This window comes from Lathyrus oleraceus, chromosome 5, assembly GCF_024323335.1.
Source record: "Lathyrus oleraceus cultivar Zhongwan6 chromosome 5, CAAS_Psat_ZW6_1.0, whole genome shotgun sequence".
Classification (NCBI taxonomy): domain Eukaryota; kingdom Viridiplantae; phylum Streptophyta; class Magnoliopsida; order Fabales; family Fabaceae; genus Lathyrus; species Lathyrus oleraceus.
In genome coordinates, this window is record NC_066583.1 from 357666691 (window position 1) to 357738779 (window position 72089).

General features: G+C 36.6%; 1 protein-coding gene across 1 annotated transcript; it reads left to right on the plus strand.

Moving 5' to 3' along the window:
* Positions 1-14440: 14440 nt before the first annotated feature.
* Positions 14441-28012, plus strand: LOC127080676 (guanine nucleotide exchange factor SPIKE 1). Its single transcript, XM_051020988.1, has 8 exons — positions 14441-14658; positions 14755-14917; positions 15187-15308; positions 25721-25824; positions 25937-25992; positions 26136-26233; positions 26358-26495; positions 27570-28012. The coding sequence occupies exons 1-8, from the start codon at positions 14599-14601 to the stop codon at positions 27921-27923; spliced, it is 1095 nt and encodes a 364-aa protein (XP_050876945.1). The 5' UTR covers positions 14441-14598; the 3' UTR covers positions 27924-28012.
* Positions 28013-72089: the final 44077 nt, after the last annotated feature.

Genomic DNA, 72089 nt, shown 5'->3' on the forward strand with positions numbered 1-72089 from the left:
CATGCTTTGGTCAAAGAGCCAACATTAAGCTGACTTTGACCAAAACCTTAATTTTGAGTGTCAGATGAACTAAGCCTTGATTGATCCATCACTTGTACTTCTTGATGCCAAAGCCCTAACTAGCAAAGCATAAGGACATACACAAAAGTATTTGATGACCTTGATGTTATGAAAATGATACAAATGATAAGGGATCTTAGGGGTGAAAATTAGGGTATTACACTGTCATGGTATTTTTGAATTGGAGAAATCGGAGAGTGCTTCTTAACATCATCAACGTCGTTCACAAATGGAGCTTTTTCATGTTGATGCATAGTTTTATTCAAATGAACTGAACTCTTCAATTTAGCAGTGACACCTTTTCTGGGTCTAGAACCTGAAGTTCTCTTGACAATTGATTTCTTGCAGGGTGACCTTTTGTCATGTATGTGCAGTTTGGATAGTTAAATGCAAGGTTGAACTGGTAATGTTAGCTTTTGAATGATTATTAGTTATGAATGCTAGGTTCACTTCTGTGATGTCGGGATGTGCTGCCGAATTTGGCTTGGCCTGGCTCTAGGTTTTATTTGGGTTAGTGCAACATGTGTTCAATTTATGTTGGTTTTTCTTGGCATGTTATTTCATGTTTGAACTCTGACTCCAGCATAGCATTATGCGGATTTGTGGTTCTTCCGGTGTGGTTTATGGCTTCAAACGATTCTACCTCGTGTTGATCCTGTGGCTATGCACTCCTGTATGGTATGCATTTTCCTGTTGTTATATATCTTGAAACTGCAGGGGTTGGGTATGTCGAAGGCTTGCTATTTGCTTTGGTCTTACCGTTAATTTCGATGCAGTGTCGCAAGTTGATGCAATTTGGGATTATTTGGTGCAGTGCATGATTTGAAGCCCATTGTCATTGACGTAGCTATTGTGTGATGTCATGGTTGATGGATATGGATGCAGGCCCATTCTGCAAATTGGAGTGCATTGCTTTTGGTCATGGAATTTTCACACTTCTTTTGGTCCTGGCCTTGGAATGTATGGAAATGGTCAGATTAACTTGTAAATGGTTATATGTAAATTAGAATTCCATGTATTTGAATGGTTTAAATGGAAATTAAATGTGTATGAAATAGTAATAAATGGTTTTGAATGGTTGTAACATGACTTTGGTGGTAATGAATTGAAATTGAATGCATTTGCATGTTTTGATGTAATTGAAAGGTAATGGGTAATGAACCTGCTTTTGAATGGTATTTTTTGTGGATAAGTTTATACTAGCAGTGTAAGGAATTAAATGAGTTTATGTAATTGCAATACCCCGATTTTGACCCTAAATCACGGATTACGTACATTCATCATAGTTGTCCCATCTCTGCATATCATATCATGCATTCCATACTGCATAATGCCTAGAATGTCAGTCGAAATAAATTTTCGGATCTACAGGCATACCTGTTGAATCAATTTTCAAATATGTGTCAAATCAGCAGACGTAAAATTTCTAAATCAAGCTAGCAGACATCAATTATATTAATCTATGTTTCACGTAGTTTAACCTAGTGTGCCCGGTTTATTTTTCGGCTAATTTTTCACGCACATTTTGATCCGTCTGAGTATTTTAACCGCGCGTTTTCCATTTCAAAATTTGGAAAAAACCTGTATGTTTCCGAGTCGCTAAATTCACATTGATCATGATGGTGCATTCAGTTAAATTTTTCGAGCATTTTTGCGTCCAACTTTTTTTCATTTTGAGTCCGTTTATTTCAGTTTTTTCATCAAAATGTTCATAAAAAATAATTAAAATTTATTACTTAGTTTTTATTTATTTTCATTTTAAGAAAAATAATTTTTTCTTTTTGTTCATTAAATTCTAAAAAAAAATTATATTTTGTCATTTAAAGATTTTAAAAGAGGCAATTTTGGAAGATCAGATAAGATAGAAAACCCTAGACACATGCTATAAGTTTGTAAAGTGATTGACCCATGAGAGGGGGAGAGCGGCGCATACCACAACAACATTAGCTCTCTCATAAGACTTACAGACTGAAAAAATTGGAAAGGAGAATTTGAAGATTTGATCATCTTTTTCCGTCAAATTCAAGGTGGCCATCACCAAACTCTTCATGAATAGTAAAAATCACACAAGACCTTTCATGTTAACCATATTATTTTCTTCATTTTTCATGTGACAAAAATGACTCACTCTACACAAACCATAAACACCATGCCAAACTCTCTTTTTCTTCATATTCACCATCCCTTACTAACCTTCTTCTTCCCTCCATCAACATGAAAAACACAACATTCCTACATATTTCAAACCACACAATACACTAAACCACTTTCATACTACCACCATCATATATTTTCACCATTAACATACTCACCACATAAAACTCTCATAAACCAACTACTTTCATAACCCAAAATCATCACTTCCAACCATCCAACTTCTCAAACAATCTCATGACATAACCACATCCACCATGAACGCAAATCGGAGCATCCGCCCTTGTCGACACCGCTCTCATTGTAACCTCTCCGTTGAAGAAATAGTGAGTCAAGAGAGATTGAGAATAACATCAAAGGGAGTGTGGGTGGTGAGTGAAAATGAGGTGGGGAGCGTCGTCGTCGTCGACCAGCCGGCCGGTCGGCCGATCATATATATAATTTGTTTTTGTATTTTTTTATATAGATAAATATTAGTTTAATTTCTATTTTTTATATATACATATATATTTTTGTTTTTGTTTTTTTATATATATACTCTTTGGTTGGCAGTTTAGTTTTATATATATAATTTTTTATTTTCGGTTCTATGTATACACATATTTTGCTTTTTGTTTTCGTTATATATATATATATATATATATATATATATATATATATATATATATATATATATATATATATATATATATATATATATATATATATATATATATAGTTTCTGTGAGTTCAAATTTTGTATAGTTAGATATATATATATATATACTTTTTATTTTTCAAGTTATATATATATATATATATATATATATATATATATATATATATATATATATATATTTGTATTTTGTTAATATTAGTTTTATGATTTATTTTATTTTTACTATATTTTGATTTCGTAACAATGCATATTTATTATGGGTATCGTGTATGTATTGTGTTTATCTTTCTATTTTTTAATTATTTTGAGTTGATGTAAAAATTCTGGCACTGCTAAAATAATAATAATATATTTGATTGTTGTTGTTATTTTATTTTATTTTATTGCGTTGCGACTTTAAAAGTTTAAATTCAATTTAACTTCCAAAACTCGCTTGGACACATAGATTTAGTTGCTCGGCTTCTTATAGAGAGATTCATACATGAGTCTACTTTAAGTTAGCTTAGAGCTAAATTCAATTCCTTTCAATTTCGGTTTATTTCAGTCCCGTAGTTACTCTTGGGTCTTCTTACAATTAGCTCTTAAGCAATATCAACCTAGTTTTCAATAATCTCAAACTTTCACTTTAACCTTTTTATTCAAAACATTTTCATAATTAAAATCTGAAGAAAAAGATTACCCTAGATGGAATATTCAGTCGTAATCCCGAATATTAGGCCCAAGTTGTAAGAGCTTTTAAGCCCTATGTATCCGTCTTCTCTTCAAAACGCTCCAATATTCAAAAAAAAGTTCTCAATAAAATCTGTAGAAAAAGATTACCCTGGATGGAATATCCAGCCGTAATCCCGAATATTAGACCCAAGTTGTAAGAGCTTGTAAGTCATATGTATTCGTCTTCTCCTCTAAAACACTTGTAAATATTCAAACTTTTTTTCCAATAAAATTGAAAGAATCCAGACGTAGTCCCGATAATTAGACCCAAGTAGTAAGAGCTTGCAAGTCATAAATACTCATCTTTCAGGCCCAAAAAATGCATCCAACGAATCAAACTATTTTTCGCCGTCGTGCGATTGATCAGAAAAACCTTTTCATAAATGAAAGAAACCTTGTCTTAAGGTGATGTAAAACAATGCTTCGTCCATAATTGTTGAGTTGAGATAAATGATGTTTTTCCCAATATTGATTTTTAAATCCATTCGATGTGTGGTATACATCCGCTCCTCATCTGTTTTGGATAAAACAATGTTCTTCATCGATTAATAATAGATAGCTTCCGCTAAAATCGAACAACAAACAAACATTTTCTACTCAGAACTACGTAAGCCTTGAATTCTATGTTGCACCCGGAGATACGCAGGAGCGGGATTGCGAAATCTTGTCAGGCTCATTAATAAAAAACTTAGGTTTATTATTTCCCTCATAATAACTTGAGAAGTCTAACATTTCAAGATAACACTAACACGCACAATTAACTTAATGGTTCCCGTTGATTACAATGGATGTGAGGGGTGCTAATACCTTCCCCTTGCGTAATCGACTCCCGAACCCTGATTTGGTTGCGATGACCATAATCATTATCGTTCTTTCTTGGGTTTTATTGATACTCCCCCTTTCCTTTTTAGGAATAAATAAAGTTCGATGGCGACTCTGTTTAGTCCATCAGGCGAGCGTGCGATTGCGCTTCGCTAAGTCGCGTTCTCATTTTTTCGAGGTGCAACAGATGGCGACTCTGCTGGGGAAGAAATTTGCTTAAGTGAGTCAAGCCTAGTTAGGTTGTTTGTGTGCTTTTTTTTGTTTACTTGTGTGGATTTTCTTTATTTCTTTTGCTATCTTTATTGTCATATTAATATAAATCTGTTGTATTGGTTCCATTATGCTTTGGTACTTAGATACTCTAATTGCAAACCTTGTGGGAAAGACTTTTTACCCGAGTCTCGAGTAAAAACATAAGATAGGACGAGGTTGAGTAGTGCGGGTCTGCGAGATGAATTTCTCGTTGGGTCAGTGCGAGAACCTTACTTAAGAGTATATCCTCGTGAGGATGTTGTCGCCCAGCAAGTAAGTTGCCATAAGCTTCGGTATTTTCTTTAGGATCCATGACTCTGAGGACCATTTGTAGAACCTTAATACTTTGGCCAATTAGGAAAGATGGTTGCGTAGTGTGGGTCTGCGAGATGAATTTCTCGTTGGATCGATGCGAGAACCTCACTTGGAGTAGATTCTTTGGATGGAGTTGATGCCCGACAAGTAAGTTGCCACAGGCAGAAAACAATCTAATGGATTCATGACTTTGGGAACCTTTATAACCCTAGATCGTACCCAGTGAGAACCTATTCTTGGAAAGCAATCAGATTCATCAGTACCTCAGACTTTTGAACCCGTGTATTGAGAAAAAAATATGCATGGCTTGCATTGCATTCATTCGCATTCCATTGCATCTGCATCTCATCATAATGCATGTCATTTTTCAGACAAAATACAAAAAACTCATCCATCCTTTGTCCATGATCAGCAAAGTGATTCCCGACACGCGTTTAGAATAAAGAACCATGTCTCAAGAGATGATGAACGAGCTAAGGAAAAGTCAAGAAGCATTGAAGGAGGAACTCAATATTTTGAAGAGCCAAATGGGATGGGTCGTGGAAACTCTGCAAGCCTTATTGAGAAAAGAGGGTCATCCCATACCCCATTACTTCAACGGAGGAAGCTACTGCTCCACATCTATCCGGTGTTACCCCAAGTCAAAGGCAATTCTATATGGAAACTCTTCATCTACCGACATATGATCCTCCCTCAGGATATCATCATCAACATCCTCTGGATATTCCTCCTCAAAATCATCGAAGTCAGGTTCGGAACAAAAATCAGAATCAAAACATAGAGAACAAAGATCATAATGACCCGATTCCAATGCCATATAGCAAGTTCTACCCGCAATTGATCCAGAATGCTTTGGTGACCCCTCGAGCTCTGACACCTACGTCACCATACCTGCCATGGCACAATCCAAATGCAACATGTGAATTCCAAAAAGGAGCATTGGGACATGACCTGGGTTCTTGCTTAGCGCTGAAAGCCTTGGTACGAGAACTGATTAACAAAAAGAGCTTAGTCTTTGAAGAAGATCACTCGAAGGTCAAGTGCGGATATCATACTGGAACAATGAGGCACTCCATCGAGGAATGCCCGAGTTTTAGGTTCAAATTTCAAAGATTGATTGACATAAGGTCACAAACACTCAAGGAGGAAAGCTTAGGTACATACATCTTGATTTCTGGACCAAGTAGTGAGAAAGGCAAATGACCTCAGAAACCCCTCAAGGTTTTGTACCACAAGGAAGAAGTCAGGGAGGTGGCTAACGAGATATCATCGTTTCCCGATAAGAGAATTTAGATATCACCTTGGATTTCTAATGTCAAGACCCATGCCAACGGAAGTAAAAGAGAAGTGAGTAGTGGATCCAAGAGGGTTGCATCCGATTATGAGATTGAAGGAAAATAATTTGAAGATCGTCATGTCAATATCAAAAAGCTTGTTGATCCCAACCTTCAAGTGGCTGAAAATGAGCAGTTAGCAATGCCCAAAGTGCTATACCAACAACCACTACCTTTTGATCTTTATTACCAACAATCTTGGTTTGCTTCTCATCCAAATCAACGAGCCCAAGGCCCGAGATATCAAAATCAGTATCAAAATCAGCCTACGCCTCAAAAATAACTTGGAAGGAAGAAATACTCCTCATCATCCAATCCTCATGACATATAGCCAACTTCTACAGTCTTTGATTCAAAACTCTTTGGTGGTTCCCAAGTCTCTCAAGCCGATTCCACAACCTTACCCACCCGGGTATGACCCAAATGTGCAATGTGGATATCATGATGGATCAAAAGGGCATTCAACTAAAGACTGCAACACTTTCAAAGCCAAAGTACAACAATTGATTGACAAAAAGTGTATATCTTTTCAAGAAGGAAGCTTAGTGGTGAACGTTAACCCATCGCCCAGATAAGTGGGAAGCCCTCAAGGGGTGTCTCCCGAAGTTGATGGATCAAGTTTGAAGAAGTCAATTCCCTAAAGCTGACAATCATTTGACTGTTTCACCATTTCTTTTGTAATTTCCTTGCATGTTGATTGTTAGTTGCTCTTAAGAATTGTTATTTTCTTTGAATTGGTAAGATTAATGAAATATTTATGCATCTTTTGAATTAATTCATTCGTATTCACTCGTTTTTCATTTATGTTAAAAACAAAAAAAAATACATCTCTCATTCACTTTTCTTTATCAAGTCGTTGTGTTAACAAATATTAGAAGGAGGATGATGAAAACGATCCACCTGAAATTGTTGTGGTAGGCTTTTGAAGAAAACCTTGTCGATGATGTAAGGCATTGTTTCAAATCCCCAAACACTGAAGTGATAAGAAGTTAATCCCTAGTCAACCACTTTGAGCCTAGAAGTTTTTGTTTCTTTCGGATCTAAAACCTATAATCTTAACCTGGGGCAGGGTAGTTGTGTTCAGATAGTTTGACCATGCATTTGATCTTTCAAAAGAATTTGTCCATCTGTACACCCTCCAATTAGATTCAACCACGTGTTATCCTTCGCGCACATGTTGAAGTGTCAAAGAAGTTGAGAAAAGCTAAAATTAGTGTTGGTTGATCCTCATCCACCAATAATGTGGCAGTCTCCGCCTTTCAAAAAGAAAAGCCCGCTAAGTCAAACACCTCAAAAAATGGCTTAGGCAAAAGTTAGGGCATCCCGATGGACCGAAAGCTTCAAAGAAGCAGTCCAGGAAAAAATTAGGGATATAAAAAAAATCAATAAAAAGAGGTCACTAAATCCTCAACAAAAACATAATAAGGTGACTGTCATTTCAAGAAAATCTTATCTTGAATCTTTATCTTCACCATCACACCTTCGAAGTCGAATGTGTGTGTCGAATTAACTGAATGTAGGAACTGGAGATCATTAAGAAGAATGGGCAGGTTAAAATTAAATTTGAGCCTTATATCCTTTTGTTTCAAAAACGTAAATCAGGCCATGTTACAACCCTTAAAAGACCTAATTGAGGCAGGGTTTATTCTGAAAGCATACTACAACAAAGTTGTGTTAACCTGACTCCAAATGATTTTTGTTAATCATTTGATCGCACCATCTTGCACTCTGTGAATGACTAGACCATCATTGTGTTCTTATCAGTGACTCATTTACTGTATTTCACCCGTTCATATCAATAAATTTTGATTTCTAATTTTTGCATAAGCACTGCATTAAAATTACCATTTTTAAATGAATAATCTTATTTGTGAGACATCACTTAACATTAAAGAAATTCCAATAATATACAATTGAGGAACTTGATAAAGTGAAAGAAGTCCAGTCAGGGGAAATCACTTTGAGTATCAATCAATCCAAGGCAATCACCCCAAGGTTCAGTTAGTCAATAGTAATTTGCTTCAAGACTCAGACTGGGGCAAGTCACCTCAGAAGCTCATTGAGTCCAACTATCCAAGGACAGTCAATCAGAAGTCTACCATTCCAGGTTTTGGTTAATCAAGGTTAGATCACTGCGGTATTCAAACATTGGGGCAAGCCATCTCGAGATCATCTCATGTCAAGATGTTTCAAACTCACTTTCAAGGTGAACATTTTCAAAGACCCAACAGACTGGGACAAGATGAGCCACAGGGGGGCAGACTCCCTTCATGCTTTCAAACTGCTCAAACAATATTTGTCATACGTCAACAATTATTAAGTTTAAGACGAGTGCCTGGAAATTATGCTAGCACGATTCATTAATCCTCCAAAAGGATCCCATTGGCTAAGTTGTGGTTGTCAAGCTTGATAGAATTCTCCTTTAACAACATCTATGACAAAATATTTGGTTGAGTTCTCGGTGTTGAGGAATCATGACTTCCATAAAAATCCTTTACAAACTCTAAGTCCACTCATGTGTCAGCATTTTCATATCATGATCATTCATATATCATGCATAAAAACAAATTCAAATCATGCATAGCCGAAATGTACTTCGCGATCATTTTGCATTGACCCATGTCTTCTTGTTGATCCTATATCTTTTGACCTCTAATTCCAGTTTGCCTTTGGTGCCCTTAATCCATCATCTGATTTTCGTAGTCATCTTTCAGTCCAACTCAATTGGCAATTCTGTCCATGAGGTTCAATTACTTTTGGGATTATCCGATGAATTTCCGGATTACTCTTTTGTTTATTGATGTATTTAGATAACTTAGCTGATGTATTTCGATAACTTAGCTGATGTATTTCCAGATATTTCCTCACCTGTATGATGTATTCTCGAATATGTCTGTCTTATATTTTGATGTATTTCCAGAATTTCCTCAATGTATTATCAGATGTATTTGTATTCTGATGCATTTCTAGAATATCCCTTGTAATTCTGATGTATTTCCAGAATTCGTTTCTTTTACTCTCTGATGAATGCCTGGACATGTCATTTTTGTTCTGACGCACTTCCAGAACCCATATGCAATTCCTTGGCATTATTTTAAGACTCATTGGTGTCTCCTGAAATTCAGTTGTTACTAGGCATTATTCCAAGCTCAGTGGTCACTAGAACTCAGTTTAAACCCATTTTTTGTTGGCATCACTGTCACTCCGTTTGTAAATACAATCGTGATTGGTATCTGAAGTTTGGTTGTCGCCAACATCATTTCAAGTCCAATTGTTGATGGCAAACTCCGTTGTAGCCGGTAATTGTTTACTAATGACTTTCATCAAGTCCAATAGTTGTTGGCACCTATCCGTTAAAAGCTTGTTGTAATCCATTGCTTATGGTTAAAGTCCAATGTTGTTGGAAAAATCCGTTAAAAGCTGGTTGTAATCCATTTCTTACAGTTAAAGTCCAATTGTTATTGGTAAAATCCGTTAAAAGCTAGTTGTAATCCATTGCTTACGGTTAATGTCCAAGTGTTGTTGGCAAAATCCGTTAAAAGTTGGTTGTAATCCATTGCTTACGGTCAATGTCCAAGTGTTGTTGGCAAAATCCATTAAAAGCTGGTTGTAATCCATTGCTTATGGTCAAAGTCCAATTGTTGTTGGCAAAATCCATTAAAAGTTGGTTGTAATCCATTGCTTATGGTCAAAGTCCAATTGTTGTTGGCAAAATCCATTAAAAGTTGGTTGTAATCCATTGCTTACGGTGAAAGTCCAATTATTGTTGGTATCTGTCCGTTAAAATATGGTTGTAATCCATTGCTTACGGTAAAGTCCAATTGTTGTTGGCACATACATAGAGTTTGATTACCCTGTCTTTCCTGATGGTTCCGTGAAAGTCATGTATGACTCATCATCTTGAGGAATTCCCAGAAGCTTGGAGGTTTTTGTGTTAGAAAACTCCAATGATGTTGGTTTTGTTTGATTTCTTTGTAAAGAATCATCTTAGCCTTTTGCATGGATAATCTTCTAATGAGAAGACTCCAATTTATTCTTGTCTTGGATAAATTCCCTGTTAGGAATCTCCAAAATCTTTGATCAGATGAATTTCTTGTGAGAAATCTCCAGAACTATCAGATGTATTCTAAAGTGTCAGGTCATGTATGAACCTGTTGATGAAACTTGATATGTATGCTTTTCAGTATTTTCAGGTCATGTATGAACCTGTTGTTGAAGTTTTCTTTGGGTTTTCTAGTGTTGTCAGGTCATGTATGAACATGTTGTTAAAATCTCTGTGAAACATTCAGAATTGCCAGGTCGTGCATGAACCTATGGATATACTTTCTTTGAATTTTCCAGTGTCATCGGGTCATGTATGAACCTATTGATAAAACTCACTTTGATTTTTCCCAAGTGTTGTCAGGTCATGTCTGAACTTGTGAGTTAAACTTTCTTTAAATATCCTAATGTTGAGGTCACTAATGAACCTATTGGTTAAACTTTCCTTGATTTTCTAGCATTGTCAGGTCATGTCTGAACCTGTTGTTGAAACACTTTGAACTTTCCAATGCTGTCAGGTCATGTATGAGCCTGCTGATGTAACATTCTTTGTATATTTTCCAGTATTGTCAGGCCATGTTTGAACCTGTTGATGGAACCTTTTGATATCCCTCAGCATTGCCATGTCATGTTTGAACCTGTTATTGAAACTCTTTGAATATTCCAATGGTCAAGTCATGTATGAACCTATTGATGGAATTCTTTGATTTTTTCCAGTATTGTAGGGTCATGTATGAACCTGTTGACTAAACTTTCCTTGATATTCAAGTTGTCATCAGGTCATACCTGAGTCTGTTATTCAAACCTTCTTTGTATATTCCCTAATGCTGCCAGGTCATGTTAGAACCTGTTAATTGAGAGCTCTTTCAATATTCAAGTGTTGTCAAGTCATGTTTGAACCTGTTGATTTTTTTAATATTCCAGTGTTGTCAGGTCATGTATGAATCTGTTGTTAAAATATTTTTGCATATTCCCCACTTGTCTTTCCTCCAGCAAGATTGTTATCTCCATTGAATTTCTACCCTCGTTTTTTGTTTCTTGTGGGCCACATTTACCATATGTCTCCAATATTCCCCACAGATCTTTGTTTCATTCTGCATCCATCATAAAACGTCATGTTAAGGTTTATCTTATGTCTGATCATATCCCTAGCAAATCAAATAAAAAAAGAGTCATTCATTCATGCATTCATCTCATATCATTTCATATCATTTACATTTCAGGTTCAAAATCCAGGTCTTCTTAGTATTTAATTATCTCCCACTATAATCATATGAAGAGTGTCCTACTTCATATTCTCTGGTTGAAGATACTTAAATAGGGGCAACTGTAATACCCCGATTTTGACCCTAAATCACGGATTACGTACATTCATCATAGTTGTCCCATCTCTGCATATCATATCATGCATTCCATACGGCATAATGCCTAGAATGTCAGTCGAAATAAATTTTCGGATCTACAGGCAGACCGGTTGAATCAATTTTCAAATATGTGTCAAGTTAGCAGACGTAAAATTTCTAAATCAAGCTTGCAAACATCAATTTTATTAATCTACGTTTCGCGTAGTTTAACCTAGTGTGCTCGATTTATTTTTCGGCTACTTTTTCAGGCACATTTTAATCCGTCTGAGTGTTTTAACCGGGCGTTTTCCATTTCAAAATTTGGAAAAAACATGTATGTTTCTGAGTCGCTAATTTCGCACTGATCATGATGGTGCATTCAGTTAAATTTTTTGAGCATTTTTGCGTCCGACTTTTTTTCATTTTGAGTCAGTTTATTTCAGTTTTTTAATCAAAATGTTCATAAAAAATAATTAAAATTTATTACTTAGTTTTTTTTAATTTTCATTTTAAGAAAAACAATTTTTTCTTTTTGTTCATTAAATTCTAAAAAAACTATATTTTATCATTTAAAGATTTTAAAAGAGGCAATTTTGGAAGATCGGATAAGATAGAAAACCCTAAACACATGCTATAAGTTTGTAAGGTGATTGACCCATGAGAGGAGGGAGAGCGACGCATACCACAACAACATTAGCTCTCTCATAAAACTTACAGACTAAAAAAATTGGAAGGGAGAATTTGAAGATTTGATCATCTTTTTTCCTTCAAATTCAAGGTGGTCATCACCAAACTCTTCATGAATAGTAAAAATCACACAAGACCTTTCATGTTAACCATATTAGTTTCTTCATTTTTCATGTGACAAAAAACACTCACTCTACACAAACCATAAACACCATGTCAAACTCTCTTTTTCTTCATGTTCACCATCTCTTACTAACCTTCTTCCTCCCTCCATCAACATGAAAAACACAACCTTCCTACATATTTCAAACCATACAATACACTAAACCACTTTCATACTACCACCATCATATATTTTCACCATTAACATACTCACCATATAAAACTCTCATAAATCAACAACTTTCATAACCTAAAATCATCACTTTCAACCATCCAACTTCTCAAACAATCTCATGACATAACCACATCCACCATGAACGCAAATCGGAGCATCCACCGTTGTCGACGTCGCTCTCATTGTAACCTCTCTGTTGAAGAAATAGTGAGTCAAGAGAGACTGAGAATAACATCAAAGGGAGTGTGGGTGGTGAGTGAAAATGAGGTGGGGGCGCCATCATCGCTGGCCAGCCGGCTGGTCGGCCCATGCGTCTTAACAGAGCCGGCGGGAGAGAGATATGTGTTACGGAATAGAGAGTACGTCACCGTTATTATATTTTGTGTAACTTCCCTTGTCATTTTCTTCATGCACTTAGTTTGTTTGTTTTTATTAAAAAATCCTGACACATGTCACATGTGTATTGTTTATTTATAATTAAAATTTGAAGTTCTTTATTTTAAATTACATGTTTTTGTTGTTTATTTATTTATTTTTTGCCTTTTATTATCTATTATAATTATGATTAATTAAGGTAGAGTTTGGATTTAGATGTGGGCCTTTCGCCCAAGATTTGTTTCTACAATTTCATGTATTCTCTCTCTCTCTCTCTCTCTCTCTCTCTCTCTCTCTCTCTCTCTCTCTATATATATATATATATATATATATATATATATATATATATATATATATATATATATATATATATATATATATATATATATATATATATATATATATATATATATATATATATATATATATATATATTAGTTTAACTTCTCTTTTTTATATATACATATTTGTTTTTATATTTTTTATATATATAAATATTAGTTTAATTTCTGTTTTTTATATATACATATATATTTTTGTTTTTGTTTTTTTATATATATACTCTTTGATTGGCAGTTTAGTTTTATATATATAATTTTTAATTTTCGATTTTATGTATACACATATTTTGCTTTTTGTTTTTCTTCTATATATATATATAGTTTCAGTGTGTTCAAATTTTGTATAGTTAGATATATATAATTTTTATTTTTCAAGTTATATATATATATATATATATATATATATATATATATATATATATATATATATATATATATATATATATATATATATATATATATATATATTTGTATTTTGTTAATATTATTTTTATAATTTATTTTATTTTTGTTCTATTTCGATTTCGTAGCAATGCATATTTATTGTGGGTATCGTGTGTGTGTGTTGTGTTTAGCTTTCTATTTTTTAATTATTTTGAGTTGATGTAAAAATTCAGACAGTGCTAAAATAATAATAATAATATATTTGATTGTTGTTGTTATTTTATTTTATTTCATTGCGTTGCGACTTCAGAAGTTTAAATTCAATTTAACTTCACTACGCCAAAAAGGTTTTTTAACAGCGCATCTTAGACAGCGCTTTTAAAAGAAAGCGCTGTCTAAGGTTAAAATAAAAATAAAACACGGAAAATGTTCTAAAAAAATAATGAAAGCGCTGTCTAAGGGGGGGTCTTAGACAACGCTTGTAGAAAGCGCTGTCTAAGACCCCCCCTTAGACAACGCTTTTAGAAAGCGCTTTTAAATATAGACCTTAGTCAGGGCTTTTGAGAAAGCGCTGTTTAAAGTCTTTTCGCTTTGTTGCATTCACCTACCAACTACTCTCTCTCTCTCTCTCTCAATCCTCGTAATGTTTCTTCTCCTGCTTACAGATCCAACTAATGTTCTACCTAACGCACTCTTTACCTAGCATATAAAGCTAAAACGACGTCGTCTTGTCCGTTGTTTTTGACCTCATTTCCTCTTCTCGGAGAAAAACCCTAGATCCACCATGCTTCATCTCCGTCACCGTCGAGATTCTACTCTGGCCACCACCAAGTGGCGTAACAAGGTGTTTATCCTTTTTCTGGATTAAATTCTCTCTTTCCGAGTTCCTGAAGCAGTGTATTTGATGCAATTTGTTGTCACGTCTTGTAATGTGTTGCAGTTTGATGAGAATCTGGAGCAATGGCCGCACCTCAATGAACTTGTTCATTGCTACACTACTGATTGGGTCAAGGATGACAACAAATACGGCCATTATGAAAGTATTGGAACTCCATCGTTTCATAACCAGATATATGAGGGCCCTGACACTGACATTGAGACCGGTATTTCAAATTTCATTTTTTTACTTCTTCATCATACAAGGTTTTGCGTTCTGCTTCTAATTTTAGAAAATAAGATATATACTTTGAATGAAACACACCTTTCATAGATTTGGAAAGTGCATGTTGTGAATGTGGATGTGCTTACTTATTGGAGTGACCCTTAGTTTAAAGTTTGTAGGTTGTGTGTTATTATGTTTATTAGTGATAAGTGATTGTAGCTAAACAAAGGTGAATTTATTTTTTGAGTGAAAAATTTTATTGGTATACAGAAATGCGGCTTGCTAGTGCTAGACGAACCAAGGGAGAAGATATTAGTGAAGATGACATCCCTAGTACTTCGGGAAGGCAATTTATGGAAGCTGCAGATGGTGAACATTCGGATGTTCCAAAGGTTGATGGGATTTAGTTATGTTTCTGTTGCACTTGGTGTTTGTGGGTTAAGTATATTTTTTGAAACCACAACAATGCTGATATTGGTTTTGGTAATGTGCAGCATTTGTAAGAACAAAAATTGTTCTACAACAGATTCCTTGATTTTGATGATAACAAAGGATGAAACCAAAAATGGCACCCTAACGAAAAGTTTCTAAGTGTGCAGGATTCTAAAGAAAGAAGGAAGAAATCTGATGATGTCATCAGATACAGAAGCAGATCAGATACATATTCTCAAATGATCAGAAGCATCTGATGAGGAAACACGCTCAAGAAGTTCTAACTCTAAGCAAAACAGCAAAGTATCAGAAGCATCTGAACAAGAAGTGAACTCTGGATGTTCTGACTCTGAACAACGCTATCTAAAGAAACTATCTGAACTCAAGAGATCAACATCAGATACAAAACTCCAAGTTTCTCCAGAAACACAAATACTCTGAGCATAGAATTGCTAATCATGAAAGAGTAACGTTTAAGTCAAGAAAAGATTTGCAAATGGATTTCCTAATTGAGAAAGAGACGTTAATCTCCAATTTCAATAAAGAAAATACTACTTGTGGTAAGTAGTCATTTCAAGAAGAAAAAGTCATCCTGCAGAAGCTATTTATGTGATGGCGTAACTTCATCTCAATATCCACCAGTTTCAACTACTACTTCAACGAATATATAAATAGGCTGCAAATCAACCTTGAACTATTAGTAAGCCAACTAGCCAAAATTATACTGAAACATCAACACTCAAGAAAACATTCTTTCTCTCTAAGATCTTCACGAAGCTTTTGCTTATAACGTGAAAAACTCTTGTTCTTAATTTTGTAATACTTGCTTTCTTAGAAGCACTCTAGTTTACATAAATCTTTCTTCTATTGTTTGTTGATTTCCTCAAGTGACTCTGTGTAGTCTGTATACTTGAGAGGGCTAAGAGATTTTTATCTTAGACGTTGTTTGTAATCTTTCAAGATTAGTGGATTAAGTCCTTGTTGAAGGCGAAATCACCTTGGCCGGGTGGACTGGAGTAGCTTTGTGTTATAAACGAACCAGTATAAAATCATTGTGTGGTTTTCTTTTTGAAAAGCGCTTATTTTTCAAAACAATTCAAACCCCCCCCCCCCTTTCTTGTTTTTCTCACTTTCAATTCGTATCAGAGCACAGACTCTGTTATTGATTTTCTAATCAAACACTTAACAGTGTAGAGAGATCCATAAAGAGAAAAACTATGGCCCACACAAATGAAAAGGATAGTTACAATGCTAAGCCTCCTGTCTTTGATGGAGAGAAGTTTGATTACTGGAAAGATAGAATTGAAAGTTTCTTTCTAGGCTATGATGCTGAACTCTGGGACATTGTCACAGATGGATACAAACCTCCTGTCACAGTGGATGGAGCTGAAGTTCCCAAAAGTAAGATGTCAGATGATCAGAAACGAGTTTTCAAGAATCATCACAAGGCCAGAACCATACTCCTAAATGCTATATCTTATAACGAGTATGAAAAGATCACCAACAGAGAAACAGCCAAAGATATACTTGACTCTCTGAGGATGACTCATGAAGGAAACTCTCAAGTCAAAGAGACAAAGGCTCTGGCACTTATCCAGAAATATGAAGCCTTCAAGATGGAAGATGATGAAGCTATAGAGGCTATGTTTTCTAGATTCCAAACTCTTATTGCAGGTCTCAAGGTGCTGGACAAAGGATACACAACTGCAGATCATGTGAAGAAGATAGTCAGAAGTCTGCCAAAGAAATGGAGACCTATGGTTACTGCTCTGAAGCTGTCAAAGGATCTGAACAATATCAGCCTTGAAGAACTTGTTAGTTCTCTCAGAAGCCATGAGATAGAACTAGAGGAGGATGAGCCTCAGAAAAAGAACAAGTCAGTAGCGCTAAAGTCCAGATCTGAAAGACGGAAACCTGACAGAACCAAAGCTCTCCAGGCAGAAGCTGAAGATACTGACGATTCTGAACCAGAAGACTCTGATGATGAAGAAGAGTTGTCCCTACTAACCAGAAGAGTCAAGCAACTCTGGAAAAAGAGGAACAACAACAACTTCAGAAGATCAAGACCCAGAGGGGATCGATCAGAGTCAACTTCAAAAGGTAAAGCTAACAAAGATATTACCTGTTATGAATGTAAAGAAACAGGTCATTACAGAAATGAATGCCCCAAGCTGAAGAAAGACAACTCTAGAAAAGAAAGCTTCAAGAAAAATACCTTCAGAACAAAGAAAGGATTAATGGCCACCTGGGATGATAGTGAATCTGGATCATCAGAATCTGACTCTGATGAACAGGCCAACGTAGCACTAATGGCTATCACATCCAGCAGCTCAGATGAAGAATCTGAAGAGGTATTTTCTGAACTTTCTCGATCTGACTTAGAATCATGTTTGTCAGAAACTCTTACCTCTTATCAGAAATTAAAACAAAAGTTTAAAAACATTAAAGGCTGTCTTAAAGAAAAATTTGAAGAGTGTAGTGAACTTGAGATGACAATTCTAGCACAAGAAGATACGATTAGATCTTTAACATTAGAAAGAGATGGAGCTAAGAGAAATAACTTAGAATTAGAAGAAGCGTTGTCTCAAGCACCACAAACTTCAAATAAAATTATTTATAAATATGAAGAAGCCTTTCAAGAATTTCTGAAGAATGGGATAGATAGGAGTATTATGGCATCCATGATTTATGGAGTAAGTCAGAACAATAAAAGGGGAATTGGTTATGATCCTAAGGAAGATAAAACTTCTACCAGTGACCAAATTAAATCTCCTTTTTCATATCATTACACACACACACAAGAACACAAATTTAAAAATGCTAGAAGACCCAAGGTTATAAGAAACTCTGGGAAAACTAATCTAAAAGGACCCAAGAGATTCTGGGTACCGAAAGATAAGATTATCTATGTTGCAGATATCCTATGCAGCAAAGTTCAGACACCAGTCATGGTACCTGGACTCTGGATGCTCGCGACACATGACGGGAAGAAAGTCTATGTTCCAAAGTCTGGAACTTAAAGATGCTGGATTTGTAGGCTTTGGAGGAGATCAGAAAGGAAGGATCAGAGGCTCCGGAACTATTGGTAATGGTACTCTTCCCTCTATATCTGATGTTCTTTATGTAGAAGGATTAATGCATAACTTGTTATCCATAAGTCAATTAAGTGATAACGGTTATGATGTAATCTTCAATCAAAAAACATGTAAAGCCATTAATCAGAACGATGGCTCTGTCCTTTTCACAGGCAAGAGGAAAAACAACATTTACAAAATAAATCTTTCTGATTTAAAAGATCAAAATGTTAAATGTCTAATGTCAGTTCACGAAGAGCAATGGGTATGGCATAGACGCTTGGGCCATATTAGCATGAGGAAACTTTCTCAGCTAACTAAACTTGAGTTAGTCAGAGGCCTACCTAAACTGAAGTTTTCTTCAGATGCTCTGTGTGAAGCTTGTCAGAAAGGAAAATTTTCAAAAACATCTTTTAAAAAGAAAAATGTTGTTTCTACCTCTAAGCCTCTGGAACTTCTTCACATTGACTTATTTGGTCCTGTGAAAACAGCATCAGTTAATGGAAAGAAGTATGGACTAGTCATTGTTGATGATTACAGTCGCTGGACATAGGTAAAATTCCTAAAGCACAAGAGTGAGTCTCACTCTGTATTCACTAGTTTCTGTTCCAAAGTGCAAAAAGAATTTGACTCTAAAATTATTAGAGTCAGAAGTGATCATGGTGGAGAATTTGAAAACAAAGATTTTGAAGAATTATTTGATTCTAATGGAATATCCCATGATTTCTCCTGCCCTAGAACTCCACAACAAAATGGAGTTGTAGAGAGGAAGAATAGGACACTCCAAGAGATGGCCAGAACCATGATCAATGAAACTAATGTAGCAAAGCACTTTTGGGCAGAAGCTGTAAATACAGCGTGTTACATTCAGAATAGAATCTCTATAAGACCTATTCTAGAAAAGACTCCCTATGAACTGTGTAAAGGAAGAAAACCAAACATTTCATATTTTCATCCTTTTGGATGTTCTTGCTTTATATTAAATACTAAAGAACATCTGAACAAGTTTGATTCCAAAGCACAGAAAGGTATTATGTTAGGATACTCAGAACGCTCTAAAGGCTACAGAGTATACAACACAGAAACCAAAATTGTGGAAGAATCAATTCATGTCAGATTTGATGATAAGCTTGACCCTGAAAAGTCAAAGCTAGTTGAAAAGTTTGCAGATTTGGAAATCACTCTTGTAGAGTCTGATAAAACTCCAGAAGCAACTGTCACTCAAAACTCTGAAGAAATTATATCTCCAGAAATCCCAAAGAAAGTCAAAAGTCGTATTAATGTATCTGAAGATTTGATTCTGGGAAACAAGGATGAACCTGTTAGAACAAGATCTACCTTCAGAACTTCTGAAGATATTCCTTTGGGACTAGTGTCTCTGATTGAGCCTATGTCTTGTGATGAAGCACTTCAGGATAACGACTGGGTTTCAGCTATGCAAGAAGAATTGGATCAATTCTCAAAGAATGATGTCTGGGATCTCGTTCCTAAACCCAGAGGCACTCACGTCATTGGAACCAGATGGGTTTTCAGAAACAAGCTGAACGAGAAAGGAGAAGTTGTCAGAAACAAAGCTCGACTGGTAGCTCAAGGTTACAGTCAACAAGAAGGTATTGACTATAATGAAACCTTTGCTCCAGTCGCGAGGTTAGAATCTATTCGTCTTCTTGTATCTTTTGCTATTAATCACTCTATCAAATTATATCAAATGGATGTCAAGAGTGCATTTCTTAATGGTTATATTTCAGAAGAAGTGTATGTCAATCAACCTCCAGGCTTTGAAAATTCAAATTTTCCAGAACATGTTTTTAAACTTAAGAAATCCTTATATGGACTCAAACAAGCTCCCAGAGCTTGGTATGAACGATTAAGCAATTTTCTTCTGGAACAAAATTTTATCAGAGGGAAAGTTGATTCTACACTCTTCTGTAAAAACCTTAATAATGATCTCATGATATGCCAGATTTATGTAGATGATATTATTTTTGGTTCTGCTAATATCTCTGTTTGCCAAGAATTTTCTAAGTTAATGCAGGCAGAATTTGAGATGAGCTTAATGCAAGAACTAAAGTTCTTTCTGGGAATTCAAATTAATCAAACTCCAGAAGCCACGTACGTCCATCAAAGTAAATATATTAAAGACGTTCTGAAGAAGTTTGACATGACTGAATGCAACTCTGCAAAAACTCCCATGCACCCAACTTGCATTCTGGAAAAGGAAGAGGTAAGCAACAAGGTTTGTCAGAAGCTCTATCGAGGTATGATAGGCTCTCTTCTCTATCTGACTGCTTCTCGTCCTGATATTCTCTTTAGTGTCTGTCTTTGTGCCAGATTCCAATCAGATCCTAGAGAATCTCATTTAACAGCAGTTAAGAGAATTCTCAAATATCTGAAAGGAACTCCTAACCTGGGCCTGATGTATGAGAAAACATCAGAGTATAGACTCTCGGGTTATTGTGATGCAGATTATGCAGGAGATAGAATAGAACGAAAAAGCACTTCTGGAAATTGCCAGCTTCTGGGAAACAACCTGATCTCCTGGGCTAGCAAAAGACAGTCAACTATTGCTCTATCAACTGCAGAAGCAGAATACATCTCAGCATCACTGTGCACAACTCAGATGCTCTGGATGAAGCATCAGCTAGAAGATCTACAAATCTTTGAGAGTAACATTCCTATCTTTTGTGATAATACTGCTGCTATTTGTTTAAGTAAGAATCCCATTCTACATTCCAGAGCCAAACACATAGAAATAAAATATCATTTTATCAGAGACTATGTTCAGAAAGGGATAGTAACATTGAAGTTCATTGATACAGAACATCAATGGGCAGATATCTTTACTAAGCCTCTAGCTGAAGATAGATTTCTTTTTATCTTAAAAAATCTGAACATTCAAAATTGCCCAGAATGAAGTATGGCTCTGAAAATGTAAAATGTGACTCTGATGTAAACAAATGTACTTCTGCCTCTGACTCTGATACTTCTACCAAGATAAGAAGATATCTGAGTTAGAAATCTTCAGAAACCAATCCTTTGGTATTCCTGAAGATCAGATACATCAACACGTGGAGCTCTAAGCGTCTAACCCTAGAACTTCTAGATAGTTGTCAAAAGAAATCAAAGGTCAAAACGTTTGAAATCTCCTAGAGCAATGTGCGTACTGTTGGGATTAGACATTCATTAATTAGCTGTAATCATTTTTCCCCCCAAGCGTGCTATTTTGATTTTTGTGCTAACGCTGGAATGTGTGTCGTTTTGCATGTGTTTTACTTAGAGTATATAAACACTTTTCTCACTTTTCACACTTATCACTCTCACTCACTCTCAAACCCTCTCTAAAACCCTAAAACTCTCTGAAGCATTCTCTGCAAGTTCTTCAATCTTCATCTTCTTCTTCACCATGGACGCTCAACAACAACAAGTCTTTAACTTCTCTCAAGAAATGGAATCAAGTTCTACTGCTCAAACCTCAAGCATTCCAACACCAACGGTTACAGGCGTCACCATAACCCCTGTTTACAAAGAACCTCACGTTCTTGACCGTGAACGCCATGTCAACCTTTCAACCCCTTTTGAAGGTTTGGATGTGTTGTGCGAATCGCTTGTTGATTTCGACAACCTAAGAAGAAATGGCGTTGATCTAACTGGAGAACTTCGTCAACAAGGGTGGGAAAACTATTTCCAAAGACTTTATGGTCCTATTTACCCACTTCTCGTCAAGGAGTTCTGGAGATTTGCAGATGCAGATGACAACTTCATCGTCTCATATGTTCTGGGGGTGAAGATTGTTATTACTGAAGGGTCTATTGCCTCTCTGTTGAACATGGAGAGAAGTGGAGGAAAAAGGATTTACAACATCCCTCCTAGGTCAAAGCGCATTACTGATGTTATCAACCCAACAATCTTCAAACCCAACGTTGAAGGAAATTCTTCAAAGAACAAAGAGTTGCACCAGAACCTCAGAGTGTGGCTGAAGATTATTCTGGGAACCATTCACCACCGTCCTGCCTCTAACTCCTCTGACTACATCAATGCAGACCAGAAATGCATTCTGTACTGCATTCAGAAGGGTATAAAGATCTGCCTCCCTGCTCTCCTTTTCAGATATCTGAGAGATTCCGTCAGAGAAACCAGAAATAACATGAAGCCCAGATCCTACATTCCTCTGGGAAGATTGCTATCTGACGTCTTCATTGAGCATGGACTGGTAGACCATCTGGAAAAGACCAAATTGATGGATGATCTGGCAATAGATGTTGGGAAGCCTCTGAATGCCAGAAACCTCAAGAGTATGGGGATAATTAAGAAGATTCAAGTCAGACCCACTCTGGACACATCCTGGGATTGTTTGAAAGATCAGAGGAAGATGCCTCATGGCCTGGCCAGGTTCTTCAAGAATGAACCCAGAGATGTTGTTGCTATCTATCTTCAGCGTCTGCTGGATGATGGTGTTGACATCTCTAAATTCAGCCTCGACGACTGTCTGGATTCTGAAGAAGACTTCGTCAGATACAAGAGAGGTCTTTCTGAAAAGAAGATAGCACCACAGGCAAAGAAGGCCAGACTTGGAGAAACTTCTGGAAGCAAATCTTCAGCTCCTCTGAATATCTCTACTGGTACGTCTGTTCCTCCTGTTACCTCTAATCCTCTGATGGCTTCTTCTAACCCTCTCTCTCTTCACAACCTATTTATACCACCTCTGATATTTCACCCTCAATCACCAGAACCTCCCAACCTACACCAGTTCTAAATGTAGCCCGTACATTCATACCTCCCTCTGAACCTAAACAAACCCACCAAAGCACTTCCTCTTCTTCATCCTCAGAACCAGAATCACCCCCATATGTTTCCCTCTCTTCTGACCCAAAATTTTCTGACCCTGATTCCCCAACCATAGCCACAATTTATGCTCATAGACTTGCTTCACAACAAACACAAACACAATCTGAAGCAACTTCACCACAACAAACAACCACCATACCTTCTGAAAACCAACCCTCTGACCATCCCACTTCTGATATCAACCCACCAAACATCTCCGCTGAACCAGAACCAGAATCTGAACCTTTAGATTTAAACCCTCTTTACGCTTCACCCCAAACATCTGAACCTCAACCTGAATCAGAATCTGAACCTCTTACACTAAATCTCAGCCCTCAAAACAGCCCTCCAAACTCTCCACCTCATACCTCTGAACCTGAACTTTCTAAACCTACCCTTAAGGAAGCCATCTTGATGATTGCAGAGGCTTTAGTTCAAAAGGTCGATTCTCTGGTCACTAACTCTGAAGTCAGTGATGATCCTGAATCTGTAAGGACACACTGGAACAGAGTCATTGGCTGGATGACATCTGAGGCCTTTAGGCTGAAGAGTATCTCTGAACAAGTCAGAAATGGCTACATCAGAGATGCTGAGGCAAGACTCCAGGAGAGACTTTCCAGAGAGGCTGAAGCCAGAAGGCTGGAGGAAGAGAGATTGGCCAAGGAAGCTGAAGAAGAAGCAAGAAGGCTAGAAGAAGAAAGACTTGCTAAGGAAGCTGAAATCCTAAGGGAGAAGGAAGCTGAAGCCAAGGCTCTGGCGGATGCAGAAGCACAAGCTGCTGCAGAAGCTAAAGCACAGCAGGCTCTGATTCTGGGGGAGTCCTCTTCTGTGATCCCTATGGTTCTTCAGACTCTGAAAGAACTCAAGCAAGATCAGAATGAACTCCGGGCCAGAATGGACAAGCAAGATACTGTCAACGACAACATCCAGAACATGCTTGCAATGCTGCTTCAGAGAATGCCTCCGCCTCCGAACCCTTAGGCACTTAGGATTTATTTTTTTTTGCTTGCCTGTTGTCTTTGTTTTTTGCTCTCTCTCTGAATCTGATGTTTTCTTGTTGCCTTTGTGCTTTTTATATGAATTTCAGTTTTTCTCTTTACTTATTTTTTTTACTGTCTTTTTGATTCTGACAAAAAGGGGGAGAAATTATTAATAGCTCTGATGAAAACATTGTCTAATACCTTAAGCATTCTGCAACATATTTTTCTTAAAAATAAAATTATCTAACTTGGACTTAAGAAATTGCAGAAAGTTTCAGAAACCTCTTTACTTAGAAGCTCTGGTAAGAACTTCTGAACTCCCTAGCACTAACTCAGGGGGAGCTCTTATCTATCTGATCTGATATTTTATATGTTTCATCTGCTAATTAAGATTGTTTTGTCATCATCAAAAAGGGGGAGACTGTAAGAACAAAAATTGTTCTACAACAGATTCCTTGATTTTGATGATAACAAAGGATGAAACCAAAAATGGCACCCTAACGAAAAGTTTCTAAGTGTGCAGGATTCTAAAGAAAGAAGGAAGAAATCTGATGATGTCATCAGATACAGAAGCAGATCAGATACATATTCTCAAATGATCAGAAGCATCTGATGAGGAAACACGCTCAAGAAGTTCTAACTCTAAGCAAAACAGCAAAGTATCAGAAGCATCTGAACAAGAAGTGAACTCTGGATGTTCTGACTCTGAACAACGCTATCTAAAGAAACTATCTGAACTCAAGAGATCAACATCAGATACAAAACTCCAAGTTTCTCCAGAAACACAAATACTCTGAGCATAGAATTGCTAATCATGAAAGAGTAACGTTTAAGTCAAGAAAAGATTTGCAAATGGATTTCCTAATTGAGAAAGAGACGTTAATCTCCAATTTCAATAAAGAAAATACTACTTGTGGTAAGTAGTCATTTCAAGAAGAAAAAGTCATCCTGCAGAAGCTATTTATGTGATGGCGTAACTTCATCTCAATATCCACCAGTTTCAACTACTACTTCAACGAATATATAAATAGGCTGCAAATCAACCTTGAACTATTAGTAAGCCAACTAGCCAAAATTATACTGAAACATCAACACTCAAGAAAACATTCTTTCTCTCTAAGATCTTCACGAAGCTTTTGCTTATAACGTGAAAAACTCTTGTTCTTAATTTTGTAATACTTGCTTTCTTAGAAGCACTCTAGTTTACATAAATCTTTCTTCTATTGTTTGTTGATTTCCTCAAGTGACTCTGTGTAGTCTGTATACTTGAGAGGGCTAAGAGATTTTTATCTTAGACGTTGTTTGTAATCTTTCAAGATTAGTGGATTAAGTCCTTGTTGAAGGCGAAATCACCTTGGCCGGGTGGACTGGAGTAGCTTTGTGTTATAAGCGAACCAGTATAAAATCATTGTGTGGTTTTCTTTTTGAAAAGCGCTTATTTTTCAAAACAATTCAAACCCCCCCCCCCCCCTTTCTTGTTTTTCTCACTTTTAGCATTTTGGTCAGTCTCCCCTTCATGCTTATGAGCCGGCGTTTGATTGGGAAAACGAGAGGTCATTGATATTTGGACAAAGGATACCTGAAACTCCTATATCACAGTATGGAAGTTCTGAGATGTTTCTAGTAGAGTTTTCTTTTGTGTTTGTATTTCCTATTTGTTTTTGCCCAACTGAATTTTTTCTGTCACCCCTTTGCTGTTGGGCATCTCAGTGGAATGAAGATTTCTGTCAAGGTTCAGTCTTTACAATTTCAGGCAGGCTTGTCCGGTGAGTGTTATGCTGTAGTTATTGACAGGGCAGTTTAGACACTGCCACTGCCACCTCCATTGCCATTTAAATTTATATTTTTAGGCTGAGAGCAGATTCAAGTGCCTGACTCAGAGCTCTGTTTTTGAATCCATGCTTTGTAGAGCCCTTTTACGGTACAATTTGCTTATACAATAGGGAGAGAAGAGAGAAATTATCAGAAGATTATTACTTTCATGTTTTACCAACCGAAATGCAGGATGTAAGCTATACAAGACCAATTTTAAAGAATTTTTTGGATATGATTTTTTTAAGTACATTAATTAATTCAACTGATGATTTCATACTGACAAACCAATGGCTATTCCCATTTATACAAATTCCAGGCCAAAATTACCTGTGAGCCTCGCTCAATTTTTTACTTAGATGCGCCATCTGCTTCGGTTTATTTGTTAATCCAGTTGGAGAAGCATGCTACTGAAGAAGGAGGAGTTACTCCTTCTGTTTATTCTCGTAAAGATACAGTACGTATTGATGTTTTTCTTTCACTGTTGGTACTGTTTTCTTTCTGCTTTAGCCAGGGATTATGGGGCGCTGTTCTTCTGTTTTTATGCCACTTGTGTGTAGGAGCACCTCTGGGGTGTAGGATGACTATTCCATGGTTGTATAATTGATTAGTTTATTTACTTTTTTTAATTGCTCTAGGATATAAATGAGATGATTCTAGCATAACTTCAAAGATGGACGTGAACTCAAATCATATCTCGAAGAGCAACCTGCTGTTGCCTTCTTTAAAAGAAAGTTTTTAATTTAAACTACTCAAGCTTTACCCCTAAAAATAGTATTAAGCATTTAAGCCTATTTTTGTATGGACCAATTGTTAGGGAAAGTAACAGTGGTTGATCACCAACAGCTAGGGAAATAGGATTATTCGCCTGTAGATTTTAATGATTCAAAGAAATTGGATCCACTGAGGAGCTATTCTTCCCTACACTAGATCAGTCTATAGTTCAAAAATCACAAAAAAGCTTGCTACCTTCCTCTGGGAAGAGTTAGTTCTATTTATAAGAGATTGGACCAACAGATTACAAAATTAAGTGGAACAGAAAATAACCAACTAACAAACAAACAAACTAAATGATAAGATAACTAACATAACTAATATTTTACAACATTCCCCTTTTTCCTATGGTAAATCTGCATAACTATGTCCTTTGTTGTGGGCTCTCTATTGTTTTATTTTGGCATATTTTTCTACTTTTTCAACATAAAAGATTGAAAGATAAAAAGATAACCTTGTAAAATACTTTTCACGAGATGTTAGTTTGTCTTTTGTTTCTCTGAAAACCGATCTGTACTCTTTTATTCCTTACTACATTTTTTAAAATTGTTAATTCACCAATGAGAAGCAGGTTGTATATATGCATTTTCCAGTTGAATTTTCTTGTACAAATATAGATCTGATCTGACTTTTGGGTTTGCTGACTGTGGATGCTTGACTACTTTTAATATATCCATTGCAGGGTGGTTGGTATTTGTGCATGAAATGATACGTTGTCTGAAAAACTTTTTACTTGATATTCTCTTTACTTTGACAGGTGCATTTGACTGAGAGAGAGAAGCAAAAATTGCAGGTGTGGTCTCAAATCATGCCTTACAAAGAGTCCTTCGCATGGGCCATTGTGTCATTATTTGATGGCAGTATTGGTGCAGCTTCGGTAGGGCCTGCTTCCCCAAGCAGCCCTCTAGCTCCAAGTGTATCTGGTTCAAGCTCGCATGAAGGTGTTTTCGAGACTAGTACAAAAGTATCGTTAGATGGAAAACCAAATTACTCGAATGGAAATTCTATTGTGGTTGAGGTTTCAAACTTAAATAAAGTCAAAGAAAGCTATACCGAGGAGTCACTTCAGGTATGTTCATCAGGTTCCTTTGACGGGGACTCTGTTCTTTAAGTACTGAATTGAATGCATAAGAATTCAGGCTAAAGTTTGCTGCTATTTATAGCACTTCAAAGTATTATGTATGACTTAAACTGTTCAAATTAGACCACTTATATGGCAATTGTTTAGTATGCATTGAATACATATTTATGGCACTTTTATTATCATATTGGTTTCAGTTTTCTTTTGATAGCTAAATGCTAAAATGTGATTGCATTATTCTCTGAACATTTTTATCATTTTTATTTATTCAACATGAAATCCAAAATACCCTTGTTAGGCGTGGGAGGCAAAAAGTGTCTCTTTTCTAGAGAATCCATGAGTTTTCTTTTAGCATTTAGCTAGAAAGCCAAGGTTCTTTCTTTCAAATGGTTCTATCATGCTTTTATGCTTTTATGCCTTTTATCATGAGGAAGACCCTCATACCCTCGTAGATACATGCATCCACCTTTTCACACTAAATAGTGATATTTATTTTCATGAGAACCATTATTCATGGTAGCTATAGTCTTAGAAAATGAAGGAAATTAATTAATGCTAATAAATAGTATTGATTGGTACAGGGAAATCATGCACGCTATGTGGAAGCCACAAAAGTTCAAAGCCATATATTTAATGGCTACCCTTTATGTTCTGACACTGACCCTTCCATCAGCAGCAGCAGTTTATTGGGCATTTGGTGACATGCTTCTAAATCACTCTAATGCTTTGATGAATTCAAGTGTGCATTTTATACAAAGGATCAAGTGGACGAAATCAAAGAGGAGTGGTGTCAATTCATGATAAAGCTCAATGTTTGTTCATAAATTTGTGTAATTAATGTGTACATTTGTAGTATATGTTATGACTTGTAAATGTGTACATAAATTTGTATATATTTTGATACATTTAAGGCAAAATTGGTTTGAATTGGTATATATATATATATTTGTTAGCCAAAAATTGGTAGAAAAAAGGCCAAAATGGCATATATAAAATGTGATAATTGTCTGTCAAAATCTGGTTGAAAACAGGTAGAAATTCTGGTTTATAAACCTGGAAAAAATGTGGTTTAAAACAAAAGCTTCAAAAATTTTCGTATACCTTAGACAATGCTTTTGTAAAAAGCGCTGTCTAAGGGGGGGATTAGAAAGCGCTTTAGGCAAAAGCGCTGTCTAAGGGGGGGGCTTAGACAGCGCTTTTTGAAAAGCGCTGTCTAAGGTATACCTAAAAAAATTAAAATAGGAGGGTCTTAGAAAGCGCTTTTGGCCAAAGCGCTGTCTAAGGGGGTGGGGCTTAGACAGCGCTTTTAAAAAGCGCTGTCTAAGGTATACATAAAAAATTTAAAATAAGAGGGTCTTATAAAGCGCTTTTGGCCAAAGCGCTGTCTAAGGGGGGGGGGGGGGGGGGTGGGGGGGGGGGGGGGGGGGCTTAGACAGCGCTTTTAAGATTTAAAAAAGCACTGTCTAAACCTTTAGCAGCGGAGGTTTAGACAGCGCTGTCTAAGGCTAAAAAAAGCGCTGTCTAAGGTCTTGTTTGTTGTAGTGCTTCCAAAACTCGCTTGAACACATATATTTAGTTGCTCAGCTTCTTATAGAGAGATTCATACATGAGTCTACTTTAAGTTAGCTTAGAGCTAAATTCAATTCCTTTCAATTTTGGTGTATTTCAGTCCCGTAGTTACTCTTGGGCCTTCTTACAATTAACTCTTAAGCAATATCAACCTAATTTTTATTAATCTCAAACTTTCACTTTAACCTTTTTATTCCAAACATTTTCATAATTAAAATCTGAAGAAAAAGATTACCCTAGATGGAATATTCAATCGTAATCCCGAATATTAGGCCCAAGTTGTAAGAGCTTTTAAGCCCTATGTATTCGTCTTCTCTTCAAAACGCTCCAATATTCAAAAAAAAGTTCTCAATAAAATATTTAGAAAAAGATTACCCTGGATGGAATATCCAGTTGTAATCCTGAATATTAGACCCAAGTTGTAAGAGCTTGTAAGTATATGTATTCGTCTTCTCCTCTAAAACACTTGTATATATTCAAATTTTTTTCCCAAAAAAATTGAAAGAAATAGATTACCCGGGTGAAACTCCATACGTAGTCCCGATAATTAGACCCAAGTTGTAAGAGCTTGCAAGTCATAAGTACTCGTCTTTCAGGCCCAAAAAATGCATCCAACCAATCAAACTATTTTTCGTCGTCGTGCGATTGATCAGAAAAACCTTTTCATAAATGAAAAACACCTTGTCTTAAGGTGATGTAAAGCAATGCTTCGTCCACAATTGTTGAGTTGAGATAAATGATGTTTTTCTGAATGTTGATTTGTAAATCCATTCGATGTGTGGTATACATCCGCTCCTCATCTGTTTTGGGTAAAACAATGTTCTTCGTCGATTAATACAAGATAGTTTTCGCTAAAATCGACCAACAAAAAAATATTTTCTACTCAGAACTACGTATGTCTTGAATTCTCTATTACACCCGGAGATACGTAGGAGCAGGATTGCGAAATCTTGTCAGACTCATTAATAAAAAACTTAGGTTTAGTCCCCTTCGTTACAAAAACTCCAAAAACATCTTCTCTTTTCTTTTGATCCTATTATTATTTCCCTCATAATAACTTGAGAAGCCTAACATTTCAAGCTGACACTAACACGCACAATTAACCTAATGGTTCCCGTTGAGTACAACGGGCATGAGGGGTGCTAATACCTTCCCATTGCGTAATCGACTCCCGAACTCTAATTTGGTTGCGGCGACCATAATCATTGTCGTTCTTTCTTGGGTTTTATCGATATTCCCCCTTTCCTTTTTAGGAATAAATAAAGTTCGATGACGACTATGTTTAGTCCATCAGGCGAGCGTGCGATTGCGCTTCGCTAAGTCGTGTTCTGATTTTTTCGAGGTGCGGCAATAATGTAATGGGATTCAAATTGTAAATAGAAATAAATATTGAATATTGTACAGTAAATGGCATTGTGATCTAAATTATTGAAGTAGGTGGATTAGCTCGAATGAAAGAATGGATATGGAATTGGATATATGGATTTGACTTAAGGTTTATTAAATTTGATAAGAAAAAATGGAATTTGAAAATTGGTTTTACAAAATGGATATGGAATTGGATAATTGGATTCGGAAATTTGTTTTAAATGGTTAAAAAATGGACAAATGGGCTTAACAATAAAAAGAGAAGTGAATGGGCTTAAGAACCTGGACATGCTAAATGGATTATTATTGAAATCAAACCAAAAAGAATTTTTAATGGTGGAAATAGAGTGTCGAAATCAATTTGAAATAAAGATGAAATGATCGTTGATTTTTATGCTAGATACCACGGTTAAGTGTGATAAGTGACTTTGGTCAATTGATTGACCAAAAAGTCAACAGTTGACCAAAAGTTAACTGATGGAAAAAGATGATGGGATGCATGTTCAAAATGGCACCATGATCCAATCATAACCAATGAGCTTTGGATCAATGGTGCTTAAAGGATGGAGTGACTTGAGTCCAATGAAATGCAGTGGAATGTGAACACAAACTTGCTTGGAACCAACCAAAGCAAACCATGTAGTAAGGTTTTGGCTAGATCAAAGATCAAGGTGTCAAGCAATAACCAAAGGTCTCAAATCAAGGAGCAATCAACATAAGCAATGCATTCATAACTAAGGTTTTAAACCAAGCCACAAATCTCCTCAAACCATAGGCCCCCAATCAAGGTTTATAAGCCCAATCCATGCACATAAGCCCAGCCACAAGGTCCTTTAAGATCAAGAATTAGGGTTGTAATTCCCGTGATGAGCAGTACCATAATCTTCAAACCAAATCTCTGATTTTATCAACCATGGACCTTGAATCTATGACACTTGTCAGCAAATGTCTATAATGAGTGAATGATGCACATGAATGAAATATGAACGAGTATAGATGGTTTTCAGGTCATATGTTAGATGAAAATAAAAAATGGAAGACAAATTTTGGGGTACGACAGCTGCCCCTATTTAATCTTCTTGGACTTGAATACAAGAATTGCAGAAGCTTTTCAGGTATTCAAGGTAGAAAAGGATTAAACACTAACGTATCTAAAAAATTTCCTGTTGGGGACGAAGGTAATGTGATGAGAATTTTGTGGTTTTCCAAGAAAAGGTTGGGCTTTGGGTTAGTCAACAAAACTGGATTTCTGGCTTTCTAGTTTTCACGGTTTCATGTTATGCTTTATGAATATTTATGCATGAGTGAAACGACGTGATTCATGCATGATAATGATTTATGCAATGGTTAATTCAGATGCTCATATAGAGGGCGGTGGGAATTTTGGGCTAGGATAAGGCCATACAAACATGATTCTCCGACACCTATTTCAAGCTTAAAAGCTGTTGTAACAGATCTGAATTAAATCTGAAACATGGAGAAGGCTTGTACCTGTGTAGCCTGCCTCTGCCCCAATATACTGAAGATTTGCACCAACTACCCCAGTCACAAGTTAGAGTGGTCTCATCATCTGAGTATCTCAAACCGGTTTGCCCTAGCGTCTTGAAACGATATTCCCTATATCACCCATCATGGGCAGGATTGACTTCTCATGCTCTTGGGGTAGCTTGCCCCAATATGAGCCTTGGAGTAACCTTTGCCCTTATCTGGCTGATTCAGAGAGATTTGTGGAATCTCGACGTAGTTGCCCCAGATTGACAAACTCTTGAAGAGATCTGACATATGTGATATCAGGAATTTGTTCAATTTTCCCATTTTATAAACTTCCTTGATGTCAAACGTATGTTCGCGTGTAAAATACTCATTTAGAAAATGATAATTGTAATGTCATGCTCATGCAAGTTTTGAAAACTCAAGTGTGTTCACTAAGATTATGACATATAGTAAACGAATCACTGATTACAATATCATATCAATATCAATACAAATGACAAACAAATCTTTAGGAGTCGGCCTAACATGATCTTACCATAGTACGCTTTCGAAATAAACCCTGCTTCAATTAGGTCTTTTCAGGGTTGTAACGTGGCATAGTTCACATTTTCAAAAAGAAAGGATATAAGGCTCAAGACCTTTTCTAACCCGCCCATTCTCCGTGATGTTCTCCAGTACTACGTTCAGTTAGCTTAAAACAAACATCCATATTTCAGAAAGATTTTGGATATCAGCAATAATGGCTAAAGAACCCATGAGAGTTTGGAGCAATAGTCATTTACCTTCTTCTTTTGTTTGCAGTCACAGAGATTTGCTCTTACTGAGGATTTTGATATTGATCCTCTTGTTCTTTTGTTTTGTGTATTCCCTGATTTTTGCCTGGGCTGATCCTTTGGGTGTGCAGGCCACCGGGAAACCCAAATTTTTGCCTAAGTCAACCTTGTTTTCAAGTCCTTGACTTGGCGGGCTTTTTATTTGCTTTTGATTTTTTTTTTCATTTTATCATCTTTTCTTTTTGAGAAATCCTGCGATACTGCTTTCTCAATTTGTTGCAAGGGTCGTGACTATCTCACTCCTCTTGATGGGTAAGGGATAACCATTTCGAATTTATGATTCCATCCTCTTGAGAGCAATATGATATGATTAATCACTTGATGAGATATTCTCTTTCTGAAATTTGAATGCAAGTTCAAACTAACCAAAGACTACCCTGCCTCTAGTTAAGCATGAGGGTTTCATGTATATAGATAAAGAAACTCTTACTTAAAGGCCCAAAGGGGTTGACTAGGGATTATCTTCCTTATATCTCTGGTGTTTAGGGATTGAATAATGCCTTACATCATCAGCACAATCTTATTCAAAAGCATACAAGCAATGATCTTGCGTATTCTAATTGCATAATTCTCTTTTGATTTTAGTTTGATAGGACGTTTGATACTGATAAGTAAAATATGAGTGAACACGAATGGATTAAAGCAAAGCATGCATGTTTATTTCATTATTATTATCATCTGAAAACCAGACAAGTTTTACAAATGAACAACAATTAACAAACAAGAGAAAATTACAAATGAGACGTGATTGAATCAATATGATATTTCTAGCTTTGATACTCCTCTTAAGAAGCAACTGGATCTGAGCAATCCTCGCCACTCACTGCATTTGCAACTTATCCATAATGGTCTAGCAATGGGTTAGTTATGACATTGGGTCTCACCTTAGAGAATGACAAAACCTTCTGATCAATAAACTCTTGCACTCTAACTTTGAAAACCCAACAATCCTCAATAGAATGCCCCTTGTACCCGGCATGATAAGCACATGAGGCATTAGGATCATGCTTTGAATGATATGGGAATGTAGCAGACGGGATCTCCTTTGGCAAGATTGTCCCTTGCTGGACAAGATATGGCAGTAATGAAGTATATGATACAGGGATCTGGTCATGCTGAGGACGCTTCTTGTCATGACATCTGGTTTGCCTTTGTCCTTGATGATTATGTGGCACAATTTGTTGACTTTTCAGAGCTTGAGCCTGAGGAGGCTGCTGATACTGGGACGTAACACCATGTGGGAATTAGTAGCATGACATAGGCATCAAAGGTACTTGAAACAGAGGATGCATCGGAGGAATAACCATTGGTCGGAACGTTTTGTAATACTATCGCTACCACTGACAAACTCAAAGCATCACAATACAAATGATATTATAAGGCATGTCATCAGTTCCCAAAGGTTTCTAAGGGGGTGAATTCACCTTTTCTACGAGCGGATGGTCGTGCCAGTGAAGTTGGAATATGGAGGTTACCTTCATCTCGATATCACTTATTTTGACATAACTTTTACTACACAATAAACATCTGACACTTATGTTTCATTTGAAGGTTTAAAATTGAAATTGAAGTTGCCCAATTTGGATGTCGCTCTAACTTTGTCTTTTGGGACCGAGAGTGTTCACATCTTTTAGGAGTATCTGCTTCTCAACTCTTTAACATAATGATTGAGGTTATGACCTCAAATTGTTATGCACTTCTTATTATTATGTTCTAATTATTTTTTTGACTATATTGAATTTACTTATATATGTTGGAATTGATGATCCATTTGAATTCCCATTAGCATTGGACTCTTTGTTGGGTCTTAAAATGGCATTTAAAGTTGAATGACAACCACGTTGGAGTAGTTCTTATGTTGTCTCAATCCTTCAAGATGAATCTTTAATCAAGCAACTGGAATGTTCCTATGAGTGTTATAAGGTAGTTATTTACATTTTTTTTAGAGTTATACTATCATCTGGCTAATCAATGTGTTTTCTTCATTTTTTTACAAATAACACAACATCTCAGCCTGCTATGACACCACAAGTATTGTAAGTATTTCTAATAAATATGTGTCTAGTTTTTCATACTTTCAACATTCAACAACTCTACAACAATTTATTACCATGTTATATATTGTCTTTTGTAGATTAAGGAAAGTGATAAGGAGGAAAATGTTGTTGATGATCGGGACGTAGTAACGATATTTTTACAATGTCATCCATTTTCTTACACAATCAGTTACCCAACCTACCTTGCATTTATCTTATTCTATAAAAACCTTCTTTAAGGAATTGGAAATAACATATAAAAACAACCCAGAACCCATGACACCAACCACAAGTGTAAAAAGACCGGCTCATGATGGCTCAACTGGATCAACGACTTTCAAAGACTTGTATGATGGATAACTGTCCTCGATCAAACTTAACAAAGTCATCAAATTATAGAAGAATTATATTTTTTAGAACCATCCTTTCTTCAATTTATTATGTAGTATTTTCGATCTACTTTGACTATATTTTGTACCACTTTTAAATGATCTTGCCGTGCCAACAATCTTTCATTCAACTTAACTATTATGTTCATTATGGTTATGTAATGTATTTTATTTTGACACAACATCCAACTTTTACATTTTTCATTATTTCACTCCTTTTTTGTATGCTACTTTTTATTTTAAACATGTATATGTTTTTCTATAAAACATTTGTACATTCCATTTTCCGTAAACCAATTCAACTATGCCCATGTATAATAATATTAACATTTAGCCCTTTTTTACAAGGTCATGTCAACACCAGGCCCATTTTATGAGGCCCGTTTTGTAACATTAGAATTTCCTTTCCTCTTGTCCTATTGCACTTTCCTTTTATCCTATTTATAACCTTTTATAACAACCCATATCATCACTAGACCACATCAAATAAACATAACGAACAAACCATGAGATTCATTAAGGCTTCTTTGTCCCAATTATTTGGATACATACCATATTGAGTTTCTTTAGTCCCATATCTGATGGTCACTCTATTATGTATGTCGCGGGTTGTGTTCATTGCTTCAGCCCAAAAATAGTAAGGAAGTTTCTTGGCATGTAACATAACTCTGGCTGACTCTTGAGTATATTTTTTCTTTCCACCACCCCATTTTGTTGAGGAGTGGTAGGACCTGAGAATTCATGACCAATACCTTCTGAAGCACGGTACTCAAAGAACTTAGAATTTTCAAACTCTCTCCCATGGTCACTTCTGATTTTCACTATCCCAGACCCTTTTTCTCTTTGAAAAAGTTGGCATAGCTCTTTGAACACCTCGAATGTGTCTGATTTTTCCCTAATGAACTTTACCTAAGTGAAACTTGAGTAGTCATCAACGCAAAAAAACATATTTTTCCCTCATAAACTTTCCACTTGCATAGGTCCCATTGAATTCATATGCAAAATTTCAAGAACCTTTGTGGTGGCAAGATGCTAGATCTTCTTGTGGAGAATCTTGGTCTTCTTGCCTATTTGGCACTCTCCACAAACTTTACCTTCTTCAATCTTGAGTTTAGGCAATCCCTTTACAACTTCTTCAGAAATAATCTTCTTCATGCTTTTGAGATTGAGGTGACCAAGTTTTTTATGTCACAACTTGGTCTCATCAACTTTTATCATCAGACAAATTAATAGATCTTATCTGCTATTGGATATCCGTAAATAACAATTATCCTTAGACCTTGACCCTTTCATAATCACTTCTCGCTCTTCACTCGAGACAACACATTCTGACTTGTTAAAGCTTACGTTAAGACCTTGGTCATAAAGCTGACTTATAACGACCAAGTTGGTAGTCAAGCATTCTAGCAGTAGCACATTCTCAAGGCTTGGAAGACGAAGATACACTAGTTTGCCTATGCCTTTGATTCTACCTTTTACACTATCACTAAAATTAACATAGCCGTTAGAGTAAGACTTTAGATCTTCAAGGTAAAACTTTCCCTTGTCATATGTTTGGAACAACCACTATCAAAGTATCAATCTTCTTTATAAGAAAATCTAAGGGAATCATGAGTTATGAGACTTGAGACTTCTATTTTGGGTTTCCACACCTTTTTTGTTTTAATTGTCTCCTCTTTCCTTTTCAGCCATGGTTGACAATGGGGTTGAGGATAGCCATACAGTTTGTAACAGTTTGGCCTTATGTGCTGATCGGAAAAATAGTAAATGTATTATTTTCTCGATGTGGTAATAATAGGGAAATTTCCCAAATATCGATCTCGAGGACTGCATAGTAATATTAGTTTAAATCGTGATTCAATTAAACAAAAACAAGAGTTTTGGTTTGGAATAAATCCACACTATAATAAAATTAAGCAGAATGTAAAATACAACTTTTATACAAATATGAGAATTATGCCAGGGTACGGTGTGTGATTTTTTCCCTATAATGACCTTGAATTTAGATCTCCTCAACATGTTCATATATTCAATTACCAGATCTTAATGTTGTTTCCTCCTAAAACCTTATAGTGAAACCTTTGGTCATTCATCCTAATATCTAAGTCCTTAGGGAATTATGATGAAACTAAGCTTTTGTTCTAATAAGATATATCCGGTTACTAAAGGGTATCCATAGCCCTAAGTGATATCTACTAAAGTTTAATCGTCCAAAAACCTTAACAATTGCGATCCTGTAAATTGTTAACCGTAGAACAATCCGTATTTGTCCGATAACAAAAGCGTTAGAAACATTGCACAGTTAAATTGAATAACAAAACATAAAATTGAGGGAATTAGGAATTCAAAGTCATTACATGATCAAATCAGGGACACCCCCTAGCATTGGGGGTTTAGCCGCTCATAATATTCAAAGAAAATACAATATTCAAATTAGCCATTACAAGATATGTAGATTTCGTTGATCTTCAATCGTGATCGCTCTTGAAGGATCTCCGTTCTCCGAAACCCTTGACAGTACCAATCTTAATCGTCAAATTCCTTTGTCGTGCAAAAAGTCCCCTCTCTTTTCCCAAAAAAGTCATCTAAATAGTCATTGATCGATTAACAGATGTCGCAAATACCCAAAACGTCATATGCAGTCATAAACTCTAAAAATCAAAGAAAATCAGAAGATGAGGCGTCTAAGCCAACACAGGCTGTGTCAAGTAACACGGTCGACCGTGTTGGCTCACTGTTTCTCTGCTCCAATAATACAAGTTCCAGGCTTGCTGACACGGGTCGTGTCAGTTGACCCGGGCACCCGTGTCAGCCCGCTATTTTTCTTCCCAACTTCTGATTTTATCCTTCTCCTAACACAAGCCATGTCAGGTGACACGGTGTCGCATCCGCGAAAATCAACCGGCGGGCAAAAACAAAACAAACAGAGCCGCCACCGTGCGTTATTTATCCCAAAAGAGGGAAAGGAAACGCTCGAAGTAAACCTAGAAAAGACATGGTCTCGCGACCAAAGAGAGATGGGATCGGGAGTCGGTTACGCAAGGGGAAGGTATTAACACCCCTCACGTCCGTCGTACTCGACGGGATCCACGCTCAAAAAGACAGAAGAAAGGTTGCTAAACACTGCTTAAAAGAATGCACACACACACTGGAATAAGACACAGGTGGAGTAAGAGGGGAAATGGCTCGCTAGGATATCGCATCCTATGCCTACGTATCTCATCTGGAATGAGAATCAGAGCTACCGTAGTTCGGCTCACGCACGCCGAAACAAAACACACGCACAGACGCTAAGACGTCAGAACAAACACACAAATGGAAACAGACTGCCAATGGCTGGTCTTACGTCCGACTCCAAGCAACAAACACAAACGAGGAAACCGAATGCCAATTGCTGGACTTACATCAGACTCCGAACCAACAAACACCCACAGGAAACCAACTGCCAATCGCTGGACTTACGTCAGACTCCGAACCAACAAATACACACAGGAAACCAACTGCCAATCGCTGGACTTATGTCAGACTCCTCACTCACACACAAGAGGTTAACTAAACGCTGAGTCGTCAAAAGCAACAAAGAAGTTGAACAAACAAGCTAACAGGGAGTCTGGTACTCGAGCCTGCTAGTTGTCAAGCAAACACACACAAAAAAGAAAAAGGGTGCCCGGAGAGACCTCGTACGATCTCCTGCCTACGTACCTCATCTGGTATGAGGATCAGGGCAACGTAGTTCCCCTTAACAGGGGAGAAACTTTCTCCTAACCAGAGACTGGGAAATGACAAACTAGAAGGGAGCCTAACTCGAGCCTAATAGTTATCATGCAATCCACAATGGTCCTAGGTTGAGGTTTCTATCTAACTTGCACAGGCAGCAAGCTATCCTAAACAGCACAGGCAAAACAAACATACACACAATTAGCACACACTATATACAAACAAAGTGGGCTCATACAAGGTTAGGCTGTGAAACACAAGCCAACTGGAATCGGGTGTAGTTAGCTCTTAACCCTAACATTGAGAGTTAGGGTGAAGCAGATGAAATGGGAAGTGAGGGTAAGACCTCACAGCTCTTATCCCTGGCCTGGGAGAGCTTCAGACAAAAGAAAGTGGGAGTTCATAAAGTTGGAGCTCTTCTCCACATATGACTGACACAACAAAGATATTGGGTTAATATCCACAATGCATCAACACAAGGTGTGAGCAAAGTGGATGACACACTAAGTAGCAGGAGATGGACTACACATCTCTTTTATCTGCCAATTGCCTTATCAAAGGACTTTTCCTGCTTGGCACAAAAATAAACAAACACAAGCATTGCCTCTTAAGGAGGGCTTCAGACAGGTGTCTGCCCAAGTAACAGGACAGGTCTTCCAGACTACATGAAGTCAGAGAGTTATACCTATGTGGTTAAGAAACCAAGCAAAAGCAAGTTCAAAATGAACTTAAGCAACTTATGTACCTGTGGAAACATCAAACAAATCAGTACAACTATACAGACAAACAGACAATCATGAATATCAAACAGTCAAACCCAATGAGAAAAGGCATAAGCCAACAAGTCAAACTCAAATGAGTTAACAAACCTACAAAACACACAAGGTTAGTAGTCAAAATCAAGCATCAAATGCTTAAGTGAGGTAGCATCATGAACCATATAACCTGGATGTTCAACCTGAAATCAAAGCTCAAAGATGAGACAAACCACTAGGTCAAGGCCTAGGGTCAAAGAGGGAGCAAAAATTCAAAACAGAACATGAAAATTGACATGAACCAACCTCAATCAATTAAGAACACAATCCAAAAGGTCTCATGTCAATATCAATTACCAAATTCATTTCATGAACCAAACATGGCAAGGTATGCACATTGTAACCACATTGTGACAACAGAATGAACAAATGCACATTAAATCAAAAATGATTCAAATAATCTCAAAACAATTCATGAGTAAACAGAACATACAACATGATCATCACACAAAAAATTAGAGCATTTGGACATCATTAGGCATGGTAATCAAATTGAATAAGGCAAGGCAATCAAAACAAGCTCAAATATGACACAAAATGTACACCAACTTAGCACAAGCCTAAAACAGAAATGAAACATGGTAAAAACCTCAAACTAAAGCCAAAACTACCTCTAACATGTCTAGAAAGAGTGTTCAAACTTTCACATCCATAGGATAAAGCACAAGCATTTCACAATCAATTGAAATTCAAGACACTTCAAAAGCTCACACATGGTAGTCCAGGAAGAAAAATCTCAATCAAATCAGAAATCAATCCAAAAATTCCACAAAAAATCATGAGCATTCACAACATTCATATCAAGCACCATACAAAACATCAGGACATTTGGAATTCATTTGGCATGGAAAATTAATCAATCAAGATGAACATCACAAGGTGTGACACACATTGTCACACCTAACTTAAAAATATCATAAATCAAAAATGACACATGATAAAAATGCAAACTCAACACCAAAATGTCCAGCCAAGAGTCTAGTTCCAACATGTGAAATTTCATGAGCATTGGATGAAAATTGGGCATTTCACAAATGAAGAAGAAAGGCAAGGTTAAAACATGATACATGTACAAGAACCCTAGGGCAAAACAAAAATCAGCCATGCACAATTTGCAAAATAATATTCATGAAATTCTAGACACAAAATGTGAAATAATGCAAAAAAACCACACAATTTTTGGATGAATTTTCCATTTGTTATAAATTTTCAAAGGTGAAGAAAAATTTAAAAAAATGAGGAAGAGCAATGTACATGAATACATGTGGAGAAAAATGAAATCAAAGAAGCATTTAACTAAAGTTGCACCGGCCGGATTCGAACTGAGTAGCCTTTTGAAATGGAATCGGCGCGCTTGCATGGGCTTTTCATGCAGCCAATGGGAAGCGAGCCCTAGCGCAACCTAAGGCAACGCTTTTCTGTGGCCAAACAGCATCAAGAAACCGTGGCCAAAAAACCTGGATTTCATCTTCTTCAACAGAACGCACAATGAACAGTAACCTTCAACCACCTCAAGAACATTTCTCCCAGTTTTCAAAATTGGACACATGTACATGAAGATCTTTCATCATAGATCAAGAATCAACTATTAACTAAGCCTAAAACATCATATCCAAAGAGAATCGAACAAATCAAGTTTTGCACATGAAACTTTAAATCACCATAACTTGTTCAATAATGCATGGATTTTAGTGGTTCAAAGCTCAGAATCATCACAACAAAGAGATCTACAACATTCACACAACAATTTCAAGAAATAAGAGAATCGAATTTGTGACCTCTTGATGAGCAGTTTTGAAATTCGTGTGTTTCTGGCCTTGCAATGCTTCAATCTTCCTCTAGCAAGCTTGTACAAGTGTTTGGAAGAGATCTTGAGGTTCAATTGATCACGATTCAACAGAATTTTGATTTCACCATTGATGAACTCAAGCTTTGAATATGCTTCAAACTGCACGAATCCTCTTGGTTCTAGCTTCAATCTTGCTCCATGATGATTCCAGATGATGAATTAGGCAATGAATTATGGTTTGATTTGAAGAAATTTGAAGAAAAAAGTGAGAGAGAATTTTTGAGATTTTGAGATTTCTAGATCTAGAATTGGGAATTGTGATGAATTCTGTTATGATTAAGCTATTTATATGCTATGCTAAACATGCTTAATTAACCTAAACCAAATGCTAATGAAAATGGATTAAGTTTGGAGGTGTTTTGACAAATTTTGGTTTTCACCCTTATGCATGGTGTACATGGATGAACAGTACAAATTTGGACTTAATTTCACTCAAAATGATGTTTTGAAGCCAATGGTGATGGTCCCATGTGCAAATAATTCACCAATTTCAAATTCCAATTTTTCCCTCCAAAAATCAAGTGAATTTTCAAATATTTATGTGAATGTAATGCATGCCATGTAATGCCAAATTTGGAAACTAGAGGTTAAAACAAGAACAATACAAAAAGAGCCACTTGATTTGGAGTTTTGGTGAAGAAGCTATGCTCATTTGAAGTTCCATGTTCACTTGGCCAAGTTTGATCCATATCTCCTTAACCACACATGAGAAATTGATGATCTTGGACTTTTTGGAAATGGGAGAGAAAGATCTACAACTTTCATGTTAAACAAAATTTCATTTGAAGCATTTTTGATGATGTAATCTTGAGTTGAAAACCTTTCCATTTTTGGCAATTTCAAATTACAAGTCACTTTCTATTTTTGGAAAGTTTTGTCCTGACTTTATTTTCTTCAATGTTGATGTTTGAAATGTCAAATGAGACTTGTTTGAACATGAATGAGGTATTTCTAATCACTTCCCACCTTCAAATCCAACAGTTGACTTGACAGTTGACTTTTGCAATTGATAGATGACTTGGCCATGCACAGATGAATTTGAGCCTCAATCTCCTAATGAAATGGCTCCAAAATGAAACCCTAGCTTATACAAGCTCAATAAAACCATATGATGATCTCCATCTCATTAAAGACCTCCTCTCCTTGAAAAACCCTGATTGGCACAATTCAACTGATTAGGGTCGACCAAAGGTCAAAACCCTAATCCCAAAGAATCTGAGCATGAACAATGAGCCTCTTGAGGATGACATAACCATGATGATGGTGATGTACCATTTCAACCAAGATAATGATCAATCTCCTTGAGGAACCAAGAAACCCTTATTGAAGCACAAACCCTCAGATGGCTAGTGATCAACTCAATAAGACCCTCAAGCTTGAATCTTTCAACCTCTTTATCTTCTGAACAAGACTTAGGAGGATGACTTGCTTATTGTTTCCACATGATATGCAAATATGCAATGACTAATGTCCTACAAAATGAGATGCAATATGCTAAGCTAGTCCCAAGAGAGGAGGGAAAATTTTGAGGTGTTACACACGGGTGGCCGTGTCAGGGTCACTGTATCTTCTAAAAACCCTTCTCCACGAGTCCGGAACGCCCGATTTCCTTGGCGAGTCTTTGGGATGTTTTTGCTTGAATCTGAAAACCAATAGAAACTACCAAAAGAAAGCATAAAACGTAATAAACTGACATAAACTAAAAATAATAACAAAACGAGAATGGAATTGTGAACATAAAACTTACTTGACAAAATAATAAAAAGATAAAACACAGTGTTATCGATTTTGCGGATTCATGTCAAATAAGTGTCAGAAAACTAGTAGAGTTGGTGACCGATCACAACCCCAAACTTATCACATTGGTTGTCCTCAAGTAATGCTCGGGACAGCAAGAAGGTCACCCCCAAATTCTGCCAATTCATCTTACCATAATACTGTCGTGATCTTTCGTGACTCCCTTTCCATTTTTCATTCATTGTTTCCTTCTTCCCCGACTTTTGACGTTCCGCCATACTTTCACATCTAAGTACCTCTTCACCTATAGCTTTTCACACTCTCACCAAATCTCTCTGGGTTAAAGTGTTTACACTCAATAGTCCGAGCATGCAAAGTCAACTCATAAGTTTGAATATAATTCTATTTTCATCTCAAATACACACCACACACACTATTCGAGGGATTTTAAGGTTGTAACGAGGATTAGGGACAAGGTGGAAAAAAGAAGAAGGGAAAAACGAGTGGTTTAGGCTCAAAGTTCGTGTTGTGACTCTCATCATTGTGTTTTATTGTCCATATTAAAGAGTTTTGGACACCGTTCTATTAGGATTCTTTAGTTTTTACTCAAGTGTTTGTTTGAGCTTGCTTTTCGTCAAACTAAATCCTCCTCTAGGTAAGTGCTTTATTCTACTTCTCATTTTTTTCTCTTATTTTTTTTCTTGAAGCTTTTCACATTTTTTTTTCTTTTCATATATTTATTTTTCAATTTGCACTTATCTAGTTCTTACCGGTGTCCCACCCTCAAACTTAGAATTTTTCACAGATCAACAATCTACAACACTTATCTGAGCAAGGTAAGGGAGTGTTTGGGCTTACGATTACTTAAGGCGATTCATAACAAACAAAAGGGTTATATGGCTAGAGATGGGTGAACGAAGGGTAATATTGAATGGTTGGCTGGAAAGGCTCGGGGTTAAAAACAAACAAGTGCCTTAGTGTGTATACGTGTGTATTGAAATTCCAACATCTACTTACACAAACTCAGAGTGGCCGAGACATACCTGAAGAACTCTCATGATGATAAGTGTTTGGCTTTTTATGATCCTCACCATGTTTGGAATAACTTACAGGTTCCAACATACCTCTAGTGTGATGTAGCTTCGTCTTCGTCTCGGGTCCAAAGTATTCATCTGTCAGTCCAGTGTCGAAAAGTTGCGTCCGATCATTCACTTCAGCAGTACCAACTTTCGGGGGTTTCCTGGAGAGCAATTATGGTGTGTGTCTTTCATCCACTAGCTATAAGCCTCATCATTCATCCGACACAAATACCATCGATCTGTAACACACGAAATACCAAACACACTAATTAAATTGACAATAAACAGACCAAAAATGAAATAATCAGAAAAATAAAAAAATAATACTGAAAGTAATACCCCCCCCCCCCCCCACATACACACACACACTTGAACCAAACATTGCCCTCAATGTTTAAATCCAAGATAGAGAGGAGACTCACAAAGCCTCGCTGCAGCGGAAGAAATTGCAACATTAACTATTTCATCAGTGTATACATCTCATCCATCACTGTTCCCTGACGAGCTTGCTCCACCCCTTGATGTGCCTACTCCGCTCGGAGGTCACCAATTTCAGTCTGTATCCACGACCATTGGTCTGGGGTCATAGATGATGACCCGACATCTGTATAAATGGTCTCCTCGCATGGAGGGACAAACTGCTCTTGCTCCTGCGTATCCTCCTCATGCTGGTCACCTGCAACAAAAGTCTCAGCATTGTGCTCGTCCATATCATCATGGACGACACTCTCATATAACCAGTTAGTAGTTATGGTAATGCATATCCTCGCAGGGTCAGGAAGTGCCATGATAAACTGGTTAGAACTCATCACATCATAATAATCTGAAATTTGAGAAATCATACCTTGTTGAACTAGAGCATTCATGTACAACTTATTCTTACCTGAAACCGGTGTCTCATTCAGGGCAGCAGGGTCGTATCCAAAATGATGGGCTATCTGTGTGATTATACCCCCAATGCAGATTCCTCCCTGAGCATCTTGACCAACTCTACTGAGGTAGTCAGCTGCAAATGCATCAACACTCACATCAACCCTGTTCTCCATGGCAAAAAGAAAGAACACCTCCCTATGGGTAGCTACCCTATTACTATCACCCCTACCAAAGAGTGTGAAAACTAGCATCTTTTAGGCGTAGTAAAAAAAGGGGTTCTGAATCCCCGATGCCTTAGCACCTTTTACCACATAATTGGTTTGACCTGCAATGGCTAACCAGAAAGCTTTCGCATCAAAACTATCTGGAACAGCTTCGCGACCATATAGGGGAGATCGAAGAATACCGCCTAACTGCTCAACCGTCAATTCATGATCAACATTATATAACCTAAAATGCATAGTACCACCATAGTACATCGTGGTCCCTGTAAACTCTTTCTTCAGTTTAAAATCAATTATGCTAAAAAGTTCCAGGGTTATGCGCTCGAAAGTTGGCGCCTCACAATGCATAAATTCTAACATGCCTAGCACATGAAACATTCTATCTACTTCTTAAGAAAAACCCAATTGAGATAGAGTGTCAGAGCACAAATACCTCGTTGGCGTGATCTTACGCTTAACATGAGACGAATAACGCCTCTCATGCTCGGGGTTATCAAAGATGGTGTTGTGAGCATTTGAATGGCGAATGGTTCTCTTCCGAGGCCTCGACCTCTCAACCTTTGCTTGCTTTCCCTTAACAATTCGTCTTAGAGGCATATTTGGTACCTGAAAAAAAAATTGAGCAAAAATAAAATATAGAGTTAGTAGAAATGATTACCATTAAGTTGTTGAGGGCGGAAAATGGAGCAGCTTTTGTGAAGGGAGTAAGCGGTTTGGGTGGTTTACGGTGATAAAGGTGTGAGCTTTAATGGTGGAGGCTACGGAGTTTTTGAGAGAAAAAAGAGGAAGAAGGAGAGTTAGGTGGGAAAGAGAGGGAAAAGTGGTGAAAATTTTGATTATTAGGAGTAAATATGAGTTAAGATGGTGATAATTGGTGAAAAACTCGAGTGGGGGCCACACAAGGGGAAGACTAAGCAACCACATTGCTGACCACGAACTTCCTAACACGGGCGACCGTGTCAGGCTTCTGGCCATCCACTCCCATGATTCAGTAGGGGTGACACGGGCCATGTCAGCCTATTGGAAAACTCAACTTCGCTCCTTTTGGTTATACCCTAACACATGTCGTGTCAGCTGACACTAGCACCCGTGTCAGACCCCTGTTTTTTCATATTTTTGTCGTTTTCGACCTATTTCTCCTTTTTCTCTTGGCACACTAAATTCTGTTGATTGAGTTCAAACATTTCTTTCCTTCCTACGGGATCACTGCGTGAACCTACAAGAAACTAAAACACACCAAAACAACAGAAATTGTTAGAAATAAAAAATATGGGTTGCCTCCCACGAAGCGTTTCGTTTAACATCGCACGACTCGACAATCGTCCATCTTATCCTCTAAGATGAACATTGTCTATCAACCCACTCTCTTGCCCTTTGTAATAATGCTTCAATCTTTGTCCGTTCACTTTAAATGTGTCCCAGTTAGTTTGATTTTTTAGTTTTATCGCTCCATGGGGCAACACTCTGTGAACCAAAAATGGACAGGACCATCTGGACTTCAATTTTCTCGGGATCTTCTGATCATGCCATTTTTTTGTATGATCTTTATAAAGTTTGGCATTCTCATAAGCTTGATTCCTAAATTTTTCTAGCTCATGGAGGTGAAGAATTTGGGATTCACCAACTTTGACAAGATCATAATTCAAGAAATTGGAAGCCCAAAATGCTTTATGCTCTAACTCGAGCGGCAAGTGACAAGCTTTACCATACACTAACTGATAGCGGACATACCTATAGGAGTTTTGAATGTTGTTATGTATGCCCACAGTGCATCTTTTAGCTTCATTGCCCAGTCTTTTCGAGATGCGCAAACAATATTTTCAAGGATTTGCTTTATCTGCCTATTAGACACTTCAACCTGGCCACTCGTTTGAGGATGATACAGGGTGGAAATCTTGTGCTCAATATTGTACTTCTTTATCAGATTTTCCATCAGTTTATTTAAGAAATGGGTACCTTCATCACTAATAAGTGCTCTCGGCATTCCAAATCTTGAGAAAATATTGTTCTTCAGAAAAGTCACTATAACTCTGGAATCATTAGTGGGCAATGCCACCGCTTCCACCCACTTTGACACATAATTCACTGCTACCAAGATGTAATTCTTTCCAAATGAGGGTGGAGACGGTCCCATGAAGTCTATTCCCCACACATAATACAATTCCACCTCTAGCATGGCGTTCTGCGGCATCTGATTCCTCTCAGAAATACCGATGCTGGAAAATACTCATTCAAGAAAGCCTTTTCCATCTATTCCCATGATGTAATACTGTCGGCCGGGAGAGAATAGAACCATTCTTCAGCCTCTTTAGCTAAATTGAATGGGAGCATTCTTAACTTCTTTGCTTCCTCCGTGTGACCATCAATTTTTCAAGTGTTGCTCATGGTCAAAAATCTCTGCAAATGCTTGTTTGCATCTTCATTTACCTTTCCAGTGAAATGCTTTCTTTTAAGTTAATTGATTATACTTGAGTGTAGCTAAAAATTAGGCACATTCACCGGTTGGTTGACAAGTGTTAATCTACCAGTCGGTACATTTGCGCCTCTGTAGTCACCCAACAGTCTTTCTGGTGGTGGTGGGTTCTCCCCCATTGTTTCGATCTCTCTCTCCGACTCTTAATTTGAACATGAATGAATGGAAGGTTGTTCTTCTTCTGATTCCAGTCTTGCTAATCTAGCTTGTCTGAGTCTTACACACAAAGTTCTTTCGATTTCTGCGTCAAAAGGAAAATCAACTGAGGTCTTACCTCGCATAAAAATATCAGACACAAATTAGTTGATAATGATCGAAATAAATAACTAAAAGAACAGAAATTAAATTTTAGTTGCAGAGCAACAAAATTTAATTGAACTAAATTTAAACTTTATATTTGGCAGTCCCTGGAAACGGCGCCAAAAACTTGATCAAGAAAATAGCAAGTGTACTATTTTGCCGATGTGGTAATAATAAGGAAATTTCCCAAATATCCATCTCGAGGACTGCGTAGGAATATAAGTTTAAATCGTGATTCAATTAAACAAAAATAGGAGTTTTGGTTTGGAATAAATCCACACTATAATAAAATTAAGCAGAATGTAAAATACAGGTTTTACACAAATATGAGAATTATGCCAGGGTACGGTGTGTGATTTTTTCCCTATAATGACCTTGAATTTAGATCTCCTCAACACGTTCATATATTCAATTACCAGATCTTAGTGTTGTTTCCTCCTAAAACCTTATAGTGAAACCTTTGGTCATTCATCCTAATATCTAAGTCCTTAGGGAATTATGATGAAACCAAGCTTTTGTTTTAAGAAGATATATCTGGTAACTAAAGGGTATCCCTAGCCCTAGGTGATATCTACTAAAGTTTAATCGTACAAAAACCTTAACAATTGTGATCCCGCAAATTGTTAACCGTAGAACAATCCTTATTTGTCCGATAACGAAAGCGTTAGAAACATTGCACAGTTAAGTTGAGTAATAAAAGATAAAATTGAGGGAATTAGGAATTCAAAGTCATTACATGATCAAATCAGGGACACCCCCTAGCATTGGGGGTTTAGCCGCTCATAATATTCAAAAAAATACAATATTCAAATTAGTCATTACAAGATATGTGGATTTTGTTGATCTTCAATCGCAATCACTCTTGAAGGATCTCCTTTCTCTGAAACCCTTGACAGTACCAATCTTAATCGTCAAATTCCTTTGTCATGCAAAAAGTCCCATCTCTTTTCCCCCAAAAGTCATCTAAATAGTCACTGATCGATTAACAGATGTCGCAAATATCCAAAACGCCCTATGGAGTCATAAACTCTAAAAATCAAAGAAAATCAAAAGATGAGGCGTCCAAGCCAACACGGGCCATGTCAGGAAACACGGACGGCCGTGTTGGCTCATTGTTTCTCTGTTCCAATAATACAAGTGCCAAGCTTGCTGACACGGGCACCCATGTTAGCCCATTATTTTTCTTCCCAACTTCTGATTTTATCCTTCTCCTGACACGGTCCGTGTTAGGTGACACGGGTGGCCGTGTCAGGGTCACTGTATCTTCCAAAAATCCTTCTCCACGAGTCCGGAACGCCTAATTTCCTTGACGAGTCTTTGGGATTTTTTGCTTGAATATGAAAACCAATAGAACTACCAAAAGAAAGCATAAAACATAATAAACTGACATGAACTAAAAATAATAACAAAATGAGAATGGAAATGCGAACATAAAACTTACTTGACAAAATAATAATAAAAAGATAAAATAAAGTGTTACCGATTTCACGGATTCATGCAGAATAAGTGTCAGAAAACTAGTAGAGTTGGTGACCGATCATGTGCCCATGTTTACCATAATGATAACATCTTCTATTGGAGCTCTTGAAATTCTTATAATGAGGATAAGCATGTCGAGCACAATGTTAGAGCATACGGCCCTTCTTGTTCATAAGGTTGTAGTTAAACTCTATTGCTACTGAAATTCTAAACTTTTTTTCTTGTATTTGGATTTCTTCTAGTAATTCAGCATCGGTCTTCAACCTTAACTTCTTTTATTCTTACACATTTTCTTCTAACATGTTAGAGCCTTTATTAAATCTCTCACCATTTTTTATGATGTCCTCAAGTTTGGATGTTAATACTGAAATTTCTTATTTTAGACATGTGATGATAGTAGCAAGTTGTTCTTTATCTTGATGAAGAACACTTATTATTTTCTTTTGTCTTTCTAAATCAATGCAACACTTAGTGATCAAAAGCCTAAAAGAGACAGTTATCTCTTCGCCATATATGTCTTCATCACAAGACTCGCCCTCAAAATCATGCTTACCAATGTAAGCGATTACTTTGTTGGTATTTTCTTCATCACTATCATTGTCATATTCAGACCAGGTGATTGATAATCCCAACTCCTGTTTCCTCAAGAAGGTAGGACATTCAGTTTTAAGGTGAGCATACCCTTCACACTCAAAGCATTGAATTGCTTTGCCTGTGTTGATGTCTGACCCTTTGTCTTTGTCATTTGTCTTCCACTTCATGTCTGTGTTCTTCAAGGAGATGCTGAACTTTTTTCCCAAGAAGAATTATAACATCTGTCTGACTTTCTTCTTTATCACTATGGCTTCCTTTAGAATTGGAGACAAATGTTATACCTTTGGTCTTCTTCTCTGATCTATCAATGATGGACATCTCAAAGGTTTGTAAGGAGCCAATGAGTTCATGAACCTTTATACTGCCCAAGTCCTTAGTTTCTTCAATAACAATCACTTTCATATTAAACCTCTTAGGTAATGATCTGAGAATTTTTCTAGCAAGCTTTTCTTCAGACATATTTTCACCTAAGTCAAAGGAAGTGTTGGAAATATCACACAATATGATATGGAATTAATAGATAGATTCATTTTCGTTCATCCTCGGATTCTCAAGCTTAGTGGTAAGTAGTTGCAACTTTGACATACAAACTTTAGAGGTGTCTTCATGAGCGGTTTTGAGAATCTCCCATGTTTCTTTAGCTACTAAACATGTGTTGATCAACCTGAACATGTTCTTGTCCACACCATTGAAGACAACATTCAAAGCTTTGGAACTTCCAAGAGCTTCCTCATCTTCAACATCAGTCCATTTAGCCTTTGGTTTTAAGCTCATAGTTCTATCTTTAGAAGTGATCATTGGATGTTTCCAACAAGATATTTGATTTATTAGATATTTGATTTGTTCATTGAATATCTCCAATCAGATATGATTTGTTTCAATTTAAATTCAAATTTAAATCTTCATTTAAATTCGGATTAATCTCCATCCAACTGTCAAACAAGTCACCTAATCATATTGCTAAGTCAATTAGCAATAAAATATAACTGAATCTTCTCCATATATTCATCCAAAAATGCAACATTATGGCGCCTGTTGAGCAAGGTCCATATGTCGTACCAACATGTTAGGCCACATGCTGGAGCGGCATGCCCATCATGTGTCCTTTTTACAGCTTAAGCAAGTTAGACCAATCTTGAATACTTAGACACTTCTCCATGTTGTTGTTTTGCTAAATGCGGCCAATCTAAAGAGGCAATCCAATAGGAACTACAACATCCATGTGGACGTGTGCATGGGTTGGGTCAACCCACAAAAGTCGGTCAAACCCCAAAAAAAATCCAAAAAGTGGGTTGGGTCGGATAATCTGATGGATATGAGTTTAAAAACTAAAAAACCATTAAAAAAATTGGGTTTTAGGTAAAACTGGATCCAAACACAAAAAACCCAATTACCCACTAATCAAATATTTATTATTACAATTTTAATGATTTTGATGAATATTAAATTAGTTGTTGCAATTTTTAGTCTCTTGAACATTTACTATTTTAGTGAGCCATGACTTTAACTAATTTTGGATGTTTCACTATTTAGTTATTATAATGTTAATATAATTTTATGTCGTGTAACTTTAGTTTGTTGCAAGTATTTTATGATAATTTTATTAGTTGATGTTATAATTTATTATTTTATAATGAAAAAAATAGTAAAAATAGGTTACCAATATTTAATCATTTATTATTTTATAATGTAATCATTTGTGAAAAAAATATAATGACTCGTCATTTAATCATTTAATATTAATAAAACACAAAAAATATTTTGACAACCCACAATCCAATCTAATTCAACCCAAAAATTAATAGATTGTCCAAATCAACTCAATTCATTAGTACAAGGTGATTATTTTATCTGACCAAATCAATTCATTAGTATAAGGTGATTATTTTATCTCACACAAATTAAAATATCCTATATAGATTGAATATCAAATTTGATCATACTCAATCTAAATCTACTCAAGTACACCTTTATAAAATAAAAACATATAAATGTTCCTAAGTTCCAACTATATTGTAAAGGTGGCAAAGTTATCCTCTTTTATCTCATATTTACTTTTCACCGTTTAATACCTTTATTTAATTCACTTTAATGACAAATTATAATATTTCTTTTCATAAACTTCTTCCTTTTTAACTTTTTTATTAATAGATTTTCTTTTATTATTTGTGCAACTTGAATTAATTTACCTGTATCATTCAGTACTATTCTATACTATATTAATGACACACTCTTCAACTATTTTTATCTGATTAAACCATAACATCTCTAATTTTAACATTTTTGTTGAACTAATTATTCCCGCAATTCTCCACCTCGTTCATAATTTGAAATATTCAAATTTTGGACGAATATGGAATAATGTTTAGCAAGTTCAAGCAGTGTTGAAATTTGCTACCTGATACAACCTTGGTTAACATGTCAGCTGGGTTATCATCAGTATGTACCTTCGTAAGAGAAATATGTCTTTCCTCTACGACATCCCGTACAAAATGATACCTTACATCAATATGCTTGGTCCGAGCATGATGAACCTGATTCTTAGCCAAATGGAGCGCACTTTGACTATCATAACTCAGTTTTACACATTCTTGTTTCATACCCAAATCATCTAGAAGACACCTTAGCCACAATGTTTCCTTAACTCCTTCTGCTATTGCCATATATTCAGCTTCTGTAGTAGAGAGTGCCACTGTAGACTGTAACATCGATCTCCAACTAACTGGTGCACTGTGTATTTGAAATACATAACCAGTAGTAGATCGCTGTCTATCTAGATCACTAGCATAATCTGAATCAACGAAGCCACTTATTTGACATGTATCTCCACCAAAACACAATCTGGTGTTAATGGTACCTTTCAAGTACCTCAAAATCCACTTCACCGCTTCCCAATGTGCCTTTCCCGGATTCGCCATGAACCTGATGACAACACTTACCGCTTGTGAAATATCTGGACGTGTACACACCATAGCGTACATCAAACTGCCAACTGCACTAGCATAAGGTACATTTTCCATGTTTGCCTTATCTTCTGCTGTAGTGGGAGACTGATTTCCAGAAAGCCTAAAATATGGAGATAATGGAGTAACCACCGACTTAGCACCTTTCATTCTGAACCTTTCAACAACCCGCTCTAGATAGCCTTTTTGACTCAAGAACAATTTTTGGTTTGTCCGCTCTCTTCTAATCTCCATACCCAGTATTTTCTTCGCAGCGCCCAAGTCTTTTGTCTCAAACTCTTTACCAAGTTTAGACTTCAACTTATCTATCTCCACCTTGCTTTTGGAAGCAATAAGCATGTCATCGACATACAATAATAGATAGATATAATCACCTCCAAGAAGCTTCTGAATATAGACACAATTGTCATAACTACTTCTATGGAAGCCTTGTTTTATCATAAAAGAATCAAATCTCTTGTACCACTGTCTAGGAGATTGTTTCAACCCATAAAGTGATTTCCTCAAGCGACATACATGACTCTCTTTACCTTCAACCTTGTATCCCTTAGGTTGATCCATATAGATTTCCTCATCTAAGTCTCCATGCAAGAAAGTTGTCTTCACGTCTAGTTGTTCCAGCTCAAGATCACCTTGAGCTACTAAACTTAATAGCACCCGGATAGAAGTATGTTTCACCACCGGAGAAAATATCTCATTGTAATCAACTCCTTCCTTTTGTGCAAACCCCTTGGCCACTAGTCTAGCCTTATATCTTGTGTCGCACGACTTAGTATGATCTTCTTTTCTTTTATACACCCACTTACAACCGATAGCAGTTGTCATACGGTGAACTGACTTAGGGTGTTTTGCTTTTAATCGCAATGTCGCGGATAGCAAGAGTCGCCACCGACTTTTCTTTTATCCAATAAGGAAAGGTGGAAAAGAACAGGAAAGACCTTAATTAGATTTTGGGTTTGGGAGGTACATTATACAAAGGGAAGGTGTTAGCACCCTTTGTATCCATGGTTATCCATGGGCTCTTAATTGCTTGATCACTTATGTTTGTCTGGAAAAAGTGGTTGTGCATTGTTTAGAAAGTGTTTTGAAAAGAGAATTTAACTTTGTAATGATTCTTGTATGAATGTATACAAAGTGGTTATCTCGTTTAGTTTTGAAAGTTGTTTAGAAAAATATAACTCGGTAATGATTCTAGCATGAATGTATACCAAGTGGTGATTTTCTAAAAGATGTTTTGAAAAGGTGTGAGGTGTGAAAAGTATTTCGATTTGTGAGTAAGCAATTAAGAGTTATACCTACCCAAGGTCTAGATGGGCATTTCCTATCCTTGTGAGGGTAAAACCGTCCTTATTATTGAGAAATAAGTAGTTTTATCCTTTGGATGTAAAAGGGTCATCGTAGGGTCATCGATTGGTCATTGAAAGCAACGGTTGTAAGGATACCTTAGCATTCGAAGGGACTATCATCATTTAACCGTAGGCTACACCGAAGGGTCATCGAGGGACAAAGGCAACATTCGAGGGACTATGATGATTTAACCGAAGGGTCTTTGCTAAGTGCATCCCCACATTCGCGGGACATGACCATAATACCGTAATATCGTAGGGTAACAAAGAGAGGTCCAAGATCGCATATTTAAAGGCAAAGTTTTACAATTAATTAGATAGCCATAATCGATTAAGTAATTAGGTCCACATTAAAATCAATGAAATCAATACAATAAAATCAGCTAGATATTTAGGAGGTGTCTCCACATTAAAATTAAGTAATTCAGAATCCATCTCCATAAGGGTATCCCACAAATAAAGTGGAATACGTAGCCGGCCGTTTCTTCGGGAATGTGTAAGCCTTTACACAATTCAGCACACGGGTTAGAACATCGAGATAAAGTACAATTGAAAATTGCACCATAAAATAAACACAACAGTCATAAAGTCAGGCCAAATAATGCAGAATTATAATAAATCTTGATTAGATAAACATAAGGCAGAACAGAAAAGAAACAACACAGCCACTGTCCCGTTCGCTCCTGCTTCGCCTAGCGAAGGCTTAGCGAGTGTTCGCTACAGGCTCGCTTAGCGATGTGCTAGCGAGCTGCTACGGGTTTTGAGTTTGATAGCAGTATGATCTCCGACACCCTGAACTTTATGGCATTTAATTACAGGAATAGCATGGACAAACATTCAGGATATTCAGGCATACTTAAATTCACATGTGAAATCAAATTACATATCCGAAAATTTAATCACGATGCCTTATGTATGTAGCGATTACCGATTAAAAGCATAAAACAGTAGTGATGCGCAAACCTGTTTGCAATGGAATTGCAGCTTCGGATCGGCAAATCGGGTCGAATTGGGCGGAGGCAACCTTGGTGCGGATGAGCGGCCTTCAGGGTTTCTTTACTCAGAATTCTCTGAGTTAGTCTCCAGGGTTTCTATGCCAGGGTTTCTGTCCGTCTTCCTCTGTCCCCGTCCGTCTTCGTCTGTTTTCGTTCTCCTTTTTCTGACTGAAGCTTGGCTATTTATAATGCTCTTGTTGTGACCTAATGGGCTCAGAATGAAGCCCAAAAATTCTGATATTCGCAAGCTTCGCTAGGCGAGCGTGTAGCGAAGGGTTCGCTAGGCGAAGGAGTTGCTCGCCTAGCGAGCATGCCAGTTTGGGCCATTTTCTGGATTGGGCCACTTGTGAGCTGGGCTTTTATTCCTTTGAGATCAGTGTCTTGAACAATAAGTGAGAGTGCCTTGAAAAATGTCTTATAATATTAGCGGGTAAATTTTGGGGTATGACAGCTGCCCCTGTTCAATATTCTTGAACCGAGAGAGTTAGGATGGCATGTATGCCATTCGTGGTCTGGAGGTGGAAGATTATTGAACACTAGAATGCCCCAAAAATTTGCACTTGTCAATTAGTCTTGATGGAGATGGGCTTAAGGATGCCATCCAGGAAGTTTGATGATGAGAGCTTCAGATTGTGTCGTACGTTAGACGATATCTGAAGACATGGGTGTCATACCGGGTCATACGCTAGACCGTATAGTGAGTCCTCCATTATGCTGTCGACTTCGCTGGGGAGTCAGAGTGCGTTATACGCTGCTGGGGATAAAGGATCAGAATGGATCATACGCTAGACCGTATCTGAATACCAGAGTGAGTTGTTCATTAGGCGGATGACTTCATTGGGGATGAGAGATCAGAATGGATCATACACTAGATCGTATCTGAGTTGCAGAATAACCCGTCCGTTAGGCTGTTTCTGATGACGAAAGGGGTAGTCATATGCTAGACTACACTTCAGAAATGTACCGTACGCTAGGTAGCATCTGAGGGAATGAACATCCAAACGGGTCGTACGCTAGACCGTCTCTGAGCAGAATGAGCCGTCCGTTAGACTGAATCTGATTACGAAAAGGGGGTAGTCACACGCTAGACTACACTTCAGAAATGTACCGTACACTAGGTAGCATCTGAGGACTTGAAGGTCTAACTGGGTCGTATGTTAGACCGTATTGGAGTTGTTGAAGGTCAGAATGGATCATACGTTAGATCGCATCTGAGTTGAATGAGTCATATGTTGAGCTGAATCAGAATGAACCGTACGCTAGGCTATATCCGATAGTATTTGTATATGTTGTATTTGCAATAAATGTCGGGGATGGGCTTATAGATGCCATCGTTAGGAGGATGTCAGGATGAATGTTGACATGGAGTATATCTGAAAGATGTATTTGAATCTTGAATGCAATCGATGAAGATATCCGTCTGAATGGATCTTTACTTTGACTGTATCAGGAGGATAATTAACCTGAAAAATAAAGTTAGCTTCATGCCATGTCATGATGCGTGAGATGTTTTATGCCTATGAAAATAAATGCGAACAATGTATGCATGCGTATGTTGTGAAATGGTGTAATGAATGAATTATGCGTCTGAAATAAATGCGAACATTGTATGCATGTATGTAATGAATGCACTATGCGTCTGAAACGTTCTTCCAGGGGACTCTACTGGGGAAATAAATCTCAGTCTTCTGGTCGGAGATATTTGTATTGATGATCCTTTCTTAGCTGGGATACTTGATTTCTGTCTGACGATGGAAACACTCAACAGAGCCTGGCTGGGGATGGAAGAGATGACCAATCTGTCTGGTGATGCCAACCTCTTCTAGGAAATAGCTGGTTTTTGTTGGGGAATAGAACTAGCAACGGGATTCATCGGAAAGCATGGTTAGACCTTATCCACGATCCTGAAGTCTTTTAGTAACTGCCATTGCTATTTTATGCATGTATTTTGAAAAAACATTGATTATATTCAAATGCATATATCAATTCAAGTTAAATCAATGGACGTTTACGCAAACAAGACAGAGAAAGTAAAACAAAAGCATCTTTTTGGAAATGAAATTGTATTGATTTTGAAAGAGGGCCTATAAACAGGCAATTTGTGTACGGGGAGACAGAAATCCTAGTAAGAGGAGATTGTCAAGAAAACGAAGAAAAAGCTATGAAGAAAAAGTCCTATTGATTTTAATTCCACTACTGTCATTATGTCTTCAAGCCTCTCATCTCCTGCTGTCGGATAAAAGTGATTGGCTTGTTCAGTCCCTTTGACTTGGGTGAAGCTGACCGAGAACGGGACATAGTCATACGCTTTAAATCCCTAATTTTTGCTTGGACCACCTTTTCAGGTTTTCAGTCCACCAGGATACCCCTTTTTGCCCAAGCCGCCTTTTCAGGTTTTCGACTTGCCGGGTGTACATGCGTAGTATTTTTTAACTATGTCCGTGTTCACGGGATGCAGGGGCTCTTCGTCATCCACTGTAGCAAGCATCATGGCTCCACCAGAGAATACCTTCTTAACTACAAATGGCCCTTCGTATATGGGAGTCCATTTGCCTCTAGAATCACCTTGTGGTAGAATGATATGCTTTATTACCAAGTCGCCACTTCGGAATTATGGTGTTTTATTTTGAACTACGTGCAGAGTTCAGTAATCATCTTGTTGTTCAAATTAGCACCATTATCAGTGATAGCTCTTTCAGGAGACAGCAGGTTTCTCAAATGTGTATTTGATAAGATCCATCTTAGAAATCAATAAAGCGGTATGATTCAACATATACTGTCTTAGTCGGCGAGCAGCCCAAGCCAAAGCATAGCAAGCTTTCTCGAGCTGTGAGTATCTTGTTTCACAGCTGGTACCTTTTGCTAAGGTAGTATATGGCATGTTCTTTTCGACCAGACTCGTCATGTTGCCCCAGCACACCCTATTGGATTTTCTAACACGGTCGAATACATGATTAGAGGTCTTCCTTCAACAGGTGATAGGAGATACTTCTTGATTTTGTCAAAAAGCTTCCTGACATTCATCATCTCTTGACTATTCTCAGTAATTTGAAGATGGGTTTGCAAGTAGCAGTCACATGGGAGATAAATCGGGCGATGTGGTCCAGATTCACAATTTCGATCGATGCCTCATGCGACTGAATAGTCCTTTCTTCTTGCAGTAGTCTGGCAAGTTCTCAGGTACTTCACAATCTTCCTCACTTCCATCCCCGACCTAGTAGATCGGATTTTCAAAGTCATAATGAACAGTAGCAGAGTTATTACCAACAGGATCCAGAGTGGATATGGATCGGAAAATTGTTACGTGAGTGTGTGCAAGAAAACATAGCTTATTTGAAAGATGACAGGAAAGATAAAGAGCGCAATATTTGAATGCAAAAAGGTCCATTGATTTTTTGAATGTGAATATGCTTATAAAAATGACAAAACCTTTAACAAAATTTAATACATTAAAATAAGCAATAACAATTACTCCTAACTAAAGGAAATCAGAATAGTGTCTTCAGCCTTCCAATTATTGAGTTCGTCACCAATTGTTAGGAAAATCCAACTATCCAAGTCACAATCGTTATCAGCATCTTCCACAGCATTGACAGTCTCGTCATGGTTAGGCAGAGGGGCAATGATGTCATTAGGAGTCTCCGGAGACTCAGAGGTGGCCGCCTGTATCTTTCCACTTCGAACGCCGCTTTCAACATGTTCACCTGTTAATATAAGCTCAGTGAAACCCAATGAGGAACTCCTCAATAGATGGCTGTAGAATGGGCCAGTCAGTGTGCTCATGAACATGTCCACTAACTCTCTGTCAGTCAGAGGAGGTTTGACTCTGCCAGCCAAATCTCTCCATTTTTGAGCATATTCTTTGAAGCTTTCTTTAGATCCCATAGTCATATTCTGCAACTGTAACCGAGTAGGTGCTAATTCAGAATTATACTGGTAATGCTTGTAGAAAGTTGTCGCTAAGTCAGTCCAGGTGTGAATGTCAGAGCTCTCGAGCTGATAGTACCATTCTAACTGTGTGCCAGACAGACTCTCTTGGAAGAAATGGATCCATAGTTTCCTATTAGTGGTACACGGCTGAATCTTTCTCACATAAGCTCTCAGATGCATCTGAGGACAAGATGCCCCATCGTATATAGTGAAAGTGGGGATCTTGAATTTGCGAGGAATGACCACATCAGAGACCAGACCTAAGCTTTCGAAACCCAGACTGGGCGCCTTATGACTCTCCATAGCCAGCATGCGTTCTTCCAACAACTTATACTTATCCTCCTTTGGAGAGTACTGTTCATCTTCATAATCTTCATCGTCGTCCTCCTGGTTGAGGGGGTCAGCATTCTCATCTTCCGAATCATTTTCCGTCTCTTCTTCTTGATCCTTCGGAATTCTAATCTTGACTCCTGCAGCCTGTCCCTTAAGCCTTCTTCCCGGGTTAATGTAACTCACAGGTTTCTTGTCCTTTTTCTTCTCGAGCAAGAGAGCCTTCAGTTCCTCCTGCCCCTTGGATAAGCTCAGCATCATCTCCTGGAGTTGAGCATTCTGAGCATGGAGATCTTTGACAGTTTGTTCGAGGTCCATTTTTCTGTTTGGAGGAAAACCGTGAGAACATTGATCCCTTTAGAGTACCTGTTATGCAATATGATGTTATGCTATGCCATGTATGAAATATTTTCCATGTTTTAAAGTCCTTGAAATGGTTAGTACAATGCCATGATGTCATGATGTTATGATGTTATGATGTTATGATGTTATAAGGTTATGTAAATAACAAGCACAAGCAAGTCACACAATCATCATTCCTAAGTTTTAAGGCTTGCATGAGTTCCATAGGTAAGTACCCTCCCCATTGAAGTTTGGTTGGTTCAACCTGTCCTAGAATAGTAACCGGGTTCTAGAAGGATCTCAAATCATCGACCTTCCTTTAAGTCCACTTCAGTGCAACACCAAGTGGTTGACCGAAGCTTCCCTAAAGTCCAATCTCAAAGAGTGTAGTATCGAGTCTCAACCAACCTTAGTCGGAACCGAAGCCAGTTATCTCACTACTTTCTAATGGCTAGGATGAGTCAATTAGGGTTCTAAAGGTCTGGTTAATGCTTTGATGACACCACGCGGGAGCCAAATTTTTCCTCAAGTAAACATGAGGAACATCAGGACATCCAAAGTGTCACATTAACCGTAGCCATCATTTTGACCATTCCAGTATACGCCGGATAGTCGCGATGATCTTTTGCTACTTACCTAAGGTACACTAGATCCGGGTGTAGGATCTTTCACTCAAGCATAAAATACCCAAGCAATCCCTTAAAAGTAAATCAGACAATAAGTGATCTTGTTTTTTAAGGTAACCTCTCTTTTTAAGGGTCCCCAGCAGAGTCGCCAGTTCTGTCATACGGTGAACTGACTTAGGGTGTTTTGCTTTTAATCGCAATGTCGCGGATAGCAAGAGTCGCCACCGACTTTTCTTTTATCCAATAAGGAAAGGTGGAAAAGAACAGGAAAGACCTTAATTAGATTTTGGGTTCGGGAGGTACATTATACAAAGGGAAGGTGTTAGCACCCTTTGTATCCATGGTTATCCATGGACTCTTAATTGCTTGATCACTTATGTTTGTCTGGAAAAAGTGGTTGTGCATTGTTTAGAAAGTGTTTTGAAAAGAGAATTTAACTTTGTAATGATTCTTGTATGAATGTATACAAAGTGGTTATCTCGTTTAGTTTTGAAAGTTGTTTAGAAAAATATAACTCGGTAATGATTCTAGCATGAATGTATACCAAGTGGTGATTTTCTAAAAGATGTTTTGAAAAGGTGTGAGGTGTGAAAAGTATTTCGATTTGTGAGTAAGCAATTAAGAGTTATACCTACCCAAGGTCTTGATGGGCATTTCCTATCCTTGTGAGGGTAAAACCGTCCTTATTATTGAGAAATAAGTAGTTTTATCCTTTGGATGTAAAAGGGTCATCGTAGGGTCATCGATTGGTCATTGAAAGCAACGGTTGTAAGGATACCTTAGCATTCGAAGGGACTATCATCATTTAACCGTAGGCTACACCGAAGGGTCATCGAGGGACAAAGGCAACATTCGAGGGACTATGATGATTTAACCGAAGGGTTTTTGCTAAGTGCATCCCCACATTCGCGGGACATGACCATAATACCGTAATATCGTAGGGTAACAAAGAGAGGTCCAAGATCGCATATTTAAAGGCAAAGTTTTACAATTAATTAGATAGCCGTAATCGATTAAGTAATTAGGTCCACATTAAAATCGAAGAAATCAATACATTAAAATCAGCTAGATAATTTAGGAGGTGTCTCCACATTAAAATTAAGTAATTCAGAATCCATCTCCATAAGGGTATCCCACAAATAAAGTGGAATACGTAGCCGGCCGTTTCTTCGGGAATGTGTAAGCCTTTACACAATTCAGCACACGGGTTAGAACATCGAGATAAAGTACAATCGAAAATTGCACCACAAAATAAACACAACAGTCATAAAGTCAGGCCAAATAATGCAGAGTTATAATAAATCTTGATTAGATAAACATAAGGCAGAACAGAAAAGAAACAACACAGCCACTGTCCCGTTCGCTCCTGCTTCGCCTAGCGAAGGCTTAGCGAGTGTTCGCTACAGGCTCGCTTAGCGATGTGCTAGCGAGCTGCTACGGGTTTTGAGTTTGATAGCAGCATGATCTCCGACACCCTGAACTTTATGGCATTTAATTACAGGAATAGCATGGACAAACATTCAGGATATTCAGGCATACTTAAATTCACATGTGAAATCAAATTACATATCCGAAAATTTAATCACGATGCCTTATGTATGTAGCGATTACCGATTAAAAGCATAAAACAGTAGTGATGCGCAAACCTGTTTGCAATGGAATTGCAGCTTCGGATCGGCAAATCGGGTCGAATTGGGCGGAGGCAACCTTGGTGCGGATGAGCGGCCTTCAGGGTTTCTTTACTCGGAATTCTCTGAGTTAGTCTCCAGGGTTTCTATGCCAGGGTTTCTGTCCGTCTTCCTCTGTCCCCGTCCGTCTTCGTCTGTTTTCGTTCTCCTTTTTCTGACTGAAACTTGGCTATTTATAATGCTCTTGTTGTGACCTAATGGGCTCAGAATGAAGCCCAAAAATTCTGATATTCGCAAGCTTCGCTAGGCGAGCGTGTAGCGAAGGGTTCGCTAGGCGAAGGAGTTGCTCGCCTAGCGAGCATGCCAGTTTGGGCCATTTTCTGGATTGGGTCACTTGTGAGCTGGGCTTTTATTCCTTTGAGATCAGTGTCTTGATCAATAAGTGAGAGTGCCTTGAAAAATGTCTTATAATATTAGCGGGTAAATTTTGGGGTATGACAGCAGTCTTTCCCACGGGCAATGGGACTACCTCCCATGTCTTATTCTTATGAAGAGTTTGCATCTCTTCCTCCATAGCAACCAACCAACTCTCTCTATCTTTGTCTTTAATAGCTTGCTTGAAGGTGATCGGCTCATCATCTTCAACTGAGAGTGCATATTCCACCAAGTTTACCTGCCCATAATGCCTTAGAGGTTTATCTGACCCAAACTTCTGAACTATTTTATAATTTCTCTTTGGCCTAGTGGTTTCCAAAGATTCCTGTTGTTGTTGTTGTAACACATGTGTATTTTCTTGCTGAACCTCCTCATGATCATGTTCATCCTCTTCCTCGTCTTCACTGGCGATAGGATTCTCCACTTGACCACGACTAGAATCTGGTTGGTCTTCAGATTCTATCTCAATAACTTGATTCAATATTTTAACATCACCATCGTTAGGCACCATAGATTTTTCATCAAATGTGACATCCCTGCTTATCACAAACTTAGAATCTTCTACACTCCAAAGGCGATAGCCTTTGACCCCTTTTGCATATCCTAGAAAGATAGCTTTCTTGGCTCTATTATCAAGTTTGTTATCCTTGACGTGATAATAGGTTGTGCATCCGAAATTTTTCAGTCTTTCATAATCAGCATGTTCACCTGACCATACCCTATAGGGCGTGTCTCCACCTAAACTGGAATGTGGGGATCTGTTTACTACATAACAAGCTGTAGCAACCGATTCCGTCCACCATTCTCGACCTAACCCAGAATTAGAGCGCATACACCTTGCTTTCTCAAGAAGTGTACGGTTCAGTCTTTCTGCGACTCCATTCTGTTGTGGTGTGCCTCTGACCGTCCAGTGTCTAACAGTGCCTTCCTGATCACAAAACCTCTTGAAAGCTCCATCCGTATACTCTGTACCATTATCCGATCGCAGAGTTTTCAGCTTTTTACCTGTTCTGTTCTCAACCATTGCTTTCCAACACTTGAAAATATCAAATACCTCATTCTTATGCTTAAGAAAATAAATCCAAGCATACCTTGAATGATCATCAACATATGTAACAAAGTACCTGGAACCACCCTTAGAAGTAACTAGAGTCGGACCCCAAACATCAGTATGCACGTAGTCTAGTATTCCCTTGCTTTTATGCTTGCTTGTAGAAAACCGCAACCTATGTGCTTTTCCATACACACAATGTTCACAAAATTCCATGCATGGCTTTTCCACGTTCTTCAGCAAACCTTTCTCACCAAGCAGTGATAGACCCTTTTCAGACATATGCCCAAGGCGCATGTGCCACATCCTCGTACATTTAGTCTGGTCTTTACTTTTATTGATTCCAACTGCCAAATCACTCGTGACAGTTTCCGCCATAAGAGGATAAAGATTCCTGTGACGAACACCCTTCATCACAACCAACGAACCACGAACAACCTTTAAGACTCCATTTTCCAAGATTATTTTGCAACCATTTTCCTCTAGTACACCAAGATAAATAAGGTTTTTTCGCAAATTAGGGACATGTCTCACGTTCCTCAAAGTCCTTACCGCTCCATCATGCATCTTGATTCGTATTGTACCATACCCCATAATTCTACAGGCATGATTATTCCCCATTAAAACTGTACCACCATCTGTATTTTGGTAGGTAGTAAACCACTTCCTATTTGGGCACATATGGTGTGAAGCTCCTGAATCAAGCATCCATCTTCTGGAGATATCATGGACTTGCTCTGAAATCGAGAAGCAATCATCCTCGCCATTTGAGACATAACTCGCCTCCTGCAAATCTTGTTGTTTACCTCTTGAGTTATTTTCGTTGTTGGTATAATTTTAAAATAATACCCTCTTATTTGGACAATTTGCTTTAAAGTGTCCAAGCTCACCACATTTAAAGCATGTTCTTTCCGCATGAGCTCTAGATTTTGATCTAGACTTGCCGCCCCTGCCCTTAGATCTTTCATTGTTCCTTCCCCTACTAGCAAACAACCCTTGTGCCTGTTCGTTATTTTCTACACCATTACCAGACATCCCACTAGTAGCAATCTTTCGAAGATCATCCGCTAATAACAATGTTCTAGTCTCATCCATAGTTAGAGTATCACCCACAAGCATCAATGTTTGAACTAGATTTTCACACTTCTTGGTCAATGAAAGAAGCAACATAAGTGCTTGGTCTTTATCATCAATCTTCACTCCTATATCTTTCAAGTCTGATATAATCCTATCAAACTTGTTAACATAATCTCGGATTGAGGTGCCTTCCTCCATCTTGCATGTATACAATTTAGATTTTAAGTAGATCCTATTTGTTAGAGTTTTCGTCATAAAATTATTCTCTAACTTTGACCACACGGCGGCAGCCGTTGCTTCTTCGTTAACCAAGAAAGCAACATCCCTCTCAAGGCATAAGATTATCGCTGCCCGTGCTTCAAGATCTAGCTCTTCCCAATCCTCATCCTTCATACTCACATGTTTTTGTTCTTTCCCCGCTAACGCCTTATGCAACTTTTTGTGATATAAGTAGATTTTTCATCTGCATCCTCCAATAAGAAAAATCATTTTTTCCATTGAACTTCTCTATTTCATATTTCCCAACCTTGACGGTTCCACTAGTAGAAGCCATTATAGGCTTTGATGCCAATTGTTGGAGTTGTGTTTAATACAAACTAATGATTCATCTTACATAGTAATCCACATACTATAAAATGACTGAAGCATATTACAAAACACATATAAACCATGTTATTCCTATTATTGCTCCTTACTAATGTTGCATCTTGTCATAATTAGTTTTGACTAATTATTCCCACAATTATTTATTTATATATTCGTCCATGTAAAACATTTTCTAAAATAAATGCCTAAATTTTAAATCGTCTAAAATTACTACTATTACATATACATTTTTTAATACTATTTCATAAATTAAAAAATTCGTGTACATTAAAATAAAAACAACATTTTAAAAACAATTACCCCATATTCAACTCCTTCTATTTCAGCTTGTAATATATCTCCATCAACATTAAACATTCTTATATTATGTGAAACTATGATACTTCATTTATAGTGAAACTAGTACATACTTCATTGTTTTCAAAAGTACGGGTTAGGACTAATGTTCTGCCACTAGAGTTAAACTTAATGGTGATTTTCTTGCTTGCTAATTACAAACTAAAAACCATTGGATGCTAAAAAATATGATTAACAAAATCATATATCCAAATTAAATTACACCGAATTATAAAAAACTAAAACCATTCAATCACATATTATAAACAATTCAACTAACCAACTTAAGTTAAAAACTACTCCCTTCATTTTTTTAGTTTTTGTTTCATTTGCAAAGTTCAAAATTATTTCAAAATTATTTTTAGGTAATTATTACAGAAAAATAAAAAATAAAATAGATATAATAAAAAATTAAGAATAATATAGATAAAAATAAATATAATTTAAAAAGTAATAATTTTAATTAATTTTATTGATATGTGTAAAAAGTAAAAAAATACATTTAAATAGAAATGGAGGGAGTAGTTTAAACTCTTAACTGAATATTTTGAAAAACATTATTTAAAATTAAGAAAATGTATTTTTTTTAAATTCCTGAAAATAAATTTTTTCATGAAGAATTTTAAAAAATATTTTTTTTCTTATAAAGTATTATTGTTTTCAAAATTAAAAAAAAATGTTTTATGGATAAAATAATCCAAAAATAAAATAAAAATAAATTTGGATGTAAGTTTTTTTCCAAAATTAAAAAATGGAAATAAAAACAATTACAAAAACCTAATTTTGTTTTGGAAATTAAAAACATGGAAATAGTAAAAATTCTGAAGAATCTTAAAATAAAACCAAAAAAAAATTCTAAATATTTTGTTTCCGAAAATAAATAAAAAAATCCAAAAAAATATTATTTTGGAAAATAAAAAAAAATGGTTTAAAAGAATCAAAACATAAAACTAGTTTATAAATACAAACTCATTACAAATACAAACTGATTATAAACTAATTTATAAATGCAAATAAGTTTAAATTGATTTTAAACATAATTGAAAACGTTTTAAAAATTCATTATATTTTTATTGAAGTAATTATTGTAATCTCAATCAAACCATTAATGTGATTTAGTTCAATACACTTCATGAACCATGATCACACCTAATTTAAAGACCTTGATATCATTTTTGGTCTCGTATCTTAACTTCGAAATTCATTTTGGTCCCTTAATTAAAAAAAAGTCCATATTACTTCTTTGACTCTTCAAAATATTCCATATAAATCTTTTCAGTCTTATTAGTGACGGGAAAACTAAAAAATCGATCGTTAAATCCGTCACTAGTTAGACAAAATGACTAACTTTATAATATCTCATATATCCTTAAATGATCAATTGGTTATCAGTTGAGACCAACTGAGTTTCTATGTACTCTATCTCTTGTCAGTTGTAACAATTTGAGCTCCTGTATACTCCGAGTGTTATCAGTTGGAACCAATAGAGTAACAAATTGACTCTTAAGATGTCAATCCTTATTAAAAGAGACTCATCATTATAAATAAGTACAATATGGAAAATTTTGATAACATTAATAATTGGTCAATTGGGACTAGAAGATAAGAATATCACTTGAGAATATTTTGTATCATTACATAATATTATATATATATTATATACATATTCATATATATATATATATATATATATATATATATATATATATATATATATATATATATATATATATATATATATATATATATATATATATTTGTGTGGATAAGAAAGAAAGAAAAAAGATAAAGTATCGGGAAGAAGAAAAGAAAAGGAAAACGTGGGAAAGAGAAAGAAGAGAAGAAGAGGAAGGAAGGAAGAAGAAGAGAAAAGCCATGGAAACATTCATCATCTTCATCATATCATCGCCATCATCTCTAATTCTCATCATCATCTTCATAAGGTGAGTTCCATAGTTAGATTTAGTCTTGGGTGGGAGAAATTTATGTGTGGAAAACTAGGGTTTGTGTTGTTGATGTTGCTTTTATGTTGTTCTTGTTGTCTTTGATTCCCATGGTAGCATATGTATGTTGTTCTTGAATCATACTTCATAATCCCTTGATTAGTGTAGGTTCATGTTTTGGATTGATTTTCTATGAAAGTTATGTTGTGGTTGATATGGATTGTTGTATTATGTCTTGTTTCTTGAAGCTATAACTTATAATCACTTGATTTGGTGTGGGTTTATGTTAGTCTATGGTTTAGAACGATAAATGATGGAAGAAGACATGTTTAGAAATGTCATTTTTGAAAAAGTTGCATCTATCAATCGATTGACACCATGGACCAATCGATTGGTCCCTTCCATTTTAGTGAAAAATCGTGACAGAATGTTGATCCAATCGATTGGGCCATGATAACAATCGATTGGTTCCCCTGTTTTCACTCTAAAATGAGTTTCGTAACTCGAAATGAGGCTCAATCGGATGCGTTGGAAATCTAGTTAAATAATTTATTGCTTGTTAATATGGAATCATGCTTATAAGTAAATTATCACTTGCTTGCTGGTATTATACTATTATGTATGTTTACAAATTGTTTCCTTATTTCCACTATAAAATGGGAACGGTAACTGCGATAAACGTGACGTCAGACACATTAGAAAGGTAGTCCAATGCTTCATCAATTGATGAGAAGAAAAACATGTTTGTACTACAATTATTTTCTATGTTTTGGTAATGAATTTATTATGCGTATTTATGAACTATGTTGGGAAATTGTTGTTGTGTTTATTGTCTAAGTATAAGATTAAAACTTATGAGTAAGGTAAACCTAGGTGAATACTAGGTAAATGAATTAGAAAGATAACTTAAGTCATGGAATGAGTTAGATAGTGATGCTTGGATGTAATTGTACCGCACTGTGTACAACAGACAAGTAGTCACGGAAATGATATATTAACAAGCTTTGTACGGAACATGTGTGATTTATATAATGAGAATGGATCATGTTATGATATCATGAGAATTAAGTTGATATTTTTGGTGAGGAACCTTTGTTCCAAAAGTCCTATTTGTTGTTGAGAACTAATCATGTATTCAGAATTATTTGTGATTGTACACATACCATTTGAGAGGCTTATGTAAAGCGAAAAATGGGGATGTGGCACTAATGATTCGTGCCTCAATTGGGTTTGAGTCCCAGCCATAGCATACATGGGGGAAAGGTGGACACATAAATGGGTTAGAGTCACATATGATGAAAGATACCCTAAGTGGGTTAGAGGCCCATACGGGTGACGGTTGCTTGAACTCGGGATTAAGCCTCATAGAGGACCCGATATCCACCATCAAAATCGAACCATACGAGCATGCATGAACCAAGCCTGACTTAGACATAGGTCCGTTCGGGGATTGATGTTTCGTGAATCCGAATAGTAATTTATTTAGTTATGTGAACTCAAGTGACATGTTTCCATACATTGTGAATATCCCTTAGTTGCTCAAGTCCTACTTACATTGCGTGAATGATGCACAAGTAACGAAAGGTGAATACTTGAGTTAGAAATCAGGTAGCAACCCTGTAGAGCCGAGTGGACCCATATGATAGGGGAACTCACTGAGATTATCATCTCACCCCAATATCGTTGTTATTTTTCAGGTATTCCTTGCAGGTTGAATTTAACAGAAGTTGTCTACTAATGTTTCAAGGGATGCAGTCATTGTGATCTTCCGCTGTGGAGTTGTGTACAATGAAGATATTGTACATAGTTCTTAGATTTTTTTATTTTTAGGAGCTATTGTATAACATGTGTCATTGATGTTTTTAGTTGGACACGTGTATATAATGATGCCTTTAGGCTCTTATGTTGTATCAGTACCAAATAATAACACTTGTATGATATTATTCTAGATATATATTCTACGGGCTGTTACAAACTTGATACTTTTTAAAGAGTTAATAGATCAATATGGATCTTTTATAAGTTAACGGACAAAAACGAAATTTGTAGTTAAGATATGAGATTAAAAAGGATATTAAACCTAATTTTAATACTCATTTTCATTGTTTATGTGTTGTACATGTGAGTCACATACTTCAACTGACAATAGAACTCGCGGTATATGTTGATTTTTAATGAAGTGGCTTAAATAATGTTGTCAAGCTAATCTTAGTTGGTACAATTTCATAACTGATGCCTAAAAGTGATAAAAAAAATAGAATTTTAATACGGGTAATGATAACTTGTGCCTTAGGACACAAGTTAAGAAACCCATAAATAAAAAGTTTATGTTAAAAAAGACAATAAAAAAATTAATTATCAACTTTCAATAAAATCAATGTACAATTTTTAAGATTTTTTTTTTGTATTCAACCCTTAACTTATGTCCTTAAGAAATATATTAGCATTACCCTTTTATTAGGGGTGACAAACGGGTATGCCCATCCCTTTTAGGCCCGCCCCATAAAAGCCCATAAAAAAATGGGGCAGGCGGTAATAGTTGAGGATGCAGGCTTAAAACCTAGGTCCACCCTACAAAAAAAGTGAGGACGGAGCGGGAAAAGTCTGTGAACACTGAACCTTTTAAGCCTAAAAACATAAAAATTTATGAAAATGCATGTCCTTGCAAAAGCTCGCGAAGAAAACGGTGCAGGGTGAGGCGAACATATTGGAGGATGATGGTCTAAACTCTTAATTCGTTCAGCATTAGATTGCGGGCAAAATGGACATGTCCAACGGACCGTACCCGTTTTGCCACCCTTACCTTTTATGGTGGAATAACTTTAAGTGTATTATCCTTCCCTAATTTATGCAAGCATGGCTACATATATAATTATTATATTTTGGACTTATAATTTTGACCTTATAATTTTGAAAGCTTGTCACGATGATTAATACTCTTGTTCCTTTTTTAGTATCATTTTTTAATTTTTTTATAAATATTAAGACAGCTAATGATTGTTGTTACTTTTTAAACAATTTTTTTTTTATAATACCCATAATTTTTTAATAATTTACTTAACTTTCTTCTCTTTTTATAATAAATGACTAATGGTAATTTTTACAAAACTACAATCAATACTACTTTCAACTTTGAAATAACACTTAAAAAAAACAAATCTCCTCTAATAATAATAATTTTAATTACCATAAAAATTACATATTAACCCACTTAAAACACCACATTAGACATCTAATTTCATGTCCCTAATTGTCAATTCCATTTAAAATATATTGCATTAATGTCAATTAACAACTATAATGATTATAACATTTTTAATTATATTCTTGGTATATTTTGTTCATTGTACGATCTTTCTTCTGCAATTGGTCTATTATGTTATTGGTCGTCTTTGTTCTGTGTAGCGTTTTTTCTTTCAAATCATTTATCATTTTCATCTTACTTTCTAATTTAGAGTCGGTTTGTTTTGGTTTTTTTTAAATGATTTTTATAGCGTAACATATTTTGATATAAAAAAAATTTATAAAGAAACTTTTTATAAAAGTTTTAAATAAAAATATGGTTTGAATAATTATTCTTAAAATGTTATTTTAAGTATTTCATCATTTTATCGAAAAAAAATTGGATATCAAAATTTTAAAAAATCACTTAATTTTGAAGCTATTTCAAATAGCATTTCATAAAAATCATTTTTAAAATAGATTTTTTTGAAAAATCTGTGATTTTTACTATACTTTTTAATCTTCATTGTAGGTTTA

Excerpts from the sequence above, each read along its gene's own strand:
- LOC127080676 (XM_051020988.1), top strand. The coding sequence starts at position 14,599 with ATGCTTCATCTCCGTCACCGTCGAGATTCTACTCTGGCCACCACCAAG. Across the intron at positions 25,825-25,936 it reads CCTGAAACTCCTATATCACA|TGGAATGAAGATTTCTGTCA; the intron begins GTATGGAAGTTC and ends TGGGCATCTCAG. Across the intron at positions 26,496-27,569 it reads TTTATTCTCGTAAAGATACA|GTGCATTTGACTGAGAGAGA; the intron begins GTACGTATTGAT and ends TTACTTTGACAG.